This window comes from Parambassis ranga, chromosome 2, assembly GCF_900634625.1.
Source record: "Parambassis ranga chromosome 2, fParRan2.1, whole genome shotgun sequence".
Classification (NCBI taxonomy): Eukaryota; Metazoa; Chordata; class Actinopteri; family Ambassidae; genus Parambassis; species Parambassis ranga.
This window is the reverse complement of record NC_041023.1, coordinates 14,291,257-14,362,090: the sequence shown is the minus strand read 5'-3', so window position 1 is coordinate 14,362,090 and position 70,834 is coordinate 14,291,257. Positions and strand designations below refer to the sequence as shown.

At 41.4% G+C, this 70,834-nt stretch overlaps 5 protein-coding genes across 5 annotated transcripts in view; 2 read left to right on the top strand and 3 right to left on the bottom strand.

Annotated features, from left to right (window-relative positions):
- Positions 1-4,993, top strand: part of nrsn1l (neurensin 1-like) — a 5,135-nt gene extending 142 nt beyond the window's left edge. The window contains exons 2-4 of the mRNA XM_028399430.1: positions 1,795-1,870; positions 2,122-2,274; positions 3,019-4,993. Of these exons, the coding sequence (XP_028255231.1) occupies positions 1,811-1,870; positions 2,122-2,274; positions 3,019-3,432 (627 nt within the window). The 5' untranslated portion in view covers positions 1,795-1,810 and the 3' untranslated portion in view covers positions 3,433-4,993. The remainder of the gene's footprint in view (positions 1-1,794; positions 1,871-2,121; positions 2,275-3,018) is intronic.
- A 10,832-nt stretch (positions 4,994-15,825) lies between these two features.
- lpcat1 (lysophosphatidylcholine acyltransferase 1) lies at positions 15,826-28,595 on the bottom strand. The gene is made up of 14 exons (XM_028400505.1): positions 28,379-28,595; positions 23,257-23,396; positions 22,533-22,747; positions 22,054-22,166; positions 21,865-21,925; positions 20,078-20,136; positions 19,399-19,433; positions 19,128-19,182; positions 18,981-19,063; positions 18,783-18,908; positions 17,721-17,874; positions 17,187-17,285; positions 16,968-17,109; positions 15,826-16,540 (listed from the first exon to the last, which is right to left on the bottom strand). Exons 1-14 carry the CDS (start codon positions 28,463-28,465, stop codon positions 16,407-16,409), a joined length of 1,503 nt encoding a protein of 500 aa, XP_028256306.1. The 5' UTR covers positions 28,466-28,595; the 3' UTR covers positions 15,826-16,406.
- Positions 28,596-31,551: 2,956 nt separating this feature from the next.
- On the top strand, positions 31,552-33,106 carry ndufs6 (NADH:ubiquinone oxidoreductase subunit S6). The gene is made up of 4 exons (XM_028399484.1): positions 31,552-31,718; positions 32,029-32,082; positions 32,244-32,366; positions 32,968-33,106. Exons 1-4 carry the CDS (start codon positions 31,575-31,577, stop codon positions 33,034-33,036), a joined length of 390 nt encoding a protein of 129 aa, XP_028255285.1. The 5' UTR covers positions 31,552-31,574; the 3' UTR covers positions 33,037-33,106.
- A 5,083-nt stretch (positions 33,107-38,189) lies between these two features.
- Positions 38,190-40,213, bottom strand: irx4b (iroquois homeobox 4b). Its single transcript, XM_028399656.1, has 6 exons — positions 40,121-40,213; positions 39,688-39,876; positions 39,406-39,518; positions 39,129-39,285; positions 38,853-39,006; positions 38,190-38,770 (listed from the first exon to the last, which is right to left on the bottom strand). The coding sequence occupies exons 1-6, from the start codon at positions 40,163-40,165 to the stop codon at positions 38,190-38,192; spliced, it is 1,239 nt and encodes a 412-aa protein (XP_028255457.1). The 5' UTR covers positions 40,166-40,213.
- A 12,182-nt stretch (positions 40,214-52,395) lies between these two features.
- Positions 52,396-55,962, bottom strand: irx1b (iroquois homeobox 1b). The gene is made up of 5 exons (XM_028399281.1): positions 55,483-55,962; positions 54,563-54,805; positions 53,381-54,158; positions 53,130-53,190; positions 52,396-52,562 (listed from the first exon to the last, which is right to left on the bottom strand). Exons 1-5 carry the CDS (start codon positions 55,717-55,719, stop codon positions 52,514-52,516), a joined length of 1,368 nt encoding a protein of 455 aa, XP_028255082.1. The 5' UTR covers positions 55,720-55,962; the 3' UTR covers positions 52,396-52,513.
- Between the last annotated feature and the right edge of the window lie 14,872 nt (positions 55,963-70,834).

Below are 70,834 nucleotides of genomic sequence, written 5' to 3'. Positions count from 1 at the left end.
AGCTGTTGAGGAGACAGATGAGAGCAGCGAAAGCGAATAGCTGTAGACTGAGAAAAGTGCGAAGAGGCAGGCTGCACGGCCGCGATGACTCACTGCTGTCTAGTGCTGGCGGGTATTTTGTGTCTGTGCTAAGATGAAATGACTACCATGCCCGATTTTCCTGCCTGATTATGTGAGATGCAACCAATAGTATACAGAAACCCGACGGTTTATGTGAGCATTTAACGGCTTTGACATGAAATACCTTGCATTAGCACGGGGCTATAGAGACAGCATGTAGCTGCCTTATGATTCAATGAAAAAGTGATGAAGCATTATGAACGGATAGGTAGGGCAACTTTCCAGGACCATGGACAGCTCTCAGCCCTGACCTGAGAGATAGCTGAGGTCAGGATGCTCTCTGGGATTAGATAGATATAGAAAATGTTAAACTTACAATGTGTGTGTCTAGGGCCAACGGATAAGTTTTTAAACACACTTTTTTTTCAATGTGTATGCGGGAATTAAATTTGACTGGCACATGCAGGCCTCCCCTTACTGTTGATACTGATGGTTAAGTCGCATGGGCTTTTCACTGCCTCACCCTTTCTGGAGGCTCGCAGTAGGCCAGAGGTTTTTCTTATTTCAAGGGGAGAAGAAAATATCAACCCATAATAGAGCAAACCAAACAAAACATTTTACCTATTTCACAGATCTTTCCAGAAACAAATTCTAATACCAGAAAGTGTATATCTTCTAGAAAAATGGACTTTGAGTGAATTGTTGGGGTACATCCTAACTAACACTTATTGTGATGTTAAATATAAATGGCAGCTGTGTAATTGTGTCATTTAACAAACAAAACAGTATATATATATATATATATATATATATATATGGCACTTGAATTCATATAAATTCAGACATTGACTTTCAGTAGTATTCTCACTGGCCTGCTGGTGCAACAGGAAGTATCTACGCCTACTGTTTCATCCATTATATTCCATTTGTTACTATATCAGGGTCTTTGAAAGTACCGTACTCAGCCAGTAAGAAATATTTAGTAAGTTGTGGACCTCTCATTTTATTGTGGATTCATAAATCTAATTGTGCTGAATTCACCATAAACACCACCAGAAAGATCAGGTCATTTTCTTTATGATGGAAATGGAACCCAGAGTAAAATAAACGTTCCATTAAAATAGACCTCTAAAGGCCGACAAAGCAACACTCATGCAGCATATAAACTCAAAAAACCCAAATAAATTGCATTTGGTTATTTAGATCATTTATTCTGTTTAAGGTAATGTTTTGGCAGTTTTCTTCCCACTGAATGTGTGCACAAAGTTGACGCATGAAATTGGCTTACTGTAATGATTTTAATAACTCATTGAGCAACAAAAAGAACTCAGTCTGTAAGGAACAGACTGAGATCAGAAACAGTTAGATGGCAAAGAATGAAATAAATCAACCAAACAGCCCTAGGAGAATAACAACAGAGGGACATGAATACAGTGCGCACACTCTTGCATATGTGTGACTCATCCGTGGGTGGTGATAGAGTCACCTCAGGGCCGCTGTAGCCGTCAATCGTTCACATGCAGCAGCAGTAACTGGGGCAGCCTGACGACACGGGCCAGGATTTATGACGAGCCTCGGTGGGGAGGGAGGCTTTTATTGAGGGAAATCCATATTCAGCATATAAACAATGTTTGTGTTACCAGCCAAGCAGTTGATACTCACACATATCAATTTGTTCAGAACTACGGCTGTGTAGTAACCTGATTACAGTGTGATATTGTACATTTACTGTAGGTGTACAAGGTGTGCGATGGCGCTGTGCTCTCAGGCCTGTGTTTCTGGCTCTGGAGGAGAATCCTCCAGCAGTGAGGTGAGTTCCAGTTTTATTGGTGATCATCTAGTTTAATTCCATATTTCTTTTATTCTTACGACCAAATGTCATTGTAAGTAAGTACATACAGTGTACCATTACCACTAACCGCAGGAAGTTTGTTTTACAGTCCACAGACTCACTCCATTATAAAAGCTCTCACTCAAAGTAACACTCAGCTAGAACTGACTTGGGGGAAGACTTAAATTGTCCCATTTAATTTGGTTGCTCTTTTCACTGCATTCTTCCAGGCTGGTTCTAGCTGTCTTCAGTTTGGGGTGCGGTCATATCTGCACCACTTCTATCAGGAGTGCTCATCCTCCATGTGGGAGAGAGACCCGGAGGACCGAGGGTTCGTCCAGAGCCAGAGGTCCGCCCTATGGTGGAACTCAGCTGTCTGGAAGGTAAAGCTGCACCCCTCCACGCACACAGACATTTTGGAACGGATAAAAACTAACCTCTGTTTTATGCTCTTCCCCTGGTTCTGCATTTATAATGCTGTTATTATGGCTGACTGTCTTAAATTGGATCCATTATTAGACCATACTGCATTAATCAATTGTATTGATTTACAGTGTGAGACTGTTAATTTACTCCTGTCTCAACTAAACACATGCAGATGTAGCCAGACATAGCAGGTGTACACATTTTTATCGTACATTTGTTTTTAGCTTTTTGAAAACGTTTTCTCTCAAATTGAACTGCTAATGGCAACACACTGATGTGCATGTCACTGCCAACCCCTCGTTGGCCTGAGGAGCTCTGCATACAGAGATGTGCTACCTCCATGACATATGGTGTCTTCTGCTGGTAGATTATACCTGCCAGCAATGAGCTACAGCAGTGGGTAGTAGGAGTGAATTTTAGAAGAAAGAAAATCTTCCTTGTAGGATATTGCATGCAGTGCATTTTAAACCGTCTCTACATGATGAAGTACAGGCAGTGGTGTGGTGGTATTTGTAAAGGCAAAGGTTTACATGCAAGCTTCCTGCCCATTTGGCACCTTGGATATTTTTGCTTTACAAACAACAAAGTGACCTTTCCTAACAAGAAGTGAAGAGCACCAAATAAATAGGGGCACCTACAAAACAAAAAGACCAAGTCTGTACAAACAACCACTTCAGCTGTTTTTGTTTCTCTGCCCCCAGGTGTCCTTGGCCCTGGGTCTCCTGATCCTGACTGCAGGTATTGCCACGCTGTCAGTCGGCTTCTCCACTCCCCACAAAATTGAGTCATTCGGAGAGGGAGACCTGTTTTTCGTGGACACCCAGGCCATCAGCTTTAACAAGGGGCTGCACCTTAGCGCCACAGCCGGGATCGGGCTCTCCTGCCTCGGGTCTGCTATGGCTGCAATGGGGGTTGTTGTTTGGATCCTTCCCAGAGCCAACTTGAAAGAGAGGTTGTCCCATAGACCGGGGGAAGGGGAATGGAAGGGGGAGTTGGGGTCAAAGTGGAGGGGATTTAGGGATCTGGGGGATGTGGTCACTAAGCCGCCTGGGCCAGAGGAGGTGAAGATGCCCTTCTCCTTGTCCAAAGTGGAAAATGTGCAACCCTCTTCTTAGAAAAAAGAAAAGTTTCTAGCTGAGCTACTAGGTGTGCAGGCTTTTGGTCTTAGTTGCATTTGCATGGTCTTGCTATTGTTTTTTTTTCTTTCTGTTTGATAGAACATGTCACTTTAACCCGCATCTACAATGTGCTTTAAAACATTTAACAGCACTGTCAATTTGTAAATGAATGAAACCTAAAAAATGAGACCTTCCATGATTATCTCAATTGTCTATTGCATCCTGTGGACTGGGGAATTCAACAAATTATTCATTATAATATAGCAAAATACTGAGTGGACACTATCAACCTTCAGGGCTCATCTGGTTGCTAAATTGGCTAACTTGCCATTTAAATATTATCTCTGTTGCTTGGTGAGATAAAAAAAGGATCTGGAGTTTATTGCCTCATAAAATTAGGGGATAATTTTACAACAGGCTAGATAATTTACTAATCAGATTAGCCTTAGTAGTTTAAATAAATTGCCATTCTCCACAGTATTTGGTAGTGATAACATTAGGCAATAAGCAAGGTAGGCAAAACCCTACATACTGGTTTTATACGTTTTGGTATAACTTACATGATATGATAATCAAGTAGCTTGGGCTGTTTTGTCAGCTGCTGAGTGCAATTCACTTAAAACTTGTTTCTTTAGGCTTTAAAAAAAAGTTTAAAATGGTCCCCAAGACTTAAGCCTAACACCTTGTAGCTCTCTTAAAGACCTTGCTGTGCAGCTTTGAGTCATAGCTGTTGACCATAGACTGTGTTTGTGCAGTGAACTTAAAAAAAAGTACACAGTAATGCCTCAGGAAGAGAGCAGAACTGAAGTGACAGACGTGTGTGATTTTTCCCTTCCACTCTGTAGTGTTGTATTTTTTATCTGTTGTTTTTTATATAGTGGCAGCATCAGGTTTCAAATGTTAGACAGGGTGGTATTATTGCATGAATCACATGTAAAACCTGTGTCTGTTCGTGTACAAGGAAAGTGACTTGCAGCCGAGGTTATAGATTAATAGAAACAAATCTGTATCTAGACTTTCACATGTCTACAATAATGCTCATGATGTGAATGCATGTCGAGTCACGTGCACTCTAACTCACCCACACACATGCACAAATTTGTACTCCATTGACAGTATCACCTATTTTTCCCCACTGTAATCTGGCTGTAATTGTCTGCAATCTGTGTATCCAGGCAACAGTTGGGCTTCAAGTGCTCTATTTTGAACTCCGAACAATGACTCTTTTCTGATTGGTCTCTCATTTCCCCTCTCTAGATTTTTACACCAATCAGATGCATTGTTTACAGGCATTACACAGTGGTGGGAAATAGGTGATGAAGTGCTGAGGTGAGAGAAATTTGCACTGGCACCTCAGAGGCCACCTCTCTGATTAGGTCCTCCAATTTTTTATAATAGCAGTTATAATAGAATGTACAAGTAAGAGAGAAGAAAAAATAGCATAACCATTTAATGACACTGGTTTCACTGTGTGTAACTGTTTTTTGTTCTATTGTGTTATTGGTTATATACAGATAATTAAGAAAGGTGAGGTTAAGTGTCATCAGTGCAAAGCAAATGACCCAAATAAACTTGTGATCTGCAAACTTAATTTTTAGAAGTGTTTGGATCCATTTAAAGAGGCTCTTCCACAGTTGAGTCTTCTCTGAGAAAATGCAGCAACAGATATTCTCTCAACAAGCTTTTGTGTACAGATATGAACAAGAGTGTAACAGTTCTGCACTGTCTACACCTAAATGGAAGTCTTCATCCAGTGGAACCAATCAAATCTGGAATAAAGCAGTGACTTCACTGTTGTATCACAGACAGAGCAGACGGTCACACTGAGCCAGACAGCAGCTTGTTCTCTTCACCACCGATAACAACACACTGTCTGCCGCTTTAGGTTGTGTTCCCAACGGTGCCGTCAATCAAACACAGACACACCCCTCCAGCTGGTTGAGGTAAAAAGGAACATTTCTTTTCCTATTTCCTCAAAGATGATATCCTTGTTAAAAAATAAATTACCAAAAAATCAAAGCCCTCCCTATATAAACAGCAGCTGTAGTAAAAGCACTCAGACAAGCAAATTTTGGATATAAAATATTGACTCTTCCTATGAGTGCCCTGTAGTAATTATCAAAAGTGTCATGTAGTTTTAATGCTAGAATTACAAATTAGGATTAGAATTAATCTGTGCTGCACCAGAGAATGATTTCTTACCTCCTGAGTGCAAGTAAATGTTCACTATCCAAGTACACGAACATAAATCCACACAGAACATACACGCACAGAAAAAAACCCTTTACAGTACTGCTTCATATTGCATCTACATACACACCCTGAATTTTAAAGGCTAGAGCTGCGTTTTGACACTGAGTAATGTTTTTTGTTCTCATTATAATCTTCCTGGTTCTATAGTGCTTCTGTGCACTCTACTCTCGTGCAGTAGCTATATGTTAAAAACTCAACATGCAGATGTTTAACTAGAGACTAGACAGAAAGTGTTTGTTTCATTTGCAGTTATTTCCAATATAAGTGATTGAACTGGTGGTGTGAGTGTGTGACTGGTTGTTTGTCTCTATATACAGGACAAAGTGGGTTAAATAAATGGATGGTGAGTAAATTGGAAGGCAATATATTATACATTATATGTGTACGTGTCCTCCAGCCCCTTGCTTTGTTTATTTGGTCACTAAAAACTGCCAAAGGCTGTAGAATTTCATTGCCTTTTGCACAAAACCTTGTGCAGACTCACACTCTTAATAGCCTATATGGATGTGCCGAGTCCCATATCTAACAATAATCAGTATTACAGTGAAAACTGAAGTCTACCTGTCACTGACAACTGATATGAAACTGAACTTTTCTAAAAAAACATCCTAATGTCTTAAAAAAAATCTGTGTACACGCCAGAGTAATACATGTACAGTACAAAATGTGTTGATGTGGCATCAGGTGGCTGTGGGTTTGTGCAGAGTGAGTTGTATTTATGTCTGTATGAGTACATCATGTTACTTTGGTGAGATGAGTCACAGCTGTGAGCGTGACTCATCCCGTCTTATCTCCCAAGTCACACACTAACAGGAGAGCCAGCCTAATGTTCGCCAGTTGAGACAGTACATACCCACAAACAATGCACATTTATTCTAGGTCACAAGTTGTCCTCAGATTTATGCTTGTTTTGTAGATCACTTGGCTTTTAGTCGGCTTTGTGTCTGCTCCACTGCTTTTTAAGCATTTCTTTGCTGGACTGATACATTTAAAGAGGCACCATGGCATTTTGATTATGACCTTTAATTTGAAATATGTGCTGGCTCAGTTACAGTGGACTCCTTACATTTAAGTTGATCCAATATTTAAAAAAAAAGCAAAAATAAATAAAAAAGGGAAAATACTTTTGTGCAATTAAAAGTCTTTCTCACTTTACTTCCTGTGGTGAAATCATTAACACATTGTGCCTGCATAATGTCTGTGCCATCACAAGGACTATTTTTTTGTCTATGTTGTCAACATGCTACTTGCACTCTGAGTGCATGTTTGCATGGCTGATTTGAGCATGCTAGGTTTATTAGCAAGTGTATGTATGTGCATAATGAGACAGAAAAGTGGAAACAGTGCCAGTGTTTCCTGTGAAGATGGAGGCTGATACGCTCCACTGACTGCAAAGCTCCAAGTGTGAGTCACACTGTGTTGTGAGAGAACCGCACAGCCGAGGATTGGTTGCAGTCTGCTTGGCTGATTGGCAGGCCCATCCGTCCCTGTTCGAGTGTGTGTGTGTGTATGTGCCTGAGTCTGCTGCTCTGATATGATACTGTAACATCTCATCTGCTGTGGAAAACAGATACAAAAGTGGACTGTCTCTCAGTCTGCACTGGCATAACCTTAAGAAAAACCTAACAAGATAAATGTTTATTGTTATTATAGACACCACAAAATGACTACATTTCTGATGAAAAAAGAAAAACAATATGTGGCACTGAGCTGAACTCTGAGTTTACAAGCAGACTGCTGTGCGGCACACGGAATTGGACATGAAAGAGAGGAGAAAAACACAGGAAGCAGCAGCAAATTCACTTTTATTTGTCATTCTATGCCTTCAGGCTGAAATTAACATTTTCCTCCAAAAGAACTAAACATGGCTCCATTACAACTGAAGCAACAGCAAGCAATCACTTCACCAATGAACTCATCAAAATTCCTGAAACGGTTATGCTTGACCACGCTGATGTCACACGCATCCCAGCATGAAGAGATGTTATTTCCCTCCATAACCACAACTCAATCTAAGCATTTGCAATGGCCCAACTCTTATCTGAGCAGCGCAGCATATACGGTCCATCACCATGAGATACTCGACTGCAAGGCCACACTGTGTGCACACAGGAAGCTGACTGCATGTACAGCAACATGGAGAAAGTGTTTCTCTCCAGCATCGTCTTACTGAAAGTTTTGCTCTTTCTAGCATTCTAGCACAGTGTGTAGAACCGTCCCTCAGATGTTCTCTGTACATTCCAAATGTACAGTCGACCTTTGCTGGGCTGATGTTGGAGGCTCTGAAGATGAAACAAGAGCCAGCACTCTGTTTCATCAGCCAAACGTCTCATTACGAAAGCACGCGAAAGAACTCTGACATCAAAGGGAAAGAAAAAATACATCTAATATACCTACATCTTTTAACCAGACATCAGGTTATTTGCAAGGCTCGTTATTACATTATTGCAACTCTGTCGATTGACATTAATTATGGAGTAAATGAACATTAAGTTTGATCCTTATTAAGAACAGTTTTTTGATTATTTATCCACCCACCTACTGTTGCACATGTTTGGTTAACTATAGTCATCATTTTGGTTAGTTTAAAAGTGAGGTTGCTATGGTTATGAAGCAATTAAGTTATGTTTATAAAAATAAATATAGCATTGTTTTAAATGTGAAATGCTTCATATTTTTATGGATGGATTTGAATTTATAGATGAACCATAACAGGCAGCATAATGATTTTCGGATTGACCCTTTAAAATTTAATATTGTAATATGGAGAATGATTTTTCTTTCAGTCCCACTCCATCACACAGAGAAATGATGCACAAAGCACTATGTAGTATTCTCTGACAGAAGTACACAATGGATTTTCATGAAAGATGACTTGATATTACTGATGCCTAGTTTCAGTTCAGCAGTGGGCATGATCTCAGTGTCTGACAGTTTATAGTGATGAGAGCAAGGTATGATCTGATTGGTTGAAATTAGCCCATGATTGACAGATGGTCTGTCCTTTCACGTGTCAATTAGTCTTCTGAAAGTGCTTGATCTTTACAAACAAGCTGGTTCAGATCAAATGGCACATCAGCTTCCACTGAATAAATACTATGTTGTTTCTGATGCCAAGTGTCTGAGAAGACAACATGTTTGTTGGTTTTGTATGAGCCAGTGCTTTTTTAGGTATGAAACCATAAGCTCGACAACAAACCTGTGAACATGGCAATCTGTGCATAAATTAGCATCTTACGCTTACACCAGGTGTTTCATTTTAAAAGACCTCATAAACACCACAGAGATGATGAAACCAGATCGGACAGAATCCTGAATCTTGAATATTGTCACATGAACACAGTGAATGTCCGCTTTGATTAGAGTGACTCTGCTCCTCATGCTGTTGCCAGTCAGTCACACAGAGGCGCTCCACATGAGACAGAATAGAGGAAGTGGGTAAAAAAAATCTTAAATTAAAACACTTCATCACAAAATAACTTCAGAAATACATTAAACATTACATATTGGTGATATATAACAACTTTTGATGATGTGAGGTTGGATTTTAATTTTAGTTTTAATAACTTGAAAAAGTCTATTTTTTTCTTTTCTTAACATTTTCATCTGCTGTGTTGATCTATCTTGGTTAAGTATTTATGAAGGGAAGGTGTTAATAAGGTAGCTAAATTCAAGGCTGCAGGTATGCAAAGACAGGTTTTAATAAAGTGCTAAGTAGCGTTTTGAATTATTATTGAATGGGAAGAAAAATATGTTGTGTAGTAATTGGGAATCTGGAGTGAATAATTCAGTTTATATAAACTGAACTGTAGCTTAAATGTAAATCTTTGTGATATTAAAGGAAGTTGCCTGTAGGATTATCCCACTTAAAAACAAAAGAAGGCTTCTCCATCATCCCTGATAAAACTGGGATTTTTGTTTCGAGTTTATCATAGTTTGACAGTGTTTCCTCTCCTACAGTACATTTAAAGATTATCTTTTTTTTTCCCTCACAATGTCAATTTAAAGTCAACTGACAGGAGAGCCCGACACATGGCTCACCTAATCAAAAGTTTGTATTGTGTAGAAGTTATTTTTCTCCTCTCCTTTGTCTGAAACCCATCAGGAGATTTGGCACAGTCAAACACCTCGACGTATTTGCAGTCACCATTGGTTTGTTGAGCATTAAAAATGTTAATTGGAATTTTTAAAAAGGAAAGAAAATATCACATTACCATCCCACCTCCTCCAGTCACAGGCTGTCAAAATGCAATATTCCAAATTAGATTGTATTTGGATAATCTTTTGAACTGTAATAGGTTTCCAGCCAGCAGGCATATTACTATTGGCACATCATTATTAAACAAAAGTGACACCGAACCATCACTTTGCAGGCGGCGCCAGATAAACGTTCGACACCGTGCAAATAATATTAGTTCTGCTTCCAGAGTCACTGGCTTATCTCTGGGATGCTATATTGGGTTCATATCCCTGTCGGCTGGCGAGGGCCTTCTGACGGAAGTGTCTAAATTTATGAGTAGCCCATATGTGTGAGGTGCATGTATGAATAGGCTGCTGTGTGTGTGCACTGTGTAAAAGTGTGTGTCACACATTAACGCTTTTATATGTAAATGCCGTGTTTGTGTGTGTGTGTGGGCGGGTGGGTGGATGGCTGAGAGTGTGCTTACTAGTGGGTGTGCGTGCAAAACTGGATACATTCATATGTAAATAGGCAGTGTATGTGTGCCTGTATATGCAGACGCGACCCATATCATGGCATAATGAGATCCGCCACTGTTGGTTACCCTCAGACAGTGGTAATTATGGCTGCAGTGAAAAGGACTGATGCTGAAGGCAGGACAGACGCTTACACACAACACCTTCAGTCACACACAGGCCTCAGTCCCACTGACAGCCTGCTGTAGGCAAAATGACGACCTGTCCATTTGGCAACCCGGATGGGAATACCGTTAACTGGATATGATAAATTAAACCTGCATCCGCTTTCTAATCAGTTTTAGAAAACCTGCATACCTGTTAGAATATTCAAAAATAGAGGACATTCACAGTCATGTCATGTCAATATAGAATGTATAAAGAAGCCTGATGGCAACCAGCTAGCAATAAAAAGATGCAACGTGCAACAAAAAGCGTTTTTTCATTCAGCCATGTCATGTTTTGTTTGCATGTCCTGTGTGTTGTTTACATATTCTCACATGAATCCAACACCCGCAATACATCCATCCATCCAATGTCTTAACTTGATATGTCCTCTACAGGGTCATGGGGGTCTGGAGCCTCTTCTGGCTGTCAATGGGCAAAAGGCAGGGGACAGGTCTATCACAGGGCTAACATCTCCAGTCCCATAGGAACCTAAAAGTTAAAAAAATTACTTGTTGATGATACAGCATTTTGTTTTTTGTTTTTTTTTTTGTACTCTGTGTAGCTGGAGCCTGTTGTGCTGCCCAATATTAACCCAATATAGCAGTCCATTGTTGTCTGAAGGACATTAGTGTGCCTCTCCAATGTACTGAATGGTATGTACCTTCATGTCCTGTTTTCTACAAACTGCAGTGGGTTGAGGCTTTTGAATCAGTCCACTCCACAGAGTTCAGTTAAATGGACTGGTTATAAGAAAAGAAAAACAATCTGCAATTCTGTGTGACATCAGGCTAAAAGTGCACCGCTGTTTTATGTTGTATAACGTTTTTAGAACAATATATTTCTGAGCTGTGTTTACTAATTTAGGCTAATTAGCCTGGAGCATAGAGTTTAGCATTTTACATTTACCAGTTCCTCACACATCTTCATTTATCAACTTTAATGTAATGTAACAGAAAACCTTAGCAAAAACCTTTCTTTTCTTCACTGTATTGTATATTTATTGTATACAAGCCATAGATACCGAAGGCTTAAAAGGAAAAACACACTCACAAACCTGCAAGACTATACTTTGGTTCCAAAAAGTCAACAATAATACAAGCTATTTATGATGGATGAAAACATAAAGAAAGCTATGCTCTTAACTGTCTCACTCAAAGTGTTTATATCCAGCTACAGTGTCCCATCTTCATTCTAACATTTGTCATCACTGTAATTGTCCTTGTCGTATGCTCTCTCCTCCACAGAAAAGTGCAGCCTGCTCTCTGATGTTGTTGACAGGCTGTTCTACCTGATAGGCTCCACATCCTGTTTCCACACTGACAATCACATCAGCCAAGTTCTGATTTATTTTCGTGGTACTTGCCTTGAACCTTTCAGCCACAATCTCGCTCTCTTTACATCTCCCCGTCTCTGAATGCAAGTGTTTTGTCCCTGCTTGTCTCAATGGCTAATGGGCTCCACGCAGCACAGTGTAGCTTTTTATGGTGAGGGTCCTGATCAAGTGCATAGTTCCATGCCTCATATATGCAACACAGAGAGAGAACATAAAGGATATGGCAATATTCTGTAGGTGCAGCCCATCGACCATCAATATGCAGCACTAAGAGAGCAGGTGCATGTACCTATCTATTTTCCACAGCTTTCTACTTGGATACCTCTTTAAATGGCTGTGAGTTGAAAGGCTTTTTAAAGCTGCCTGTCAACACGGGCCATTTTGTGAAATGCCAAACCTGCTTATCTTAGCTTGTCAATACCGCTAGCTTAGTGTGTTCTGAATCAAAATATATCTAATCATCGTAGCACTAATGTAAATGCGGATGAGAAACAACGTAAAGTTCTTTAAAAAGCAGCATCGCCTCTGGTGCTTGCTTCTTGGCATAATTTAGATGTAGTGAAATGAGTGTGACTCAAACAGCAGGGTGCATGTTCCATGTTCCTTTTTCTTTGAAATGATTTCCTTCCTGACATTCGATGTATAAAAACATCTTTGGATATGACATAGAGGATGGAAAATTTTGCAGATTGGACCATGAAAACATGAAAAGTGACTCAGAAGAATTTGGTACATGCATCCCTCCTTCAACACCTACTCTCGCTCTTTTTGGAGCAGGGACTGCACGAAATCCTCATGAGGGAAAAGAGGAGTGTAGTCCTGTGGAGCCCAAAACAAGAGCCTCCACAGGCAGCCCACAGATGTCGTGCTGCTCTTTACACCCAACCACAACAATGTGGGCTGAACTGAAAGCCAAAAGCCATAATACTGATGATTTTCATCAAGTCTGCAGAATCCCATTGACAAAAGAGGAGTTGGAGACAAAGATAAACACATGAGGAGGAGTGGCATCCAACATTTGAGCAGTGTCAGTTTATAGTACCTGCTAAATTTTAACAGAAGCTCAAATTAATAATAATAATAATAATGCATTGGTCTTATATTGCGCTTTTCTGCTCTGTTGGGCAGGCACTCAAAGCGCTTACATTGAGATGCATCATTCTTTCACACCACATTCACACAGTGGCAGTGGTGAGCTACCAGTGGGAGACTGACAGAGACGTGGCTGCCAAGGTGCGCCTACGGCCTCTCCGACCACCGCCGATTCATTCGTACGCATTCATACACCAGTGAGTGCACTGGAGGCAATGCGGGTAAAGTGCCTTGCCCGAGGGCACACAACAATGACTAGGGAGGAGCTGGGGTCGAACCGCCGACCTTCCGGTTATTGGACAACCCTGCTCACCACTGAACCACTGCTGCTAATTAGAGTTACCCAAGTCAGAGCTGCTTACTTGACTGCTGTGTGATTGGTTCTGTGCTTGTCGAACAAAAACAGGCACAAGTAAATAAATAATAATTGCTTGATAAGTGTTCTTAACTTAACCGAGTAAAGATGTCATTGCTCATTACACAGAGAATTTCACTGGTGATGATATGATGTACTATTTTGTCAATGAACTCTGTGGGCTGATAAGCATGATGAAACCACAACATGAAGCCGAGTGGCAAGAGAGAAGCTTGACATGTTTGCTGGGATGTGTCATCAATCACTCCCCCCCAAAAATACATTTCACTTTTGCAGAGCAGAATCAGGTCAGAGCTTAAACCCACTGTAAGGGAGGATATTCAAACAGTGCCAGCTGAAGAGGAATTCAGCAGTGAAATCAATGCCAAAGTGTAGCTACAATTACTGGTTCAATTAAGAGAGTGGAAGGATTGATCTTGACAGCAAAAAGAGAGATTATCCCACTTCTGCTTGGACCTTAAGCACAACGGTTTTTCAGGAGACGTCAAATTATTCTCTACTTTTAGCTCACAGTTTCAAGTGTTTATCACTTTAAGTTTTTGCCTTACTTTTATCTGTTTTAAGTATTACTTTTAATGGATGGATGTCTTCTCTGGTCTCTTGCTATTTAGTTGTATGTACTCAATAAATGTAGTTTCCTTGATGTAAAACTTTTCTGTCCCTGCCTGATTCTACCCATATTTGTATGCATCTCATAGTTAAACGACCAATTACATTTTAGGCCCTGTTCTCAAGGGCGATTGGCAGACCTTCCCAAGACCTTCTCCCCAAGAGCAGGGCAACAACACATTAAGAAAGAGCCAACAAAAATATCTGAAGACTGGCAGGTCTCCCTCACCTCCATGAAGGCTAGTTATTATGATTTGACTGTCCAAAAGACCCTGGACATTAAGGACATGTACGGGTGAGTATACTGAGGTGAATAATATTAAGAGATGACAGTTGTATTGTGTGGGTGTTTTGCTGCTTCAGGCTAATTTGCCTTAATTAAGTGAACATAAATTCTGCTCTCCTCCAACAGGAGAACCACAGGTCAGCAGGCTGTGAGTTGAGGCAATGATTCAAGTAAGTTATACTCTGGGAGAACATGGGAGAAATCTGATTTTCAACAGACACAACAGCAAGTTTATATCTTTAAGCATGATGTAGATTTTAAAAGGTCTGATACTCAGATTCCACAAACCTCTTTATAGCTGGCAGTGCAGGCATCCGCAACGTGGTTCGGACAAAAGTAAACATTCATTTCCAGGCATCTTGAGGCTCATTTACTTGGCCTGTGCATCAAAAATAAACAAGGTAACTGCTATCTGAGCCTCTTTGACCCTTCTAAATACAGTTACCAGAGATCTCTCTCTCATTGAAGGTATTGTGATTCCCCCAACTGCAGTCACTGGGATTCTGGGATTAAATCCAGGTTGTTTACTTTAGGGTTTTTTTTTCTTTTGCTTTGCTGGGATGACGACTGGAGATGGATCCCCAAATGCTGGGAACAGATTCCAGCCCTACTATGTGGTAGGCTGTAGGCTGCTGCTGCTTTTATGGCAGATTTCTTTAGAGGCAGGAGTATCTGAGGCAAACTGCAGAGAGGCACTGCTCAATGAGCAATTTATATGTTCTCAACAAAGCTTCTTCTTTAGACCCTGAAGGCAGGTCTTAATTGTTAGACGTGATATCTCCACTCTCCCTCTCCTCTTTCTTTGACTGTTTTCTTCTCCCTCCTCCCTCCCACCCATCCACCCACCCTCCCTCCAGCTATTAGGAATTGGATTTGGAGCAGAACGATCCATTTAGTCTCTCTCCTCCATCTCTATCCCCCTCTCCCTGCTTCCACACCTCCTCTGTAGGTTTCTCTCATCAAAGCCCAGGCTTAATCTGTCTATTTTTACCTGAAGGAATGAAAGGAAGGGATGAGGTAATGCTTTTCCTGTCCATCAGGTGGGCATTGGTGCATGGGCTGTCTGCTGTGTATAGCACAGGGAGGCAGCACCACCATGTGGACTGAGAAGAGAGAAGGGGCCAGTGGGATAGTGTGGGTTGTGGTGCGATCACACAAACTCAATTGAAACACAACTTTCCAAAATCGGATAATAAGAACAGATCACAAAGTAAAAGGACATACAGCTATGGTCAAAATTTTACTTTGGAAATCTTTATGTGAGAGAAGAGCACCACCTAGTGGTAAATGACACTAACAAAACTGCATTTTATTAGAACATCCTTTAAAAAAGTGTCAGTCCAACATAAGAAGGAATCAATCACCCAACAGAAAAAACTCACAGAGGCATAAGAAGGTGAGGATGTGTTACTGGACTTTAAACTTAAGATTTCTGTGTCTGACCTTCATCCTCTTTATTTGTTTTACTTTGAGGAGGAATGACAAAAAGTCTGAATTTATATTACCGGTATTCATCAAAACACCTGAAAAGCATTAATCCTTGTTTTACACCAATTAAGTGACTAGAAGGCAGTATCATCAATTCTGAAACCATATTTATTTATTTAAGCTCTCAGAGAAGGAAATCATCTTTGGTTCAACTTATTTACAGAGAGTAAATAAATTCTGCCTTTGACAGTATTTAATGTCACATAATGTGTTACAACAACTTCCAAATATATATCTTTAAATGGAAGCATGTTATTAACCTGGATTTCTTTGTTTTTATGTATGAAATTGAAGAGCAGCAGGAAGGGCAGTGTGCTAGTGTCCATTTGCCTGAGATAAGAGCAGCTCTAACCTTCAACACAAAGTCATCTGCACGGATAAAAAAAATACCCCACTTCATCTACTTATTTCTTAAATAAGTGTGCGTCATACATCAGAAAACACATTTTAAATAAATAATGTAGTGATAAAGACTAAAAAAACAAACCTTTCCTTATATAATAATGCAGGCTAATGATAAAACACAGGAAATAGAACCGACAAATGAAATGGAGTAGAGAGTGTTACCCTTCCTAACAGCTTTCTCTACCTGCAGTTAAAGGCACAGAGGTTTCAGCCGCAGCATCTGATGACATCTTCACATGGGATAGAGGATGTAAAAAGTCTGTGGTTTAATCGTCTTTATTGTGGTTCTGGCCGTTGCAGCTCCTGGGTCGGCAAATGCAGAGTTTGCGAGGATGGTCTTTGAAAACAAGGACATCCTGGGTGATGAGTGGGTGCTGCTTCAGGTAACCACGCAGTTGGTCTGGTAAAAAAAGACACAAGAGATGATATTTGGTTAAAAAAAATTGAATTGATTTGTAATAATACGTTTAATTAGAGGAATTACTACAATTAATATGATAATTCTAGATGAAAATGGATAAGATTTAAATCTCATTTAGATGGGAAATCTGCTTGAGGGTTTTTTTGGTAAGAGAAGAAGAAGAAAACAGTGTATGGAAATCATCTAGAAAAAAACAGATGGTGGATGTGAGATCTCATCTAACAGATGGCATTTTGCAAAGCCAAAGAGAAATCAAAAGTGATGGTGACAGCACAGACAAAGTGGGAGACGCACTGACAGATGCTGTCAATCATCTCTAACATCGTCTCATTTGTACAAAGTAAATGATTTATCGAGTTAAAAAATAGAAGCTACAAAACATTGTCAAACAAAAATACTGTCTTACCATAAGTGATCTTTCCTGTGTTGGGTCCATTAAGAGTTAAAAACAGAACTGAGAGTTCCATCTCCTTCACTCCCAACATTATTTCCAGGATGACAGCCAGCTCCTTCTCTAGGATTGTCCCATCCTCCTCGCTCTCATACATCTGCACACACCAGCGAGCTGTTTCATTTTGATGTCATATAACCCACATCAAACCAGATTAACTGGAGAGGCGCTTACCTTGAAGGCCAGTTTGAGGGTTTCCATTGATTTTTTAGGTCGAAGAACTGTAGACAAGGCAATAATATAGTGTCTGATGTCTATCAGTCCATCTCCATGCTGCAAAGCAAATTAGCTCAGTGAGTAAAAGTAGCTAATGGGACATACATATATAGTGATAGCATGCACCTGTCTTCTTTTAACTGCCAAGTCACACATGGGCAAATTTCCACTTACTCTCCACAAGGGGGAGATGATCGATCATTTTTAAATCCACAAAAAAAGCTACAGCAATACAACAACGTAGATGGCTCAAAAACAAGTAAAATTCAGACATAACAGCCAGTAATCTAACTCACATCACTAAAAACTAGGATCCATATTTGGCACCGCAACACTAATACTTCAGCTTACTGCTACATTCCACTCATGCTGTGACCCCCCACTCCCACAGAATATACTCCACCCATTATAAGTAGAATTTACGAAATTCTCCCTGAAAACATTTATCTTGTCATTTTTTTTGCTTTAGGCATTGGATTTCTTTGTGCTTACCTCATCAAAGAAGCTGTAAATTTGCCTTAACATGTCTGTAATCTGCAGGTTGAGAAACTGAGCAAAACCCTCTAAGCCCAGCCTGTCTCCCTGCAGCTTTCTGGCTCTCCTGGCCTGCTCCTCAAACACGCTGTCTGTTGTGCCCACTTTCAACCTGTAATAAAAAGAAAAATCCAAAGATGTCACACATTATACATAAATGTATGGTTTCAGAGTACTATATTTATACTTCCATATTATTTGCACAGGTCAGTTCCACCTCTTTATAATGTGCATACTGTGGCATCTACTCAACTGACAGCATTTCTAACCTTTGTGTTTAATGCAGACCTCAGCTTCTCTGTGAATCATATACTATCACATTACCATTACACTACCCACTTATTATGATGCTGTCTTCCTTACTACTACTACTACTGCCTAATTGAATGAAAGACCGACACTTTATGGTAGTAAAGCATAACTGTATGATCGATGAAGATTACTTTTGAGAAACCACATCAAGCACAGAAATGTAATCTCACTGTGACATAATTAAACTGACACATACAGTAAATGGAATTACTTTTTCAGCCTCAGTCTATCAATAGATACAATAAACTGTATGTATATGAAAGTGGAGCAGCATGAGTAGCACATATTGAAGGGTCTGTATGTACTCATGCAGATGATGGAATGAGTCATATGATTTCAACAGAATGTTATGATCACATGTTATCACAGTTGTGCTTCAGTACATCTAGAACTAAAACAGATTAAAGTATAGTCACTTGGTCTATTTTGGAGCTTAAATTGAAAACACTACATACAAGCAGTTTATACAAAACTAAGTCATGAATGAGTCATGAACAGTGAAGGCACATGCTACACTTGCGTTCAATTTCAATGTCTCCTGAAGACTAATATTTGAGTTTTTAAAACCTGTTCTGTCTTGAGATGGACAGGTCCCTTTTTTCCTAGCCATCACCAGGAGGTGTACAGTGTCATTGCCGCTATATACGTTTTAAACCACAGCCACGTACCACCCAGTTCAACCAGTCCATCCAGTCCTTCTCCACTTACCCTAAGCGACACACCAGCTGGTTGAACTCCAGCAGGCTGCTGTAGTTGTGTATGCACAGAGGGCCCTTAGATAGGATGATCTCACGATCATCAAAAGACAGGTCTGTGAGTGGCAGCTCTAACGCCCTAACAGGACAGAGGAAGTTTTATGAGGACTTGAATTTATGTTTTAAGAATTTGCAGGTACCATATACTCACTTGGCCATAAGCTCTCTGACATTATTGGCAAACAGAGCAGGGTTTTCCTTTTCCTCATTGGATGGAGTGTAAATAGGTAAATACTAAAGAGAGACAGAAAGTCAGCTCAGTTTTGTGTTTTTTATTGTATTTGCTACAACAACTCACCTCAATCTCCATAGAGTTGTGAGGTTGGCACAGAGTCAGCCACAAGATCTTAAATCTGAAAGACAGCAGAGTTAGCTCAGTGTAAGCATGATTATGAGGGGGAAAGGAAAATAATGCAATGAATGACTGAACAGATGGAGATATTTTCCTACAGCATCTTACCACATTGCTTTCTAAAGGAAAACAGGTCACATACTCAAAGGAGGGCAGGTAAATGAGTGGTGCCAGTGATGTGTTTAGTGTGTGTGTGTAGGCAAACAGTAACACTCACGCTCCGGGGCCTTGCCACGTCCATGAAACAGTATCCTGTAGAGAAAAAAGAGGAAATGACTCTGAACAAGGCAAAGAAACACCTCAGAGCCAAGTTCATACAACTTGGCTGCCTCGGTGGAGCTTCTGTTGGTTTTATGTTCTGAACATAGTTTAAGAAAGAGGACAACACCAGAAAAATGGACAGATAGGAAGTGTTATAGTAGAAACAAATCTGCTGGTGTTGAAATAAGGACGATAAAATCCTGACTAAAGGTAATCCACCCTGTTAGTGTTGATGATCTGCCTTAACTACCTTAAGTCAGCAGTGACTACTTTCCTCTCAGTAGAAAACAGGTACAAAAGCTTTCTAGGGAAACAGACAAGAAAAACTCTGCAATAAGAAATGCATAATTTATGAGAGAGCGAGAAGAGGTGCCGAGAGGGAGACATGACACCTGTGTGCATGAGTGTGAGGGAGAAAGAAAGGGATGAAATATCATCCCATCAGAACATGAAGTCATTCAACACAAGGGGAACACACACTAATGTAAAGGAAACCATTACATCACGGGTGCGTCCGAATATGTGGGTGTGAGTGTACAAACAGTTGGAGTCAGGCTATGTCCAAGGTTGCAGGTATGGTGTACGCATCAAAAGGGAACTACAAGGAAAGGGCAGGATGCAGCAGGAGTAGTTACCAGTTTGTTTGGGTAGCGTAGTATCACTGGCTGCACTGGGAGTGCTGGGATGAAAGCACCTAAGGGAGGTGGGGAGAGGGTATTAATAGCAGGGAAAATAAACACATAATATTCATTCATCACATCAAAGGGTTAATTGTTTAGATGATGCCTGTAGAATAGATCTGAACACAGATGTCGTGTACTGGGGTGAGCTGTGTGTACAGGTTCTGTGAGTGACAAGCTCACAACCTCAGGATGACCTCAAACACTGGCAGACAGGATTTCTATTGAGATTCTATTATATCCTGCTGATGACAGACAAGCTGATAAAAGCCACATACAGTATTTAATACTGGACAAAGGCCTATTCAGGTTATTGTATAACATTTGAATGGATCAGAATGGAATAAGAATATGCTTGTTGATATGGCTAACACAGCAACATTAGCATTCAGCTGGAGCACATATGATGTCAGAATGCAATATTCTAGATTGCATGTACATTTAATGGTTTAAATATACATATACATACATGTATGAATGTGTATGTATGTGAATAATAATAATGTGTCTTTAGAAGACAGGACAGACAGGAGGACAGACAGGGGAAAAGGTGAAGATGAAAGAGACAGCTCTATTAACAAGTTGTTTGAAATGAGAGAAAGACTGGAGGTATCTGCAGAGTGTGTTCACACACAGGTGCCAAAAGCGCATTAACACTGACATGCAGATCCCTTACACACTGTTGTGCTGGGAGGCAGTGATGAGACATAACAAGAGGAGACACATCCAGAGAGGACTAGTAACACACAGCAGACAGATAAAGCTGGGCACACACACACAAAATGAAAGCAGGACAGAGTGTGACCAACAAGGCTTACTGGGAATGACAGAATTACAGACTGGAAGAAACGGGATTAGGCAGAGCAGGCAGTGAACAATGGCTGACAACATAACACACACACACACAGGGTGTGAGCAGAAAAACAAGCCCTAAAAAGAGGTGGGTGCAACAGTTATGTGCCCTGCTGCAGATACATGAGGCAAGACAGTCAGCCTCAAGACCTGCTGGGTCAACATGAAATTAATGTATCAGGACATCTACACCTGGAGTTGGCAGCCAGGCAGTCAACCCTGATGCATAAAACATCATTGACAAGTCCAGGAGCACTAAATGAAAAGAATACCGAATGAAGTGATGGAAGACACACCCATTACCAAGAACCACAACCAAATACTGTCCTGAGCTGTAGTTTGAACAGTCCCTGACTTAACTACTTCAGAGGAGGAGGATGTTGATTTCATGAAATAAGAAGAGGATAAAGGTTATACAAACGACTGCTATCTGCCCTTTAAAGGCAGGGTAGGATATTTTGAAAACTCAGTGAGAGTCAGCCAGATTTTGAAAGTAAACACATGCCCCTTTCTCTCAGAGCTCACCCCGAAGCCACGCCTCCCAACCAGAGAGGTACGTGCATTATGGCGCACGTACCTCTCTGGTGTGCGCAGAGCAGGAAGAGAGTGACAACTATACATGCAGGGGCACCTCGTAGGATTGGCTGATGTTTTTAGCATTTTATAGCTTCCACAGATGATTAATATTCTTCGTTTTAAAGCGAAACTGCTGAACTAATCGGTTGCTATCGGACTATAAAGAGAAGTTACACTAATTTAAAAAAAGTGCATCAGAATGAAATCTCCTACCCTACCTTTAAGTTAAAAGCACACAGAATGAACATATGGGTGTCGCTTCCTACCCCTGGTTTACTGATCAGGCTAAAACAGTAGAAAGACTGAACACATACCAGCCTTGAATAAGATGAGACCTGACCTGTTGGTGCACGTCCCCTCTGGGAATATCATGATCTAGGACAGAAAAAAAACACACATCAAGTCACACACAGATGAATTTGACTTACATACCTTTCCATCCCCAAGTGGTGTAAGCTGCAGGTGAAGATGTGTGATCTTATGTGCATATTCACATATTTTACCTGAGGCCACTTCCCCTCAGACTGAGCTCTCCGCTTGATCTCCTCCACAGTTTTTCTTCTGGAGTCCTGGTCTGAGCGAAACACAAACACTGGCCGGATGTAGCTGATCAAAGCTGGGAGGACGATGATGAAGAGTGTTTGGATGTGAGCCAAAAGAGGACAGAAAAAAACAGAGGAAGAAAAACATGCGAGTTAATAAAACAAGTTTTGGCTAAGCTAATTCACAGTGTAAATGTATATGTTAATATCTTATACTAATTTCTAAGCTCAACAAGTATAAAAACTGTTGTTGTTGTTGTTGTTGTTGTTGTTGTTGTTGTTGTTGTTGTTGTTGTTGTTGTTGTTGTTGTTGTTGTTGTTGTTGTTGTTGTTGTTGTTGTTGTTGTTGTTGTTGTTGTTGTTGTTGTTGTTGTTGTTGTTGTTGTTGTTGTTAGGGCACATCATAGCACTTTTTCTTTCTGTAAATGTGTATCACTTACTGCCCCAGACTGGGATGCTCCTGCTCTCCAGTTTGGTGACTATGGAGCACATCGTCATGGTGACAGGAATGGCATCAAAATAGGTGGAATGCGGTGCCACGGTGAGGATGGGAACTTCAGAGGGTGCCGCTCGTTCCCCTTTCACCTTGATCCAATGGAAACCTCCACAAAACCACATGGCTCGCATGATCACTCGTAGACATATGTCAATAAACCTGATGAAAAGGTAAAAGTAAAATACTCGTTTTTATGTCAAGGTTATGTTTTGTAGGGATGGAACGGTTCACAAAATCCACGGTTTACATTGTTGAGTTTTTTTCTACTTTAACACTCTGGGCCCGCTGCTCATTGAGGACAGTAACTGCAGAATGATATGTGCTTTCAGGTCAGTCTGCAAAAGTCACCAGAAAAAGTCGCTAGATTTGGAAAGTTGCCACTCGCCTCCATGCCATTTAATTGGTAAAAATGCCACCCTGCATTCCTCGGTGAACATGTCCTGAACTGAACAAAACACACCACGAACCATGCCTAATGTTTTGCAATACAAATTTTGTTTTTAAATCCACCAGTAAACAATCAGCAGACACAAGATCCTGTTCCTGAAGGCTTGTTCGTTTGGCTCTATAATAATAATGGATAGACATGACAATAATGGAAAACAAGACATTTCTGTGTAATCACATTCATGCTTTAACACATTTCATAAACACACTTCTCCACACACCTCCTCCACCACGACTGTGGCTCTATTACAAACTCAGAACGTCCCAGAGAGGCTGTGAAGGCGAAGGGCCAGGCCAGCAGCATGAAGAAAGACACCAGCAGCAGCCGCACTGGAAATACTGTAACCGACATCAGTCCAATCTGCAAGGAAAGGAAAAAACACAGTTTTCATAAACACTCCACTGAATACCATTCCACTGCATTTCCAACTGACAACATATTTATTCAGTCTAACTTTACAGTGTGGCCTTTAAGCCAGCTGTCAAACAATAATTACTGAAACATACTGTGCTTTGTGAACAGTAGAGAAATATGTCTGTACATCCTGCAGGGTCAGGAGGTGGAGACTTACATACCATCTGTGCCTTCAGGAAGCATTCCTCAATCACACTTTCTTGGTTTGGAATGCTTGGATTTTTCAGGTTCTCATCTCCCACACAAACAGGCATGCACACTCATCTAAGTACATGTGTTTTGTTTTTATCACTGGTTTTCAAAAGGGTTTCTATAAGCCTTTATGACTTGTTGTGCATTCCAGACCCAATGACTTTGTGACTCTCACTGCATCTGTGCACCTTTTTTTATTTTACTTTACAACTACAAAAAATGCAAAACATGTGTTAGGTTCTTAGCTTGCCATCTTTAAACTTGGATTTAGTTTCATAATTAAATAACAATAAAAACAGTACGTTTTCATGACCCTGCTGGTGAAGGGATAACTTGTATAGCCGGGATTAGCCAAAAAATATGTTCCAAATCTGGGGGTGAGCTGACAGTTTGGTATTATTGGTGTTATTACTTCCTTTGAACAACATCAATGGCATTTTGCATTATGGTATAAAGAGGAAATACGATAAGGAAACTTTGCAAACACTGCTGGAGTTCAAGCTCTGCTCACTCAGTTTATGTCATTGAAATAAAGTTGTATCCAGGGTGCCACAGCAGAGATGAAAAGTCATCTGACTGACCTGTCATGCCTTTTCTCTTACTGTGTAATGAGAGAGATGAGGTCTGTATGCACGTACAGGGTCACCAAGTCAGGGCCTCTAGTGTAAATTCAGACCGTGTGACATGTTAAGCTTGTCCGACCTCCGTTCGATCTTTTCATCCTACACTTTCATTGCGCTTCCTCCCTCTCATCAAGCTCCCAGCTCGCCTTTACTGTAATCTCCAATCTTGAAGGACTTCTTCTTCTCATCTATTCATCCATCAAGCCATCCATCCACCAGTCTTTGCTCAGCTGGACCTTCATTTATCATGCTGCTCTCCCTTCAACTGTTGTCCTCCTACTTTGCATTGATGTGCTTTTTGTCACCACTCTGGGGACTCATATCTGCCCCCCACCCCTTCCTGTCTCATCTTCATCTTTACTCTGAGTGCATTTCTCTATCTGGAGGAGCCCAGGTGCACACTTCAGGGCCATATTAATAAATAAACAGCAATAGGGTTGATTTATGATGCTCCAACGCCTCTTGATTCCCCAACCCCCTCCTTGCCTGTGCTTCATCCCCAGAGCTTAACAAATCCATCTGGGAGGATTCGCTGACATTTTCTCAGAAGGTGGCATAAGAATGAGATGGGGCAGGGCAGAGGTGAGCAATTTCAAGTGTTTTATGAGAGCAGTCATTCGTCCACAGATAATGATTAAAAAAAATGAAACCACAGCATATTTGTACTACACTTCCACACTGTAGTTACAATCAGGTCATTTGGAAAGCTACCTACCAAGTTTTCAGCGAATAAACAAAGCCAGACCATTACTGTTACAATGAACCAAACAAATGAAATGAATGAAAGCAATTTTCCCCCAGGATCAATAAAGTATTTCTGATTCTGATTCTGAAATAGAGATACATGATATAAATCTATATATTAATGTCCACTTCCTGTGGTGCTGTCTTCCGGGGTGGATGTCTGTTGCAGCAGCTCCTGTCGTGAGAGTGTTATTTGTGTAATTTAATTATTTTTTACTGTTTATTTCTACAGGTAGAGGTATATTTTTAGTATGCTGAGTGACTGTGTATTGCTGCTGCAATAGCGAGATTTCACAGCTTGGGATGAATAAAGTACTTCTATTCTATTCTATTCTATTCTATAATTTTTCTATTAAATATTTAAGGTCACCGAGTCCTCTTTTATGCAAATGTCTTTGACCAGAAGGGAAAATTAAGCAGCTCTTAAAGGCCATTATGTCTAATATTTAAGTCATTCTAGGAAGTCACACGAACTATTTTTACGTACGGCAGCTGTAAGACTGTCAGGGGCCATTAAGGCAGGGAGACTCAGCCCTGTTTTACAGCCGAGCACTTATGCTTCCTAAACACACATATGCACCCTATATGTCAGTCGGGTGCACTCTAACACAGACACACAAACATAATGCACAGAGCCAAACATCTCACAAATACTCTTATCTGTATTATATAGTACACAGTGGAGCAAAGCCAAGAAGCGGGAACCAATGGGGAGGAGGTGCAGTAGAACCATGCAGCCATTAGTCTCACCACAACCACTAAGATGTTATGCAAAGACACTGTGGTTGTTCTAGTAAATATAATATACTACATCTTTTCCTTTATCCCAAACAGTATAGTTCCGTCAGAGGAGTCGTCCTGTTAAAAAGGTTTTTCCTTCTCACTGTCATCAATCTATGACACACAAAAAGCATTTTTCAGGCCTTCACTGACATACCATTTTCCACAGCAGGCCATCTAACACATAGTCCCCATGGGTAATGTGGCTCAGTACAATTTTAACTGCTCTATACCCTGTAGTGAAGGATAATTGCTCTTGGCTAATTTTCAATGAGCCAAGGGAAGAGTGCCCTGATTTCCACCTGGGGACCTAGGAAGCACTCAACCTGTCCTACTGTTTTGTCATATTTAGGCTTTGTGTCAGGTAGGTAGTGAAGCCAAGCATGGGGAACAGAGTCCAGCAAATGAAAAGCCAAAGTCAGCTGTACCTGTTACACACATACATCTGGTATCAAATCTTAGTTAGGAAAGTCTGTATTCACAGCTCTGTTGAATGTCCTGTGTATTTAGTCTCTGAGCCAGACACTTGGCAAACTCTCTCTCTCGCTCTGTGTGTGTGTGTGTGTGTGTGTGTGTGGTTGTGTGTGTTGTTCACTGTTTAGCGATACATGACAGCTGGAATGAGCATTACAGTCTCTCTGGCCTGTCAGTGCTGCTGATCATGTTTACTGGAAGAGGAAAATGTGCCTATTCAGCATTCAACAGTGTCACTTTAAAAACAAACACAGAAACGCCAAAGCAAGCATGCAAACATATTTGCATGTCACATACAGACCCACAGACAAAAGCATTTATAGTTTTGTATGTTTTGTTTCGTTTCCTTCAGGCACAACTCTGCTTTGTTTACATGAGTGCGCACAAATGTGTCCACACATGTGGCAAGTGGAAAAACACACCTCACAGCCACATCAAAAAGCAAGCAGCAGGAGGTGTGAACCAGATACAGAGACACACATGGTCCAGCTTACATTCTGGCAGAGACACACGACTGTTTACAATCTAGCACAAACTCCAATGGAAAAATTGACATCTACCCCATGAGCTGAGAAAAAAAGTGCACTTAAGGCCAGGCCAAGCATGGTTTACTGCAGCCAAACAAACTAAACCAAAAAGGCAGAAGTCTGGCAGTTTCTACTTATACGAGTGGAACAGTTAAGAGCTGAGAATCAGTGGTGCCAGCATGAAGGGCAATTTCCTGAGCTTTATATGCTTTGCTCCGAATCAAAACAGGATCTGTGGGGCCTGGGGCAATGAGGAGAAAGATAAACCTGATGAGGTAGCACAGGCTGTCACACTGTGACTGCAAACAGTAAAAAGAAGAACAACTCTGACACACAGGCATGTTTGCACTTCAATGAAACATGTTTTTTAAAGAAACACTCTTTCAGTTAGTCTCTGTTAGTAATGTCTGTTCAGGACATTGACATGCTGTCAGCAGACCCTACTAATCACTAAGCATGTGAATTTATTGGTCCATTGCGTGCCTGATGAGGTAGTATTTGAGCTGCACTCCTCTCCTCCAGCAGGAGGGCCATCGATTTTAATTGCTGATTTAGGGATGTAGCCACTTCTCAGAATCAGTATCTCACACATACTGTCCTGTCTTCATGTGAACGGCTGCTGTATTTAGGTAGAAAAACCTGACCTAACCTAACCTTCACCATTAATCACTCTTTAATGAGGACTATCTGGGTCAACATTAAACTTGTTTAGCTGTTGGTTTATTTAGTGCTCTGCTAACAAAGAGTGTAAACATAGTGTGCCTGTGCGTGCCCACATTCAAATGGACGAGTCAAATAAAACATCTTGAAACAGAGTAGTGTGGACCGACAGAGGGAGAATGTGGGAGGAAGTCAAGTGCGTGTGAGGCTCATTATCACATGTGTGTGCACCAGCCAATGAGAACGATAATGTGAGGTGGTTTGAGGTTGTTTAGAGTGTATTTGGTTGAAACCCTGATGGTTGATGCTTAGTTAAAAACCTTTCATGCAAATATATTTTATGCAAATTTAGTCAATTCAGCTTTAACTCTGGCCTTGCACATCTATCCAGTAGTGTCCCACAATGACACACTCACAATGCAGCACATGGGGCAACAATGATATGGGTGAAAAGTAGGGTAGCCAATTATATGATTGCTCAGGTTGCTTTTATCTCTGAGTTACATAGATAATAGCACAAAACTAAAGAATATACATGCATTGCACAATATTGTCAAATCCCTAAAATAAAAAGAGACTTTTAACACGTGGAGGAGGACTGTTTGTAAAGTTTTGTCGTTTAAACTTTGTATATGTCCTTTTAGTATCACTTCTCGATGAACAAAGCAGGAAATGGTTCATTCCTCATTTCCTAGGGAGCACTTCACTCATGGTATGAAGGAAATCTCGGTGTTTTTATAACTGTGTTTACATTATTTCAAGAGTGTTAACGTGCAAACAAAACAGGACGTCTTTGAAGGGCCTTAGCCTAAATAAGGTAGCAAAAGTTTGCCTAAAACAACCGCGCCTTGAAGTACATTTGGATGAAATAATAAAAACACCTTAATAGCAAACGTACTTCAAAATGTACTGGTTTTGTTAGTCCTACCTTTATTTTCTCTGTCATGGTGAACTTCGGCTCGTGAACAAAAGGATTTCTACCCACTCGTGAAGTGCGAGTGTTTGACGTCTTCATTGTTGACAAACTCGCCCTCAAATAAGTAAAGAAAATGAATAGTAGTTGTGCCCAGAATGTCCTGTAACATTAGGTAGTTCTTTAACGCTGTGGTAGAATTGTCCCTCTTCTGTATCTCGCAGAGACTGATGCTGCTGGGCGGGGCAGGGAGCAGGATGACTTGTATGGGCAAGTTACCCTGATGCAAACGGATACCAGGACACAGTTTCCGGTTATGAGAGTCAAAATAAAACGCCCATGTCCCCCAGGCAGCGCAGCTTGCTTACATAATGCCACGATAGGAAAATAAAGTTTAGGACAATTTGGAAATAGTTTGGGAATATATATGGGCACGATGATTTGGAGTGCAATAACCAGGGCGCATGACGCGCACACTGTTGGGTTATGGCTCACTGCGCTTCCACTGTGTTTTTTTAAAACATTAGTCTGCTAATACTGGCAACATCAAATGTTAGACTGACTTCATAAGATTATTGTACTGCAGTTTAATTAAAATGTGGTTTACGCACATAGCAGGTTGTTGAGGTGGGCCATGCCAGAGCTGATGGGTTGTAGAGCTAGAGGACAAGTCAGAGGATCACTAAAGACTTGAGGGTTCATCATGTGGGCATCATAGATATCTGACAGACTTGAGTGTGAGTGACTTGAGGCAGTGATCATCACAGAGGTTTCCGCACACACTGAGTGGCTGTTGAATGCGTGTTTGAGATGTTTGGGGAGATTGGCCTTCATTGAAGTGCAGTATGTATTTGCAGTGGAGTCTCATCTGATCCGCCCATACAGTTTTGCTGCCTTTTATTTTCTAGATGACAGCAACTGTCAATGTAAACAGACTGTTGAGTCTCAAAGCCACAGATGGCTGATTTACACTGTGTTCCATGGCTGACTGGTTTATCAGCCACACATCAAAAGTTAGGTCACTGAGTGAATCTCAGTCTGAAAACATCTGAGCAGCCACATAACATGGATTTCTTTGTGCAGTCAGTCAGTATAAAGCAAGCCAACTCCTGTATCAACATGTTCTTCTACTCTTAAAGCAAGTGCCCTCACACACAAGTATTTTGTTGCTCCATATGTAAATATTAACCCCTGTGAAAATTATTCATCCAGAGCCAGTAGGCTGGCCCTGTTTGTGGCTAAACATCATTCAAGCATTCAGGATTTGTGTCGAATTGTAGTTTTTGTATTTTTTTTGTCCAGTAATTCAAGTTGTGGCCACATCTTTTTAGGATAGTTTCTCATATGAAGTAGGAAGTCACATACTCAATATAAGTAACCAGCTAGAAAAAGGGAGTGGGGTGATAAAGTGCAGTACATTGCTGGTGGGATACCTTAGAGTTGTAGAAAAGACTTTGGCTCCCTCTGGTGGAACAAAAATGGAAGTGGATCTATGGACATAATGGGCGCAAATGTTGACTTCAAAATATATTTATTTTAAGGTAACGTTTATAAAGATGTTACCTTCTGATTTCAGTTATTATATGATTTTATTGTAACTAATCTTTCCCTGTGTTTATTTTCACCCATGCAGTTTAGAAGGAAAATGAGGAATGAAAGGAAAGGAAAAATGTGGGAAAAAAGCAAACAATCATACTTCAAACTATTTATTATTGTAGTACAGTTCTTGTAAATATCTGCAACCTCTGAGTATTTTTTTCTTGTGATGCTTTCAACAGGTTAGCCCTGCCTCTGCTTGTGTCTTGGATTTGTTTTGCAGAACACAAACAAACGTCCCCTCCGCCGAACAAAGAAACAGTCGTTGCAGCGCCTCTTCAAGGCTGTCTTGGTTTTCATTCCCACAGACGGCTGGATGCAGGGAAGGTGCTGACACTGTCCTAAAAGAAAGGGCTCACGGTGATCAGGGAAACCAGGCGAGGTGGCTTGGATGGAACTAACTCTGGCAGATGACAGGAGAAATACACGAGGAGCGAGTGTGCAAACACCTCTGAATGCACTGGCTGCAGATGATGAAGATGTCAGATTTAGCCGTGTTATCAGAGCCATTTGCCGAGTCAGAGAGGTAGCCAGATGCTTTAACAGAAGGGGTGCCATGATATCAACAGCTAGAGAGAAGAAGCCAGAGTAAGTGTTAGTCACTCAAACAAAATGTGACATTTTCAGTCATCCAGTCAGCTGTCACCTAAGGCTCTGGAAAATTGTGACAGGTACTTTCTCAGTACTTAATGGTATTACATAGAGGGATCATACATCAAACAAAACAAATTACTTAATAAAGGAAATTCATTACTTGCAGCTGTATCTGGATATTAAACATTTCCTTTTGCAGGGATCAAGACTTTATCTGCCTAACTACATAAAATATACATGTTTAATTAAGAAATACTTCAGAGAAACTGACAATGTCTCTGTCATGTTTCATTTTGTAATTTATGACTAAAACCATCCAGTACTTACCAGACTTTTGAACAGTATTCAAAACAAATATTTCAATGCATATGCATATGGCCTGAGATCATATGACACTACACCTACAGCTGTGCTTGGGACAAGTAAATATAATAATTTAAAAGCTGCTGTCTTCCTTGTTTAATAAAACGAATAAAGATACGGTCTCTTCGCAGCATTACTATGCAACACGCCAAGGAGACATGTATGTCAGAGCTGAGCTGCTAGCGTTTAGCCAGGCAGTATAACGACCACTGAAAAGTCCCAGACAGTCCATAGTCATACTGCACAGTCAAAAATGTAGACAAACCTTTCTGGAATCCCTAAAAGAGTAACGAATGGGGATTGTGCCCCTGAATGTTGGGTTTTAATCGCCACAAGACCACTGCGATGCGATTGTCTCTCGTGAACCTCACACAGCGACTTCCGGTTTGGAAAGCGTGATGTAAATTAATATCCTCAGTTTTGTCTGTCAGACAGTTTCCCTGTAAGGCCGAAAAAAAATTGCATCACTCAAAATCTTAAACGCATCGTCTCAATCCTTCGTGTTAAATGGATAATATGTGCTTGAAAATCCGGCTTTTGCTGAAGAGCCTACCGGTTATGCTAGAGGAACATTTAGCCTGAAAGGCAAACCTCGGGGTAGAAATTCCCCAGACCCGCATCCTTTGCAAAGCATCTTGGGAAACTGGCTGTTGTAAACATGGCGGCCGCAGTGGGCAGAGTACTGTCCTTCAGTAAAAATGCTAAGGTGCTCGTTTCGCCTCTGAGGCTGTCTGCTGTACCTGCTCACCGCTACAGCTTAGATGTTTCCAGCACTGGCGAGCCCATTACTCACACTGGCCAAGTAAGCTAAAAGTGTTTTGTCTGTCACAGATTATACTGTATGGCCTTATCGTAGCTAACCTTTGCTTCGTGCTATCGGTGCTAATTGCATCCATTTTCGGACAGTCTTTGATTTGACGTATTTAGCGCTCTTAATATCTAACGACTGCTAATAGGTTTGGTTTAAATGAGAACTACTGCATATAATGTTTTTGTCAGCTGTAAAAAATAACAGTTCCACACTAGTCCGAGAGTTAAGTCAGTATCAAAACGGTATACTGTGCTCTGTTGTTTGTCACCCCGCTGCATCATAATGCATGTTTTCCTTTCAGGTGTTTGATGAAAAGGATCCCAGGAGGGCCAGATTTGTTGGTAGACAGAAAGAGGTAAGAAGTCAACAAAGGAATGACTTTTATCAAATACTGTTATTTCATTGTGGAAAAATGTGGATCGTGTTAAGAATGTTGAATCTTGCTACTCCTATGTGGTATTGTTTCTTTTTGTTTAAGATAATTTAATAGTAATCTTTTATATTATCTCTGTAAAGGTGAATAAGAACTTTGCCATCAAGCTAGTGGCAGAAGAGCCTGTGACTGACATTGGGGAAAGAGTGGTGTCTTGTGATGGCGGTGGAGGAGCTCTGGGACACCCAAAAGTCTACATCAACTTGGTAAGATCCATGCACATCACTATGATAATGACATTATTACTAAAAAATATTACTTTATGATACCATGGTTCAATCTTTTTATATGTTGCAAAGCAAACAAATTCACAGAAATAATAAATCATTCGTTCCAAACTATGTCAACTCTCCAAGATCTTGGGTGTCTCAGCCATGCAATGCAAAACCTTAGCTTAATAAATGTCTTGCCGTAGTGACATTACTTGGGGGACTACAAAATTCAGGCACTGGCTTGATCTTGGGTTTTGTACTATACACTAGTTTTGTAGGTAGAAGAGCATATGTAAACCAAGGCAGCAAATGCTGAATAATCAATCTACAATTCAGCTTTTATCAATGGTTTGCCTTGATATAACTACTGCTATTGAAAAAGAAATAACTACTTTATGCTGGATGACAAGCTCTTGGTAACCTGCAACCTAACAATGTGGTGCTGCATGCAGCAGACTGCCTGTCTTGTATAACGAGTGAGTGCTATAAAAGAATAACAGAATACGTTTGTTAAGAAAAGATACACACACACACACCGACCCCCTTTTTAAACCTGTCTCAATACAAACACTAACTTTATCATTCTTTTCTCCAGGATAAAGACACAAAGGTGGGCACATGTGGCTACTGTGGATTACAGTTCAAGCAGAAGCATCATCACTGAAACATTACCTCTGTCTTTGCTTCTCTGTATAAGTTACCATATTGGTTAATAAATTATGTATTGTCTGACAGATGAGTGTAGTCTCATTCATAAAGCCTGCTGATTAAGTATTGCAGATTTGCAGTGACAATATTCTCCATGGTAGAGGGCAAAATGTTCCATAAACAGTAAAAAGGTGTTGGTCTGAGTGAGAGGATTTGGTTCTCTGTGCAGTTCCACTATGTTACAGACAGGGGTCAGCAGTGTTCTAAAGATAGGTTTGACATAGACAAAGGTAGCAAAAAGCTCTTTCTCCTCAGAAAAACAAAGCCAGGTTTTAGGCATTTTTCTAAACCAGACCAAATATTTTTTTTTTTGCTTTTTAACAGACACTGGAATCATTTGTGTGTACCGTAGTTAAGGTTTAATAAAGACAACTGAAGAATGTTGCATAGCATATAAAAACTAATACCTCTGTGTTTCCTGTATGAGTAACTGATCAGGAAGAATATGGAAAATAAGAGGATTCTCCTCTCTGCTGTTTACTGTGAGCGGCGCTATGAGAGCACCCTTAGCATTGCTTGTGCTCACCACAATCTGTGCTGTAAAGTCTTGCTCTGCCAAACCTGGAAAATACCAGGAGGGAGCCAGCCTGATAAGACACAGCAGCCCGGAACAATACATGTTTGAAGAAGATCATATATATATTTCATCAGGCTTATTCTCCATAGACCTCTGCATGCCAAATTGGCCTGCGCTTGGCTCAGGCTCCAGACAGCACGAGCCTGCTCTGTCCCCAGTGATGCAGCCAGTGGAACTGCATTTTCCACACCATAGAGCTCAGGTTGGGAAAAGTTGTCAGGCAGATATAATTGGCCCTGGTGACTCCTGGAAGTGAGGCTTATGCTGTAGTTAACCTCATCTATAGTCGGACCACAGTGGATGATTGAAGGGGAGAGAGGTGCATTGTTAAAATGAGCCAGGTCAGTGTCAGAGAGCTGAGTGGTTGGTCTTGCGGTTGGTAAGTCTGAGTGGTTCAGAGGTGGTGGTTGGTTGAGTTGGAGGCATTGCCAGGGGCAAAGTCTTCAGATGAAACTGAGCATATGAATTGTGCTGAATTAAATAGTGCAGTATTTTTGTGCTTGGGTTAAACTGCACTGTTTAATTATTCACTGGCCTTAAATGCACCACCCAGTGTGGTATAATCTTCTTCAACATCATATATGTCAAGTAACTCCAGACTGTAAAGGTGAACAGACTCATTCACAGGTTTGGAACTGTCAAATCCACTCAGCCTGTAACATTATACAGCATACATTCTGCATTATAATATTAGATAGTAATTGCAAATACAGCCCTTAAGCATAACGTGACCTGGACTGTTGGGTCAGACCATTCAGACAAAGATAAGCTCAAATGAGGCTGTAATCATATTGAAAATGTCCTCACAATAGATAATGGAGTTAAATGCCACTGAATTCTTTAACACAGCGTTCCTCCACAACAATCACTCACTCCACACAAAACATCCTCCTCGTTGCTGTAATTGCCCTATTAAAATATTTCTCCTTGAAGATGTGTCACATTACAGACCCTGCGGCTCATTATGGAGCTCCCTGCAGCCAATTATCTGAGCCTCCATGTCTGGTATTCAGTGTGACCAAAAGGGGCTCACAGGCAGATCTGGGAGCAGCCTGTCCTCCTCAAATCTACACTTTACTGTATGAGAGGCACAACAGAAAACTGACCTTTGGTCATTGTCTCGGGGCAACTCCACTCAGCTCCACTTTAGAGTCAGGTGACAGAGCTTCTGACCTTTACCATGGAAATAATGACTTGTTCTTGTGCCAGGAGCTCAGAGGGTTACCGCAGGGATCGAGACACCTCTGGCGACATGTGACAGTTTTTGGAGGAGAGAGTTTGCACTCAGCACTTTGATAGCCACGGAAAACCAAAGTGTGTGTGACAAGACACAAGAGACTTAGAACTGTGTCTATATGTATGCCAACGAGTGTGTGTGTGTGTATGCAACAGAGACTCAGACAGTGTTGAAAGGAAATAGGTGTCAGACGGAGGGTGCAGAGGAGAGTAATTTGAAGTTGTCAATACTTCCTGTGCAGACATTCCACCAGAAAGTGTTTCAGAAAAAGAGCCACACTGTGTAAAAAGACCAATAATACATGTTAATATATTTAAGGCAGAACATTTATGATTTTTTTAAATAAAAAACTTTCCCCCTATCCTCCCTCTGTCTATTCTCCCATAAGACACAAAGGGCCAAGGAGCTCATAGTGCTGTGAGCCAGACAAGTAAACAGTAGATCTAACATTCTCTGACCTGTGCAGCAACACACCGAGTCTTAATCATATTATATGGCCCAGGGAGCAGGCTTTCGTGTCAGACTGGCTGTTGGGTTACTCTCTTGTGTGTCAAGAGCAGACAGAGGTGAGGTGAGACGTGTGGAGGGAGGAAAGGAGGGATAAGATGGAGGATGGGGATATCAGATGCGGAGTCAGGGCAGAAAAAGTGGAAGGGGAAGAGATGGCCAATGAGAGAAAAGTCTCTGAGGTCAGAGGAGCAGGAGGGAACGTGAGAAGGTGAGGGAAAGATCACAAAAAGCTAACGTAAATGATCAGCCACAGTTTGAGAGCAGTTTGCATAATTTTTCACTCCCTGTCCAGTTCACAGTGATAAATTAAGTATTTTCAGATAAATGTAGTGGCATTCACTAATTCAAAAGCTTTAAAAACAATTATGTTACTTATAAGTAAGTTCACTCAGGAAGATAAATGATAGATGTCAGCAGCAGAGAAGACAGTGGCTTTACCTCAAATACAAAACCTAAATCTGACAAAAACTACAAACCTCTGCCATCTACAAGTTTTCCCCATTTTCTTAGCTGTCATGGTGGCTTTAATTTACATACATTTTTCACACCTGTCATTCAAGCTGGATTAGAAGTCTGTGTACTACTGTCACTCCTCTGACTGTTCTCACTCATAGTGATCGGTCCACATAGGGTCTTTGTTTCCCATCATCTTTGTGGGTTTATGGTTTATAGGCCTGCAATGTAAGCCTGTATTTTTCGTTTACTCTCACAGCTCTTCATAGCATAACTTTTGGCCACAGCTGTTTCAAAAGGAAAAGCACTAACAATTAAAAAATATCCAGAAGAACATCAGTTATTAGCTGGAGAACAAGCTGGTGTCCAAAAATATCTTTTTTTATATAGTTTCTTTAAAATTAGGGCTTCAAAGTGTGAATGTAAGATGTTTTACTAACTTGTTAAACTAACAGATGGAATTATGGTTGTGCAATAGAAACAAATGCATTTAAAAAATGTTGGTTTGCAGGAAATTGACATTTCTTAATGCAATTTATAACAATAAATATTAATATAATGTGGGAGAGAAGCCCTGTCTCAAACAGCTAAAGGTGGGAACATGCATATCTCCTAACCTCCTCTCAGTACTCAGCCAACCTCTTATCTGACTGCGTTCCATATCCTTCATGGCACTCTTCAAATCTAAGTCTTAAAAAAGGAAACAAAATAATGGCGGTTTGAGCACATAAAGTTTAGATAGAGCGACAGAAAATTCTGAGCAAAAAAAATATAAAAGATATATCTGCAGTGTAGCACAATAAGATCCTGGCCACCAGTGAGTGGAAGAAAGAAAACTTTACAGAAATAAGAAGTCAGATGTCATTATTTATCATCTTAAATCTTACTTATTTATGAGGCAGAAACAGAATGAAATTCTCGGTTGAATTCATCCTGAATTATTTAATCTGAAATGGTTAATTCCATACAAAGCCCAGGCAGATCCCTCCTCTGTTCTGATAAATACTTTATCACTGTTCCTAAATCGAAAAACAGGAGGAGGAGAAGGATGGAGTGGGGGTGAAAAAAATAACTTCTCACTCTCTCTTGTTGTGCTGCATTTTAGAAAGTGTTACTTTAAATGTTTGGTTGGCTAAATAGGTGAAATTTTCTTGAATAATTAAAATGGATGGAAATGCATTTTTTTAAACATTCAGTGTATTTCTCAGATCATTAAGTGATGTTTCTTATTATTAAACTCACAGGTATCAATTATTTTGTGACATTAACTTAACCACTTTTATCAAACATTTTGCTCATGGTGAATTTTCTTGCAATCCCAGGTTGACAAAGTCAAAAACGGCCTAATGAAAAGAGACGCATCGCTGATTGCAGCTATATCTGGAGCTGAGGTGGAAGTGGCATCGATTTAACAATTTAGCAGCACCCTCCTCTGTGTGTTTCCATTAGTCACGGCTGAATACCACCCACTTTCCCCCTTTCACTCTCCAAACACACACAAACATACTCTGTCTCTCTCACACACACACACGCATATCCAAAGCTGTGGAGCTATATTCCACTAGACCTGACCAGGATTTAGATCATCTTAAGTGATTCCACTATTGGTTCCAGAGCAGGGGACAGCTAATGTAAGGGCACACTCAGAGAACTTTGCCATGCTACAGAATACACTTTTTATTCTTGTGACTCAGTGCATGTGCAGGCTATAGTGCAAGTGTACAATATTGTATATTTTTCATGTGTGTAAACCGTACAACCTTGCAGCAGGACAGTGTGTAGTGAGAGTAGTTTGTTGTAAGACGTCTCATCATTGTTGAAGTTCATCAGAGTCTTTTGAGGTGTTAGAGAACATGAGATTACCAAAACAGGAACATACACTGCTAACTGACCATTCGCCAAACAATAACCATGAGTGACCGTAATAAATGAGCGACTTCAACTAAGCTACAGACTTGGATTCCTTCACCATGGAGCTTCAGTACGAGCCATACTTTGCATATAAAGAGTTTAAAGCTTTAAGCTATTCCAAAATGCATTAGAAACAGTTTATGGATGAATCAAACTGCGCTAGCTTAGCATGCCTCATCATAAAAGGTTGCATGTCTGCATGGGTTATCAGCAAGTAATGACATTACATTTTTGCACTTGATGAAATATATATAACCAAAAAATGCATAGCACATCAATTCTTGTCTACCTTTTCCCAAAACAAGAAAGCAAACCTGTGTTGTGTAGCGCTTAGCGAACGGTCAGTTGGTTATGTCACACAAACAAAATATAGACTTTAACTCCAGCTGTCAGAACGTCCCACAGACGCTACATCGGTGGACTACAATGATGATGTAGACCGAACAATTTCGAAGGACTGTCCGGGCGTTCTGCTGTCTATCACTGCGTCATTTAAGCTTTTCCACACCTCTGCTGCTTTGGGCTGTTGGAAGGGAGGGCCATGGAAAACGCCATCCACCCATTCTCTGAGTGTGGCCACTGGTGATTCCTGCTGCCTGTCTGTCTTGGTGACAACCAGATTCGTGGGATATCCGGGTGAGGATGACCCAGTCGATGACAACATACAGGGGGGGTATTCTGGCTGCAAGCTGCCATCCAAAGACACCGCAGTGTGAGCAATAGACCAGATTTTCGGCTTGGTGTCTGTGCTTTGGAGGTCTGGGTTTAGAAAGAAGGAGTTGTTTTGGTGTTGGACTGGTGTGAGTTTAGGGCAGTCCGGGGACAGTCTCTCTTTTCCGTGCAGTGGGTCTGTGTTGTTCATGAGGTGCCCATGTGGGAGATCTGTGCATGGATTGGCTTTGTGGTCCTCAGGTAGAAACTGCGTCTTAGGTTCACAGTCAGAATCTGACTCCAGCAAGTCAAAGTCCTCAAGATCACTCTGTAGGTCTGCGCAATGTTGATCTGCAGTAATAAATAATGCCAATCAAACTTCAGCAAAACCCAAAAGAAGCAACTGTCTATGACAGATGGAGGCTTTACCTACCAGGAAGGTCTTTGTCCCTTTTTAGTGGCTTCTCGGCTTCGTCACTGTCATCTTCACAGCCGCGGTCATCAGAGCTTTTACAAGCTCGTGGTGACCATGTCACCTTGTTCTCCTTTTTCAGTCTCCTGCGCGCATTGGCAAACCATGTGGACACCTGAGAGAGGAGAGGAAAGGAGGTCAGCAAGGATCTTGAATTTTAATAGGTGAGAGAAGGAAAGATGGAAAAAACCAAGGAATACATAACCTTCCTATATATAAAATATTTTAAAGTCCCACCTGTGTAAGGGTCATCCTGGTGATGATGGCAAGCATTATTTTCTCCCCCTTAGTTGGATAAGGGTTCTTCTGGTGCTCCTGCAGCCAAGCTTTCAGGGTACTGGTGGTCTCTCGGGTGGCGTTTTTACGTCGTGCAGCTCCTTCAGAGCTGGAATATCTGAGCCAAGTGATAATAGAAACAGTAACAATAAGTGATTGAAAAGACTCAATAAATTACTATGATCCATATCAGCTTCTGACTCCCAAAATGGATATTTAAGTTATATACCAAACTTACCCATATCTGTCATAAGGATACTGTCCAAATGTGTATTCATAAGGATAGTAAGCAGGAGTTTGAGATGTCCCCACATGTACAGATGCAGCTCCTTCTTTGGGATCCAGTGTCCCCTGGAAAAATAAATATAATAAATCGATTACATAAGTAAGTAACTACTGTGAGATAAATATGATAAATCCCTCAGACTGAAGGCAATTTTCAACATGTTTTCATTGCTCTCCCTTTTTGGTATTGCGCGCAATTACCAAAAGCATCAATGAACTGAAATGTGACACTCACTCTGGAGTATAGAGTGGCGGCATCACTGGCGCAGGTGTTGTAATAACTTTGGCTCTTTGAATAAGGGCCGCTGTAGACCCCAAGTCCAGTTCCGGGCGTGAGCTGGTGGCCCGGAGAGCGCAGCATCGCGTGGGGCGGAGGTGTTCCCGTCTCCAGGCAGCCGGCTAGAGAACTGGAGGTCATCAGAAACTATGGAGAAAAAAAGGACTCGGTACTTAACTTATAAACTTCACTTCTTAAGTAATTTGTCGCATTGCTCTTACATAAAACCCAAATAATCTTTGCATAAATAAACAAAAGAAAAATGCGTTTTTTTGTCAAATTGCGATATTTATGATACGAATATTGTGAAATTTACAAGACTGTTCTTCCTCGTTTCTTAGCCTAAATCCCCAGCAAAAAACTTTAATAATGAGAAATGTATTTACTGTACCTGCGGTGTGGTGGAGTAGGAGTATCCCAGCTGAGAGTAAGCCATGGTTTAAATCAGATCAAAGAAGCAAAAGCAGGGGTGCAGACGCGTGGCGACATCCAACAGCATCCGTGCCAAAAACAGATTTTTACCTCTGACACTAGTTCAGAGCAAGTTTCCAAGTCAGCTGTCCAGTTTTTGAAATCTGAATATCTTCTACCACCTTATCCAAATGATGGCACGCAGACATTTACGCACCACTTTCATTTTACGCACGGCTTTAAAAGTAACTTCTTGGATACACTTGCAGTTCCGCCTCCTTCAGCCAGCTGCTGCAGCCTCTACAGCGTCTTGATGTATCTTACAATCCAAAGCGAGCTTGTGAGTGGTGTAACTGTGTGTGTGTGTGATCAAACCATGCATCTCTGTGATGCGCTCTTTGGTTTTTATGGCGCGTCTCTCTGACGTCACCCCCGACTCGGCGTGTGTATCCTGGTGTTCATATCAAGATGAAGAAACTCACCTAATTAATTCCCTCCCAGTTTTCTTTTAGCTCTGATCCGCGAGAACAGATCTGCGCAGCACAAGTGCAATAACCCCCCCCCCCAACAGTCCCCAGGCGCAAAGAGACTGTGATCAATTCTCCTTTCCAAATAAACACACATCCACACACACACATCCACAAGCACGCACACATTTACGCTTACACACTGCACGGCACATTATGGCCAGAGGGGGAGATCAGGGACGTGATGCGTTGACACCACATTGACACGAGATGATTGATGACTACAACCTGATATTAGCATAATCGTTTTGCCCTGTAGTTTAGATAACTTGTCACCACGGAAAATCTCGCTGTCACCCACATATTCATGAGTGGGGAAATTTCAGGTCTCCTCCAAGCAAATTAATCAAAGAATAAACACTCTATGCATTCCCTTGAGTAAGCACCTTTAGCAGCTGAATGGCTTGTCATGTTTTTAATAAACTCTTAAGCTGCCCTGACGATGTGGAAAGATTTTTTTCTCAACCTGCACTTAGTTATTTAATTAATTTTTATTGGTAGAGGAGGAGGCAGACGTGGGCAGGTGAAATGTGGGAGTTGTTAGAAAGAGGACAGCAAAATATTTGGATACATTAGTGCTATTTTAGGGATAGAGTGAAGGGAGATGGAAAGATGTGAAAACACTGGGATACAGGCATGAGAGAGAGAGAGGAAGAGTAAAGGACAATTTTGTATACGGTATTGTTCAAATAGAGCAGAGAGCTTTTATACATTTGGCTGTTCAAATTTAAAATTTCATTCCATTTTATTGACTTGTGATCCTGTATGGAGGCCATTCTAAATCACCATCCTCTACATGGCCTATTGACCTCAACTAAGCCAGTAGTATTTGAAAGTTTATCATTAGAATGGAAGACATTAAACCACCTCAAGTGTGCAACCATGATACAAAAGAGGATAGAAGAACTTTGTTGACTTTGCACAATGCAGCTTTCTTATTTTACAGTGTGCCAAGTATGGGTGCACCATCTGGGCTTAAAAGTGAAAAGCTGACAGTAGGATTTTAGTGATAGTTTAAGTAAAGACTTGGAAAACAAAATAATAGTCAAGGTTTTGGGATATGTGCAGATATCGCAACATCGACCTTTTATATGATTTAAGGATATATGCATGGCTGCATTTAGTACTGCCATTTTATTTAAACAGCTTAAAAGAATGGAGTCTGTTTCAAAGGAGGGAAAAGCTCATGTAAACATGGCCGTGGTGAGAATGACAAGGGCAAAGAAAGAAAGCTCTTTAGCTAACTCCAGAGGTGAGGAGATCAGGGCAGATACATGGGTCAATAAACAATAAAAAACATAAAACTAAATAATGCTTTTATCTGGTTAATGTGCTACAAATGTTGATTGTGATATTCCCCAGTTTATCGGGGGATTTCTGTGGCGATACTGTGATATATTTTAATGGCCCCCCAAAATACTGTGAATGCTATTGCCATTGTTTATTTCTATTACAAGTTGTAGAAAGAATAAAAGGAAAGTGAGGTAAGAACCTCTACATGCGAAAAAACCAACCAGAAGAAGTATATGTGGAGCAGAGGGAAAGCCTAAAGAGGCAAACTTTGGAAGCTGAAGAAATTGTTAATAGTCAGGGGATCTGCAATGGAGCGAGGGGATGTGGAGAGGTAAAAGGACAAAATATTCCCAGTGCACCCAGAGTAAGGCTGGAACAACAGAGCTGCATCACCAGAAAGCATCCTGGTCCCCACAGGGGAAAAAGCATCTGTGTACCGCAGCATGATTGACATTCCATTTGTCCCGTGAAAGGTGCTCATATACTGAACATGGACTAACTGTCTCTCCCTCATCTGTGCTCAAAGCTCGGAAATGAAGTTATCTCCCTGCAATGGCGCTGCACGGCTTCACACAAAACATGTGTCACTCAGAGAAAATGGCAATTTGTTTAGGCACTGACAATGAACATGACTGTGTTTGGTACAGTTTATGGGGAAATAGCTTGTGAGGTATATAGATGAATGAACAGACTGAGGAGACTCTGGATGTAACTTCCAAACCTTTTGTTATCTTTCTTCAGGGTTTTCCACAAAGAATGAGTATAAAGCCTTAGCACGGAGCTGCATAGATTATGTTATTTCCCTCTTTTTGAATATTCAATGGTCTAATTATATATTAATATATTGTCTGCTTATAAATTTATGGCATTCCTCCAGTATATATTTCTTAAGGCTTTGCGTTCGTTAGACCGTGATTATATCTTTCTGATCCCGTTCCCCTCACATCAATCATTCATTCAAGATGCTCCACACAGAAAAGAAAGAAAGGAAACACAGTTTTAGTTCCTCCTTCCTGCTTCCAGCTCTAGCTATTATGCAGTAGGTGGGGCATGGGGTTAATGATAGAAGCATGTTAATGTGCCAGAGGAGGAGGGCTAAGTACTGCAGAAAGTGTTTGCAAGAGGGGGCTAAACAACTCCAATCACAAGTTCTTTCAATCACACTGCGTTGGATTTGAACATTTCTTACCTTAAAATCTGAAATCTATGCATATTTAATCACTGTTTAACATGTAGATGCTTTTTGAGCCTTCATCTTTGTTTTAGCTATTTCACCTTGAAAAATATCTCAGCAAATCAGAAGGGCCCAAACTGAAATGAGAATGCTGCTAACAACCTGAGTGAAAAGAGGATTTTATTGTTTTATTGCAGTAGTGGATATAAAATAAGCATTCTGTTTCTGTGGAGACAGCACTGTCAGCAGATTTATTTTTTTTTTTACAATTAAACATTAAGAAAACAAAACAAAAAGGATTTTTTTTAAATGTAATTAAATACATTTATGTTTTGTTTTATTTTGATTTGATAAGGCATGATAATTTATGATAATGATTTTATTGCAAGCTATCCATAACCGTAAAGATATCCGTAACTGATGTTTGTATTCTCCAGATAATCACTAATACCCTCCAGAGTTTCATCCAAAACAGTGCACCTGTTAAATGTTGAAATTTAATTTTGTTTTCAGCCACTTTTTGTCACAGTTAGGCACTAAAACTACTTGGTTATGATTCAGGATAAATTTCAGGGTGTGCAAACTTCTCCTGTCTCTGTTGTTTTCTTGGGCACCATGGTGAAACCAGCCGGAGTCCCATCCTGACTGGAAGATTTTAATGCAGTTCCAGATACACTGAAGCATCATACTGCCACCACCATGTTTGACTGTGGGAACTGTTATTTGGGTTATATGTGTGTGTACAGCATGATACCAATCCTCACTTTGAAAAAAAGAGGGCTAATAATATTGACTTCAACTGGACAATGGACAGAGCAATGTTTCAGCCCTTGGGCTGGAGGCTCTCGACCTGCTGGCTTTAATTGGTTGGACAAAGTGCTACCAACCCTCTTCATAATCCTGACAACAAATAAAACTATATCAAATATTTGTATGATATGGGATGTTCCTTCGTAACCTACTAAGGTAAAAAGGAAGTCTAACGGTTTCTTTCTCTGCTCACAGCATGCTGCCATCAGATAAATGAGGATACTGTTCCGTCTTTTGCCAAGCTTCTGCTCTTTGAGAACAGGGAGGGACGCTCAGACAGAAAGAAGAGGACAAGCAATAAATGCATCATGAGGAAAGAAAATAGATTTTTCTTTTCCACCACAAGACATGGCCTACAGCGGCTGCCTCTTGTTAAGCACAATGGCACCAACCAAGTACAAGTGCAAACCAGGCTAGACCTGATCCACAAACAAGGCTGCCAACACCGAGCAACCTGTCTGACCACTGGGTAGCAGTTGTGCTGTCTCTCCATGCTGCTTCTTCTTTGCTCCTGTGTCTAATAAGAGCCTTCTGAAAGACGTGGAGGGGCTGAACTCTGAGTGGGATACTATAAATGCCCTGGTCTTCCTCATCAATGATGTAAGACAGAGGAACAGAGACAAGCTAACCCTCTTAGCCACCGTGCAGTGTGTGTGTAACTGTGTGTGTGTAAAGAAGCAGACAGAGACAGACAGAAGCAGAGAGGGAGACAGGTTTAGACTACAGGCAGCTCTTAAGAGTGTATACAGTTTGTGTTGAGCCCTGGGAGGCCAGCCGTATTTCTCCCCATCACTTCCACTTCATTACTCCAGGAGCGGACATATATTATTCAGTTCCGCAAGCCTCAGTCCGCAGGGACCGATAGAGCCTTTAACAAACACTTTAACCCACCTTAACTCACCCATTGATCCCCTCAGTTTATTTGTCTGCTATCTGTCTTTGTCTGCCATTTTTGTTCAAGTAATCCACCTTTGCTACCACAACCAATCACTGACCAGTAGTTTATACAGACACTGATCACTTGGCTTTACTTCTTCCTATTTTTTTGTCTCTTTAGGATAGTCGTTGGAACGTCCTGACTTGTAGCACTTGGTGTTTTGGTGTAGCAGTTGTTGCTTCTCATCGCTAAGGAAGGAGCCCTTTTAAACTGCAGCCCTCTCAGAGAAGCTTGTGTATTTACTCTGGATTTCTAAAGCACAAACAATGCACAGTTTTCTTTAAGTCTTGAGTCTATCCCAGCCTCTGACGGATCTGAACTGAACACAGGAAATGCAAAATAGCAAATGTGACAAAAATGTATCAATTTTAAAAGTTATTCCTACAATTTAATAAACAAAAAAGTACTTTTATGCCTGGGTTAGTAAAATCCCAACTATCAAAGCTAAATGTAATTTTTCTTTGGCTATGGCTGAATGTAAATACAGTCTCTGGAGTTAAAATCCCTGGTTTTATAAAGGCTATGCATGTTATTTTGGGTTATTATTTATAGAAACAAAATGGCCAAAAATTATACTTATCTTAGGTATGTTATAGAAGCCATAGCAATCATACATCTTTTGAATAAAATATTGATGAATTATTAATTGGATTTTCACATGAAGAACATCTATAAGCTGAGTTCAAAGCACACAACAAATAGTTGGAAAGCTGTGTATCCCACTCAGCCACAGAACACTGTAACTGTGTGTCCACTTGAGTCATAGATTGGGGAATGCTGTGAGAATAGGGAATCACCACTCCATTCTCCCCAGTGTTTTAGCTGCTGTAATACGCACTGCTTGGAACTCAGGTGCCATCCTCTGGATGTTCAGAGAACTACAGCCTCATTGCTGTGGTGGTGATGTGTGTGCATGTGTGTGGTGGTGTTAGCCTGAGGGCCCAGTGGGCTCAGCTTCCAGTTGTTATTGACCGGAGGTGAAAGGGTCACCCACAATTTTGTGACCAACCAAAGAAAACACAGTGGGTCTGCTTGTCTGCATGCATACATTTGGGTGTGGTTGCAGATTTCATGTTACATCTCTAACTAGACCTCCCAGGGCTTTTGGCCACCAGCAGTGCCTGCCTCAGCTGAGTTTACACCCTTTGTTTCAGAGCTAGCTCTTATTCTGTGTTTGATCGTGTCACAAATATTAAATATTGTAGTATTCTTCATAGATTAATTACATAATTTCTCCATATATCAAATGCAGGATGTGGTGCAAGAGACAAAGCATGTTAACTGCTCTATCAGTCTTCATTCTCCAGTGATCATCTATTTGTCACTTCCCAGTAAAAGCCGCTGAGTGTCTGATCTCCTTATTCCACATCTATAGATCCCTGCAGCTCCCACGAGCCTCTTACTGTGAGCCGTGACTGATCACGTGTCACCAAAACCTCATGCTATGCAGTTGACAGAGAAGTTGTATGTGATAGCAGTCGATTAAGTGCTTCTTTCTGGAGAACTGACATTCCCCAGAGAGAAGCTGAGCAATAATTTCCTCAGATTGCCCCTATGGGAACGAGGCTGCTGGTTTTCTATGTCCACTCCAATCACATCACTAATGGAGAGGCGGGTAAGCATCTGTGACAGTGGGAAACCAGATCTCTGCTCCCCCAGTGTGTGTGTCCCTTACAGATAAACACTTGGCAGGTTTCCCCTTTCCCTGTGCGGGTGCATGAACACACACACACACTCATACACATCTGAGGGGGAAACGCAAGCTGGACAGGGTTAATACACTCCATTAAGCTCTATTACCCTAAACGAGTTGGGCAAATGAATGAGGGCTCACATTACTCTGCAACTGTTTGTGTGTGTGTGTTTAAGATGATGGAGTGTGTGTGCATGCACATGCATGCATCTCATGTGTAATTACACTGTGAAGATATGTGACCCCTGAGTCATCTATCATTATTCACAAAGTGAGCGACAGCAGAGGGGATTTTGCCTCCTGTGTTACTGTAAATTGCCTGAATTCTAATCTTTGAGATTATTTTAAACAAATCACTTTATGTGAAGAAAATCTTTCCTGTTTTAATCTCTTCTGTCAAAAATCTAGCAGACACACCATGAGTGATACTAACATCACTTCATGAGATATGCTGTTTTTTTTCCATAAGCAAAAATGTACAGACACAGCTTTTCTGCATTTTAATTGCTCTAAAAGCAATGATTTGTTCACTGAAGAAGTCAGATTTAAAGGTTTAACGTCTTACACACACATAGTGTCAGTTTCAATTCTTGGTATCTTACAAGCTGAAGCTCAAATTGCCGAACCGATCGTGTGTGACTTGATTTTGTGCAGCCTCTCCGCCCCAGTCTTACACCAATGTGTATCAATGCGCTCCGAACAAAGGCGCAGCGATTTCTCAGCCCCCTCAGGACTCTCACAGCAGTACACTAAGCTAAGTTGCTCTCCTATAACAAACCAGTGGATAAACATTGTTTCAAAATGGCTGAAAAGAGCCAGCGATGCGAACACCCAACCACACACCCTCCCTCTGTCCTAATCTGCTTCTTCCCTCAGATTATTGCCATGAATAGGCCAACAACAAGAGAAAAGACTTATCACTCCCACCCTTTCATAGTATTTGTTGTGTGTATTTTCCCCTGTATATTAAATTTGTCGCCTTTAAAAGGCAGTGACAATGTTTGCTATTTGTCTGTACGGTACGGGCAGCTGCAACGTGACAATAAACTCAGGCTAAGCAGCAGCCCTTGGTAAACTCAGTATTGTAGAGCTTGTTGAATTACCCATGAGTTTTGATACTTTGCTTTTGTGCAAATGCTTAATTCCACTAATCCCTATGGAAGAACAGTGAATGGTGTAAATTCCCTATGATATCTTGTCTGAGCTAAACATTTGCTCACTTACGTATACATTGGGTACAGAAAATTATTCTTTTGACAACATTACAACAGATTTAACCCAGTGCCCTGCTTATCCTGCAATGACATGTATTAGCTTCATTACACTGGGAGGTACATTTCCATTTCAAATTACAGCTCAGCAGCTAGCATGCACACACAGAGATCAAATGTGATATTTTTTAGGCAGTTAATTCATTAGCATTGATAAAAAGTGTAGACAAACCATTGAAAATTCCAAAATGTTTACTTTGCATGTTCATTATTTTATTTACCTTTCAGGACTTTTCTTCTCTAAGACCCTGGAGGTCAAGCTCTCTAAAGCCTATTTGGCAATCAAACACTTTCCCTCTCCCACCTCTCTTACCCTTTTTCTCGTCCCTTGGACTTTTTCTCTGCCTCATCATCCCCCCTTTTTTCTCCTCCCATGCCCATGTCTCTTTCTGTCCGGCTGGCCCTCTCAGCGGGACTATAGAGTCCTAACTTGTCTACATTTACCCCCTGCGTTGGTTGACCAATAGGGCCGTTGAGCGGAGAGTCCCTCCTTTAGTGCTTCTCCATTCTCCCAAAGTCAGCTCATGCTCTCTGTTTTCATGACCTCTGACCTCAGGCCATGGCAACACTGGCAGGAATGTCAGGAGTGATTGGCAGGATAAAGAGTGCAGCCCCTCTCTCTTGCACAAGCGGATTTAAGACACTTTGAGGGGCGAACAATAGCGGATTTGGGTTTGATTGGATCACTGATGAGCTGATGACTGTCAAAAGAGCACATCGTCTTTACATAAGCCTGATTATCTCTGCGTGGCGGAGCAGCGAAGGAGAGTAGGAGGGGGAACCGCTGTAGAGGGGGGAGGGAGTTAGTTCACACCCATGCAGAGTGCCTCGAAAGGGGATAGACGCACACACGAGGCCAGGCTATGGGGCTTGGACCTCTCTCATCCACTGGGGGCCTTTAACAAATCTATTCAGGCGACCAGGGGCCCTCATACATGTGGCCATAATCACAGGAGGATGTCTGGAGGGTGGGAGTGTGAGGGGGATGACACATGGAGGCAATCATTGTTCAATCCCTGACCATCCCATCAAACGACAGAGGAGCAGAGAGAAAGAAAACGAGACAGGATATACATAGAGAGTGAGTTGCTGACAGAAAAGAGCAGTGGGACAGGCAAATCAAAGCCAAATCCCTTCCATAATCTACCTCTTTAATAGGGATTAGAATTCACAGAAGAGACTATATCAGAAAAACCAAAGCACCAATGAAGATTCTGTTCACACTGAGAGTTTGAGGGGCTACAAAAAGTCGATGGTTGTTTTTCTCACTTTTCCTCCCTTTAGATTATACATTATGTGTGAAAAGTTTTTCTACAGATTAGGCGACAACACGAAATCTAAACTTACTACTCTGAAAAAGTTTTCTGCAACAAAAGCCAGAAAAAAAACCCTAATCATATTTTGGATCTGCTCAATTTTTCCACTCCTTTTATAACAAAACATGTTTTGGACACAGTGTGTAACTGATGAAACAGTCTTTTGATGTCATTTTAAGCTCCATCATGCTAAAAAGCTCACTGATTTCCAACTTTGAAAGAATAACATATTGTTTGGGTACTTGGAAGAACAGTAGCACGATCTGGCTGGGATGAAGTGTAGAAAAAGTGTGTGTGTGTGTTTGTGTGTGTGTGTGTGTGTGTAAACGAAAGAGTGGCTGATATTCTCCTCAGCAGTACTGATGGCAGTCTGTCAGAGCTGGCAGAGGAAGTGAAAATGGCCTCAAGTGTCTGGCTTGCTTCCACGCTGTTCTCACATCAATGACAGCTCTCACAGCATCATCTCTCCCTCTCTCTCATTTGCTCTCTTTAGACTCAAATATGCTCTTCCCTTCTCTTGTTTTTGGACTCTCCCTGTGAATTGATTTGAGCGTAGTTAGAAGTATGAATAGATGGATGAATTATACAGACTTTTGAATGAGGAAAACAATCTGATGCACCTGCTATACCAGTCATAACTGTTATTTTATCCACACCTCTCTCTCTGTCGCTCTCTCTCCCTCACACACACACACATTTTTAGATGGTAAAACAACACCTTATCTTATAAATAATCTGGCTCTATCCAAAGGAAACATATTACACCCACCAGCACCTCTAAATCTCCCTTTTGTGCTGTAAATTGTATTTTATTTAATATGAGCAAAATCAAAAAGTGAATGTGTTTATCAGCCGTTTTAATCATATAAATCTAAAAAAAAGCACGTAAACACACCCCCTTCACAAATCTTTTCTTTTTTTGGTTTAAGGTGGTCCATGGAGAAACAACAGCCCTTCTTACACATTAATGTAATGATAACAAGCTTTTAGATTTTTATCATTTGATAATCTATTATGTTTACAAAATCTCCTATTTGTCATTAGTGTGAAATCGCACACGGTGCGGTACACGGTATGATAATAGAAGACATTCGCAGATGTTTAAATTCTATTTATCCCCTTTTTCAGGCACACACTTAGAAGACAATATATGACTGTGATATGACTGTGATGGTGGGTTGTGACCCACCATGGTAAGATATAATCCACCATAAAGATCTTCTTTATGGCTTGGAAAGTACCATATTATTATCATTACTTATTAAGGTTGAAGTAACCTGTATAACTGAAGAGGTTTGGCCTCTGTGTGTAGATGGATAATACATGAGTGTGGGTGTGTCACCTGGAATTATCCAATAGACACCAGGACAGTGTAGCATGTAAACCTCAGACTAAATTTATGATCATGTTAACAGGGATATGAATAGGTTTGTCATTTTCGATGTAAATACTATATTCTGAATACAATAGAAACTAAATCATTTAATGCAAAACATTAACTGGATGTCCCAACAATTAAAAAATTGCAGGAAAGTCTATTGGCTTTTTGGTACCGCTGGTACAACTCTGCTCTACTTTAACTGAGAGTCAGGTGGCAGCATTGAGTCACAGCTCCGAGTCCATACAGTACAGCTGGTGGCTCCTCTTTGTCTTTACTAGTATGATGCAGATAATCATCTGGCTGTGTGCTCTACTTGTAACTGCTCCTCAGTTCAGTGCTGCACCTCATCTGCACCAGGTCTCACTATGTGACACTGTATAACTAAAGGCTGTAAATACCCAAGCAACTCTACAGGTCACATATCAACTGTTGATATTAAGCTGTTAGATCACAGAAAGCAGCTAATCAGCAGACTGCTCTTTTTGTTCAACGTGTGACAGATTGTGACAATACCTCACTGACCTTTAGAATAAATGTAACCTTATTGCTTTTAAGGATGATATATAGCTCTGTGTTACTTTCTATTTGCATATCTCCATACAGAGTGAAGGATTATGGGAATAAAACCATAGAAATGAAACCTATAGGACGTCACAATGCTGAGACTCTTCCACACGAAATACACTAGGACAAATTTTGTTTTGATGCAAATATATAATTCCTAAAGCTATGTAGTGTAGGCAGCATTTATGCATTTGTTTAAATGTTTAAATAAACTCTGAATTTTGTTTGCACACAACCCTGAGGCTGGCTGGGCCCCATGAGAGGCCAGAAGACCCCAAATTATGTGCCAATGTGTGAAGTGCTGCTAAACCAAGCATAGAACCACATCTTTTGAGAAATACTCACTATTAGCGGCCCTAAGACCCCCCACCACCCCTTCTCTTTCTCTCTGTGTCCCCTGTCTTTGGGCCTGTGCACGTCAAGGATGCCATAGAGTGACACACAACCCACCCCACACCCCCCTTTTCTCTTCACATCCCCATCCACCTCCTCCTGAGCTGCTGCCCCATACTGGCTGCTGGCCTTTCCTGCCGTCTGATCCATATTTCAGAGGCGGCTGTGGTGGCACTGAGGGGGTATAATCCAACATTAAAGCAAGGAGCCCTGAGCTGGAAGCACAGGCGCTGGTTCACAAGGTCCTGGAAATCTTCAATTTCAATTTCCGCAGCGTTTGCAGAGGCTTCCAAGATGCTGGCATAAAGTCTGAGAGTTTTGGCAAGAGAGCAGATTTCAATAAGGGCGAGACTTTTCTTGTAAAAATGGGCTGACACTGCATGGTCTAGTTGGCAAGGAGAGGATGAAACAGAGTAGACACAAGGAAGGGTCAAATGGAAGTTAATATGTCGTATATATAATGTATATGTCCTGAAAACACCTAATCTGTGACTTCATACTTCATTTCTTGGTGGAAGATGAATAAAAGGAGAACTTTTATATGCTGAGATACAGTTCACTGTAAAACTTATATCTGAATGCTATAAAAAATCATAATAACAAAAAAATCTTTCAGCCATTAAAAAAGAGATGAATACTTTCTGAAAATTCAATGTTGCACCCCCCCCCCCCATTTCCCCTGGTTTTCTTGACAAAACAAGTAAATTCTAATTTCAATAGTAAATGACTATAATGACATTTATTTAGATCCCAAAAAATATATTCTTTAAAGACAAATTCATATCCTGTATTTACAATTGTCAAGGGTTTCATTCACAACAGAAGAGCAGAGGGGGAAAAAACATTGGACATAAAAGAAACATACAAGCAAATCTGTGACAAAAACAACCATCTCTTTTTGCAGGTAGAAGCTAAAACAGTAATACTATGACAGGTCGCACCAGTCAAAAATAGCCTTCATTAAACTGTTCTCCATTAAATAAAATTATTCCTTTTTTTTCTCTTTTTATCTTCTCATAATGTTGTTGTCAGAACTCGCTGTGCTGCTGTGCCATGGTGGGGTCTGAGGAAAGACAACAAAAAGAAGACACGGTCAGGATGGTAATAAATGTTAAAAAAAAAATCAGGTAACATTATTATCTGAAAATAATACAAAATATATTTTTACACATTTAACAATGAACCAAATTCACTATTTAGAGTTTATTTTTACAAAAACATGGTTATATGCAAATTAAAAATCACTGTAGGTAAATTGTTTTATGTCTTTTCACGCTCCACTTCACTCATGATGTTGCTATCAGCGCTTTCTTTCACATACATTAGCCTCATTCACTGAGGGGGCGTGAATAAATGGCTGCAGATTATTTAAATGACATAGGTGGCGATAACTCATTGTTGAGGGGAATGAGAGGAGGAAGAGGAGGGCAGGATATATTAGACTGCTGCCTGACGAGGCGTTAAAGTGGGGACTCAATCACATGATTTATGTGCTGAGGTCTGCCTTCTGCCCAGTCAGGTGTAACAGTGTTTACCTCTGCTTTAAGGTTCATTTGGCAGAAGACATGTGGAAAGAAATTGAGGTTGATAGTGTCATAATGCCAAATTGATTTCAAATGCGGGAGGTTACCTGTCAGTGATCAGCTGAAATGTTGACTTCATGGAGTCAGGCCTGTGGTCACTTTCTTCGTCTGTAAAAAGAAAAATATTGCCAAAAGAATAAATATTAATTAGTTCAAATTAAATTAAAATACTACTACTTTAAGAATCATCTAATGCTGGAGGTAATTTTATGTTGCATCATTTATTAGTGCCAAATGCGTAAAAGTAGCACATTAGGCCCTAAAGTAAAGAAATGCTAAATTGATAGGTAATCCATACCATCTCGTTTTGGACTGAAGCTTCCTGATGACTCTATATCGCTGTCATCCTCAGTCCCTGAAGTTCCCGTACCAGCAGCCGCAGGTCGTGCGTCACGACGCGCAGCCGGCACTGCGCCGTGGAGAGGCAGGTGTCCAGCCGGTGCCCCTCCGAGGAGCGATCTCATGTTCAAAATAGAGTTGGCATTCAGAAAAGCCGCGTTGGCCCAGTTGTGCAACTTGCCAATCTGGCATGTATATATTCCATGACCCGGGAGTAGTGCCGGGTGGCCGGCGGAGGCCAAAGCCGCGTGGTGCGCATGGGCCGCGGCTGATGATTTGTGAGAGCTGTCGGGGGCCGTGGCGGTCTCTGCTAAAGACCAGATTTTGGGCTTGCTTTGCTGCGGTCTCTGACACTCCTGTCTGCTGGGTGAATGATCCACTGCGAGTTTGACACCGGGCGATTTACTGAGAGAAACTGCCGCCTCCACTCCTCTCAGGCCCTCCACAGAAAGCGTCCTGCTACTCTCTGAGCTCTTCGCTTCAGAGGCCTGCTCTCTGGCGGACAGGCCTGCCTCTCCCTCTCCCTTTCCGGATTCTTGCTCCTCTGGTCTCTCGATATCGACAGTTTCCAAATCGATTTCTTCCTCTTCATCTTCGTCGCCGCTGCCGTTCTTGCCCTGATCGTCCTCGTTGTCGCTGCTGAAGATGCGCCCATCCCTGTCCTCGGCGCTACGGCCCCAAGTTACTTTGTTCTCCTTCTTTAGACGCCTGCGGGCGTTTGCGAACCACGTCGATACCTAGAAAAGGAGGAACATATTTTTGCATTATTACTGAGATAGTTTAGTTTGCACATCGAATGGAGACCGCAAGTTTATTTTTTTATTCCGTTTTCTAACAGAGCTCTGAGACATTTCACTCTAAGGGTGGTGCCCACTTTATTCAGTTGCAGAGACACAACTGGCAGCTGGATTACCATAATAAAACGTGCGGTCTAGTGTAATTAAGCAGAGTTGCAGGAAATTGTTTAACATCAACCTGGCAGTTTGCTTGCGTCAAAACTGATGTGCAGCAAAATTTTGTGGTGGGCATGATCGGGCGGCGTGTTTATCTCCACAGTGTTTCCACGGTGGGGGCCTCTAATAAAAAGCATAGGCTTAATTCGTAAAAACATTAAATCTACAATTTCTGGCACATTACCCACCTGTGTGAGTGTCATCCTCGTAATAATAGCGAGCATGATCTTCTCTCCTTTGGTGGGGTATGGGTTCTTCTGATGTTCTTGCAGCCAGGCCTTCAGGGTACTGGTGGTCTCCCTGGTGGCCGTTTTGGCCCTTGACGGGTCCCCGTACGGGTACTGGCCGTATGGGTAGAAGCCTTGAGGCGTGTGAACAGGTAGGGAAGCTGGGTGGGTTCCCGGGCTGTCCTTCAGCTCGTACTGGGAGCCCTAAAACGCAATTGTTGAAAGAAGCAACTTGTTGAGCGTGTTGGGTTGAAAGTTATTATTCAAGTTCAGATAATGCCCCAAAATCAACGTCTAAATGAAAAAAATGTGAAAATATGAAAAAAGTTTCTCCAGGACGTATTATACAGCAAATATGATATGTGTTATGATGTTTTTTTTGTTTGCTTGTTTTTATTTTGGAATCAAAATCAAATCATTGTTTCCTAAATTATAAGGAACACATCTTGTTTTGATTTTGGTGTTTAAGTGTTTGCATTTTAAAGTGGGTAGACATATAAATTATTGATCCAGATATGATTTCCTTTACACTGTTATATTTAAAAAAAATGTAGGCTACTGTGATACAGCAGGGTACGTCTAAACTTACAGGAACTATTCCTTTCGAATTTCATAATTTACAAATAAGAAAATACATTGATTGGTACTTTAAGAACTATTTATAATTTAAACATAATGAAAGTTAAATAATAATTATCAATGCACCAAGTAAAATGAGTAAAATATATGAAACAAACATACCTTAATTAAATCATCATTTCAAATGCCTAATTATGTTAATTGCGCGTAAAAGAGACAAAAGATCAGCCTAACAAAAGCACTAAGTGCTGTATAATTAACACCTAAACAGCTTTAGTCTTGAAATAATTATCAACTCTCACCATCTGGGATATGAGAGCGAGATCTGTGGCTCCGCTATACGGCAGAAAGGCACTGTAGTTGTGAGCCGCCCATGGGCTCCCGTACATCCCCAGCATGGAGCCGACAGCCGCGGCAGTTGCGGATGAGCTAACGCCACTCTCGGTAGCTCCTTCCCGGGCAGAGGCCGGTCGCTCGCTGCCGTACACCTCATGGGAGGCACCGAGGAACTGGGGATACCCCAGCTGAGGGAAAGACATGTCCGAAGAACGCGTGTAGTAAATCTCTCCCAAAGTCACACAACAGCAAGAATGATGCAGGAAAAAAAGAGAAAGTAGGAATCCCCAGATAGAAGAAAACGAGGATGAAGATGGGGCTGTCTAAATCACGAGATACCCCTTTTTTTTCTAGAAACTGTCAAGCTTCTGCGCTCGTCCTCTTCCACCGAGTTGTGTCAGAGCCGCAGTTTGGCACCTCGAGTGCGGAATGATGCGTGCGTCTGGCCGCAGGAGCTTCTGGATGTGGAGCTGACTGACTGATTGGCAGCCTACTTAAGCACCAAGCTCCTCCTATGCCCCGGGCAGGCGATTAGTGCATTGGTTAGCCTAGGTCGTGTGTGTGTGCGTGTGTGTACGTGTGTGTGAACTGGTATGTGTGTTCTGTGTGATTTAATTTCCACAGTCTTCAGTGTGTGTACAGAAAAGGAAACCTGTGTTTGTTTTTTAGACCACAGCACCTGAGCCTGCCAGTGCTTTATGTTATCTATTGCCCATGTTTCTAATCATTTTCCATATTAGACATATTGCCAATAATAATAATAATAATAATAATAATAAGTATTTTAGTGTTATTCTCCTCGGTGCTTTGACAACTACTTCGGAGTGTATGCCGGAACATTCCTGGCCAGCAGATGGGCCGGGAGGCATTGATATGGTCGGTCAGGTCCGCCAGGAATGTCCGTGATTATCGACGGAAGTCAGTGGAGCATATTTTTCAGAGCGAAGATAAAGGTAATGACAGAGATTGAAGAGGATAAGAGATAGCAGAGATATGGCGCACACAGGAGCCGTGGAGTGGAAAATGACAGATGTTGTGATGTGGTGAGAAGAATAGAGCACTGTACTCTTTTAGGCCTTCTTAAAAGTTTATATTTGATATGAGATGCAAAAAAATCTTCAAGTTTTTATTAAAAATACAATACAGGTCTGTGTTTCCTCAACTGTCAAAACAGCAGCTCTGCTTCAATCTGCTCCTTTGAAAACACACATCCTCACACACACACACACACACACACACACACACACACACACACACACATACAAGTGTCACACACACTTGGGCAGTGCTAATGAGGTTGAGCACCCTGCACCCTGCTCAGTGGCCCCGTGGCCCTCCTGGGTTCCCTCAGAGGTTAGCTGTGTAATTACTCCATCCCCATAAATACAGATTCATCATTTCACACTCTGAGCCCCTGATGAGCTTGGCTGAGCTGAGAGAGAGAGAGAGAGAGAGAGAGAGAAATAGAGAGGGAAGGGAGGAATGGAAGGAGAGAGAGGGGGGGCAGTGGAGGGGAGGAGATGTCTAATGATTTAATTACAGTGCTTAAAGCCCACTCTGGCTAAGTGATGGTCCTCTCTGTCTCTTTCTCCGCTCTCTTCCCTCCTCAGCTCTGGCACCTAGAGGGCTTTACTCATGAATCTCAAAGCTGTTTTCCTAAACACATATTATGACGAGCCCTGCGCCACCACCACCGCTGCTGCTGCATGTGTGTGTGTGTATGTGTGTGTGTGAGAAAACAGAGAGGGGAGAGAGAGAGGATGCTTAATCTCCATGGCATTTTAAATGGCATTCATGGAGAGCGGCTCTATCCTCATTGCCAAGGTAAATGGAGCCAGGGGACTCTCCATTTCAGCTCGATAAAAGAGCAATGTTAAAGACCCTCACCATTTCTCCCTCCCTCTCCCTCTCTCTCTATCCTTCTCTCTCTCCCTGCCTCTCTCTCTCTCTCTCCCTCTGTCTCGTTTCTCACTTAAAATTAATGTTTTTCTCATGACAGGGGAGGGAAACGAGACATATCCACCATCTAATAGGATAATATAGCCCCATTCACCACCATCACCACCACCACCCCACCCTCCCTCTCTCTCTCTCTCTCCCTCTCTGCCTTTGTAGCTGCCTGATTTCCATAGTGTCTCTGTGGAGAGGCAGTTAATGAATTCCTCTGAGCTGGAGAAAGGGGGAGAATGGTTTGGCGGTTTAGAGAGAGAAAGAGGCAGGGATAGGGGGAGGAAGGCTTTGAGCTATGCCATTCAACTTCACAGCCTCGGCCTGCTTGTGCATTCACTGTGTGTGTTTGTGTGTGCTGTGCATGTGCGTGTGGTTGTGTGTGTGTGTGTGTCAGTCTTTTAACATGAACCTGCTAAGACTACCAAATATTTAGACTGGCCTCAGACCTCTTTTTATGGCGACGGTGGATTGAGGGATCTCAGGAGGCAGCTTGACTCTATTTGAATCCCATTCCCTGCTATTAGCTCGGCCCAGACAAAGGAATAACTTACCGCAGGAAACATTTGAATAAAGTCCTACAATCCACTCACACTGGCCATTTCCTCCTGGGTAATTTGCCGTTAGGTAAATGAAGGCGACCCCAAAAATATCATAAAGCTGTTTTTTTGTATTTGCTAACACTTCAACAAAGCAGAGATGCCATCAGAAATGTGGAAATATTGGCATAGACACTTCCTTGGTTTTTTGTACATGTATATAGTCTAAAATCTGCAACAGTAAATATTACATAAATATGTCTCTCCTGCAGTGACATCAATCTCAATCCTAAAATTGGAGTGTGCTTTGATGGCGATTGATAAAAGTTTCAGTTCTGAGAAACATTGGCATAGGGTTGGGACGAGCAGAACAATTCTTCACTGTAACTTCAAAGTTGTCTTTGGGTGTGTCCACACTCACTCTCTATAGCATTTCGTTTGTGTAACCTGAGTGAATATGGCACCACAGATGTCCTGGAAATAATTAAAAATAAGCAGTCTCTATTGCATACACACTACATTTCCCCAAACAGTACAATTCATCATGTATTATTGATACAAACATTACATTTGCAACAAAGAGGTTGTGTGGACCCCACAGCTCCATTGTGAGGATGGAACTTCTGGTGACACACAGTCACTGGGGCTACTCCTAAGTTCATTTAATGCATGTTTTTTACTGGTGATTAGTGTTTAGAGAGATCTTTAGAAGAGTGGGCACATAAACAGACATAACAAACATTCAGCTTAATGAGGTGTTGTCTCTGGACAAAATTGGTTCTCACAAAAGCATCACAACTATGCAAGATGCAGTCACAAAGCCTGCAGTCATAGTTAAAATCAAAATAAGGTAGTTCATGATCCTGTGGCAAGATTGTTACTTTTGCTGTTTAAGCAAATGTTTTGCGATCATTAGAAGAACACTTGTCACTACTATCTATGCTCCTAAACAATTTAAATATTGTAAACACAACGAGTGACCAAAAGGTGACATACTTGTTTCTAGTGTTTGTTTTTCTTGAAACAAATGTTCATTTCCTGAAAAACAAAGCAGAATAAGTCAAGCCTCTCTGCTGCTGTCATAGAAATGGCACTTCATAAGAACTGATGTCACAGTATATGCATGCAAAATAATCTAATTTCATTTCTTCATTCTGTTTGCTTTGTTTTAAATAAGCAGTCTTTTGCAGGCTTTGTGATCAGTTTCCAGGATGTCACAGATTGCAGAGAGGGTAGATGGAAGGAAGGACAAGCAGCAGGGAGATAAAGAAAAACCTGTCCTCACCTACTTGACAGCGAAGATAAGCAGTGATAGATTCAGCTCTGACCTGATGTTAAAACAGATGGATCACTCTGATGCATAGCAGATAAGCCTGCCAGCCTGAGGTAATGCATTCAGCTACCCAGTCAAATGATCCCTCACACTGAGCTCGTACTTATTTTATCACTTTGCAACACTTTTTCACTGCTGCAATATTTGTCATATAAGCACAGGAGATGTCATTTCTTAGTGGTTTATATCACCTACTTTGTCAGTGGCAGTGTGACCTGACAGCCTGGAGAAGGATCCTGTTGGTTGAACATTCTGACCCAGAAGGGAAAATACACAACAAAGAACCTATCATTAGCAATTAATGGGCAAGCCAACGTTTGTTTGTTATAACAGCCCCTTTAGGAGTCCAATGTGGCTCATTTACAGTGGATGGAGCTGATAACAAACCCTGACCTCCAGCCAGTGGGGTCACTTTGAATCCCTCAAAATGACCACCCCACTTCCGTGCTGTCTTTTTATTCGCCGACTACAGCCATTAAATACAGTTCCATCATTCCCCATAGAGAGAGTGATAAAAACAAGCGATGTTCAACAAGATTGCTGACTAAAAAAAAAAAGGTGAATTCCCTCCTCCTCCTCTTTACAGAAAGACTTAGCAGGGGGCTTTTCTCATGGCCGGGGATCTGATTGTTTTCTAAACGGATTATTAACTCTTTTGTTACAGTAGGGGTCACTTTAATGCTTCTTAGGGCCCATTAGCATTGCTTTAAAGAGCACACACACACACACACACACACAAATCGCTGTGTTCTAGGATTTGGCGTTTCTTGTCTTTGTTGTTCACAGTGGGAGCGGAATGATACCGTTATAATGCTGTTAAAGACAATACCTCAACTTAAAAGGCGGAGTGTGAGGGAAGGGATATGTGTGCGTGCCTGTGTGTGTGGGTGGTGATGAAAAGGTGCCCTTAGGAAGACCACTAAGCTTAATGCAATAGTGCTGACTTCAATGGATACCTCAAAGAGAAGTGGCATTACACAGTCCTCTCTGCTGAAAATCCCATACAAGTCCTTGAGTGAGAGAAGGATTAGCTCAATCTTAATTTGAGTACTGACAGAAATCACCTGAATGAAACCCATATGACATATAGCCTACTATTTAACTGTATTTCTTGAACAGCAATATTTGTTTTCTGTCTGTTGAAACTATAGTACCCTTGGGAAAAATCAGAGATACTCAGTTCAGGTCAAAGCATCACAAGGCCACAGCAGTGTTTGCTCTTTGGCTCATATTGACCATATGAATGTGATGCTGGTTGTGGGAAGGCCCCAGAGACCGTCGGAGCCTGGCTGGGTGCCTCCCCCAGCTTTGAGCTGCCGTTCTGGGGGAAGGATAAAGAGGGTATCCCTTACAGGCCTGACCTCGGGCCACCTCTTCCATCAGAGTGGGGGGGGGGGGGGGGGGGTTAAAGGTCAGATCAATTGGCTCCCCATGGCCCACTGTCTGCTATGGGACTTAATCACCTATTAACTGCTAGTAAAGGAGATGGTGAAGGTCTGGGGTTGTCTTTCATCCAGAAATGGAAGAAGCTGGCTAATATAATGTTGCACTGCTACACATCAGATCCTAGGGTAAAGCCATAGTTTATGAATGATGGTGTGGTCAACTATCAACAGTTTAAGTGCTGTTGATGATATTAGTATGTAGAGTAAGGTAAAAATGTCAGTGAATGTTCTAGCGCTTGTATTCTTGCCCTGATGATAAAGATATGTCACACAATGAAGCTCAATTTCTGCAGTACCACGAGGATCACAGCTGACGTAAATCAAGGTAGACATCGCTGAAAAATCAAATGGAAACTTTGACATAACCAATGTAATGACAAAATAAATTCTGATACAGGCAAGAGTTAGTATGGATTCACATTGAGGGGTCAAAACTTGGATTTATGACTACAAAATCATAGTAAGTAGAAACAGAACTCACTCGCATTGAGAGATTCCTTGCATTGTTAGAGAGATTCATATCTGTGTGACAAATATCTACACACCCTCTGAATAACCCTGAGTTACAGTAAAGCAAACAGATACATGAACTTGAATTAAGCGCAAAGATGTGCTGCTGGGTGTGTTTCCTGCTCTTAAGCTCTATCAACTTCCTCCTAAACCCTAGACTTGCTGGACACATCTCCACCCTGCAGCGTGGTTGGTCTGAGTGGAGTGGAGAAACTGATACCTTTAAAAAAAAGATTCACGAGTGAATAGTTGAATGAAGCACAAGTGATCATTGTTCCTATAAAATGCTTTAAAATTGACATGATTCTTCAGTATAGTATATATTTAAATTGCGAGTGTTCTATCTTTCCATGTGAAAAGACCACAGCTGCAAGAGTGATTGGCTCTACCATAGACGAGAATGAAGGAATAATCTGCAACATTTCATATAAATAAATGTTTGTTTGCAAATAATATAATTCAGATTATACCCAGTTTCTGAATCTTTGCATTTGCTAATCTAAACACCTGGTGTCTGGTAGGGTTTTCCTGGGCGAAATCCTCTGGCACACAGGGAGTGATGGGCTTCTATTTGTTTATTCAGATTCAACAGAAGAAGTAGAAGTTTGCATCTGCAGTGATAAACTGATTAGATGAGCATTGCACCTGCAGCAACTCTCTGCTTGATCATCAGGACATTTCCAAAAGAAAGATGTCACAATGACAGTGTGTGATTGACAACTGCACTCTGGGAAGTGTAGTAAACATTTAACCTCAAATACACTGTGAGAGTGTGAAACTGTAAACAAAACATCAATAGCAATTATAACGGAAAAATAAATGAAAACTGTAGAGTGACTGTGGGTGAAGCCCAACACAAGGCCAGACTGTCACATGTCTGTGCAAAGACTCAATAACAGAGAGTCTGTCTTGCTGCTGTCTGTCAAGCCTTTGAGAAGCAACAGTGGAGGTGGGGAGCATACATTCCTCACAGCGGCTCCATGCAGCTCGGCCAATTAGCAGCTGAGTGGTTTGTTTAAGTCCAAGTGATGATGAGATGTTGTGCTGGGAGGCAGCCCAGTTCATTAAGCACACCGTTGTCTCTGGTTTACTCAGCTTGCCGGCTTTAACAGCCTCTCACTGTTTGTTTACCAGCCACAAATATGACAGACTGTATGTCTATTTGACCGTCTGTTTGTGTGAGTGTGCATGTGTGGAGGTGATGAAGGAGGTAGCGTCTGTGTGTGTGTGAGTGTACAGCTGTGATTTAAGGTACTGCATGTACAGCGGGTGGACACAGTAACACCAGTACAATATATGCAATTCAATACAAAAACCTGACAAAAATGACCATAAAGTTGAAATGACACGTCTGACAGTGTCAACAAAATATGTTGAACCTCACAAAGGCTGAATTTACTGCACGGTTGTTTTGTTTGCTTTGATTGACCCAGAGTTCAGTTAAAGTGTGTTATTGTGTGCCATGTTGGTGTGAAGACATATTTGATTAAGACAATCTGGACAGCTGAGAGAAGATTCAGAGTGGAATATGTCCAGTTTTTCATGATTTCCCTCTACAGTATGCATGCCACTTGTAGATTGATATAGAATGACTAAGGTCGTGTTTAAAGCAACGTGTTGGTCTGCAGATGGAGGGCTTATAACGCCATTTTCAGAATGTTTCTCCCAGGCTAGAAGTGGGTATAATGAGAACGACTTCTGTCTTGGTTGTATGTTATGGTGCTGTTTCAGCCTTAACAAAGTTAATCATCTGCTGGTTTGATATCGAAGGCAGTATCCTGCTTAATGTTCAGTGAGAAGGCAGCACATACCCCCCGTGCAGAATGATTCCTTTAAGGTGTGTTCAACTGAGACATTCACAACAGCTGATTAAAAACAGTAAACACTGTGGCACGCAAATCCCAGTGACTGTAAGTCTGATGTGTTACATGTCCACGCCCTCCATACCCGACACACACCTGCAGCATGTAATGCACATAAAAGCTTTACTCCTTTTGTTTTCTGTGTATATAAGCCTCCAGACAGGCGCCTTCTTAATTATTGTAATTTCATCTGTATGTGTGTTAACATGTCAGGATGTGCCACCCTGACCACAACATAGCAATACGTACCTTCTTGCAAATGTTTTTCTTGTATGTATGACACAGTGTCTGCAGTGGATGATTGGTTATTATATTATTAATAACAGTAAACAGAATGTTAATTGATTGGATGAGAGGAGTCTTATAGGGTCAGCCACTTTGGTTCTTTTATGCTATGAAAATAAAATTCATCCACTTTCTTGAAAAACCCATTTCAACCCAACTCATATTCAAAAAAGTATTCATGTCTCTGATGTTACTCTGTGAGACACGTCTTTGTGATGTCTACCCTTTAAGATGTGGGGAGTTTATTTAGATTCAGAGGAAAGGTTTCTTTCTTTACATCAGTGAGGATTTCTCTTGTTTTTCTAGCATTGGAAAAAAATGAATTCATTACTGTTGGTTTAGTTAGGAGGTACAAGTACTGTAAAGCTCTGCATGATCACATTTGCTGCAGAAAGGAGTTCTGTGGCCAGTTATGGCCTCTGACCTTTTTATGACACATCATGGTGCGTCACCAAACCTGAACTTTATACATTAAATTATACTATTCCAAGGCAAAAGCTGAACTTTTTTTGACATTAAGCAAGTGTGATGCCATGCATTTCTTTGAGTGTAAAGATAATTAGTGTATTATCATTTGTAAATATTTAAATAATTCACACATAAACTAAAAGTGCGTGGTTAACTGCCATCCGGCATGTGCAGCTACACACACACACACAGCTTTGCTCAGTCCAGTAATGAATTCTAATCAATGGGACTAATGCCTCTTTTCACCTCTTGGACAAATATTAGTCCAATAGCAGCAGTTAAAGTGCAATTATTCCTTCCCTCCCCTCTTTGTTTTCTCATACAACACAGTGTATCAACCAAGTCAAATAAGCTACACTATAAGACTAGAGGATGTTGACCTAATCAGACCCAAGCCCACTCTACTCTTACTCATAAAACAGAGCCAGAATCACCCATTTTTCTCTCCTTGCAACACTGTGCTGACAAAAGATTGATTATGAATGACGGAGTGGAAGAAGAGAGACTTGAGACTACCCTACCCTTTCCCTGAAAAATTTTCAAAGGGGACGGTTTATTCAAGATGTCACAGCTGCCTGCGTCTTAGTTGGAGTGTTGAGGAGGGTCACGGTTTTCTGACCGTGTGTGTGCGTGTGTGTCTGAGTAATTCTTAAGGCCGTAATGCAGTGGCCGATGACAGATCACTTCATTCACGCAAGACGAGGGCAATTACTTCAACCATGACAGATTGCCTCAGCAGAGCTGAGTTTAGGATAAAACCTCCCTCTCTCTCCCTTTATATCTTCCTCACCCCTCTTCTTCCCCCTGTTCAATAAGGAATCTTGTGGTTTTCCCAGCTAATGACTTCCTCTTCACTGTTACACTATTGTGTGTGTGTGTGTGAGAGAGAGAGAGAGAGAGTGAGCAGGGGGTGACAGTACCATCTGTCTGGCTGCTGTAGCCCTTGCCCCGGCCCAGCTGGTGGGCACTGAGTAATGGGAGAGGACTTCCTCATCTTGCCCCCCTGAGACACACACTACATTAGTATGCAACACCTACTGTCAGAGTGAGCCAGAGAATAAGACAGAAGAGACAGAGAGAGAGAGTTTTTTTTCTGTTTGAGCACTGAAACCTGAGCAACACTGAGTGTCAAGTGATGAGAACTGAATGCTCCGAGTCCTGAAAAATTGGCACATACAGCAACAATTTCTCTGTGTGCGTCTGCTTGTGAGTGGCAGTTTGAGGAATGTAAATGAGCGTATACTAAACCGCTGGATTGCCTGAGAGGTGGAGAAGAGGTGAGAGAAGTGGAGAAAGAGGCAGTGATATAAGTTATGAAAGAAGATGTGAAATATTTCACCCAACATGTGAAATGTTGCATTTTACAGTTGAAATGAGCAAAAAAAAATCAGGTATGGATCATGTGTGTCCAAAGATTTTGCACATGGGGAAGGACTATGATGGAAGCTCAGGTAAAATGGAGTAAAATGGAAAAAATTAATAATGCTCTTCAGTTAATTGGACAGTAAAATAAGTGTTGTGTTGAGCATGAGGAAATTGTAGACGCAGTCATATTGGTCAGGTAAACACTTATGATGCTGCATCACAGGGAAAGTCTTCCGGAGTTTTGGAGTTCTTGGAAACAGCTTGGGACAAGAAGGTGCATTTAAAAACTCAGGCTCAATGGATGAGGCTGGCTCATACTGATTGGATGAGCCATCTATCACATGCTTACTTCAGCCTCTCAGATCACTCTCTCAGATTTTAGCCCCACCTGAAAAATGAACAAAAAAATCTTGATGTATATTTTTTGTTGTTTGAAAACTGATGACTAAGCAATTCATATTAATGCTCTTCCACAGTCCCTTGACTAAGCCACTCAAACTTGCAGCAGATGATGTCGGCACTGTGTTTACACGCCCAACAAATAAAGGTAATAGCAGCTGGGGTTGGAATTATGTGCTAGACTGGCGTTTGACAGGAGCCATGGCGGGTTTAGACTCTTCCAACATGGCTGATTAACGATGTTTCTTTATCTCCATGCTGGCTTCAGGCACTGGGTTGGATCCACTGTGTGTTGGCCAACAGAGTGTGATACCACAGTGTGGCAAAAGCCTCTCTAAATCTATCTCTCTCTCTTTCTCCTTCCTCACATTTGGTACTGCTCTCTCCTCCTCCTCCATCCCTTTCTGTCCTTTGCTCTCTCTCTCTCCCTTTCTGTGTGTGTCTCTCTCTCTCGGTCTCTGTTTCTTTCTCCTTTCAAGCGTGGAATCATTTAATTATCGCCTATAGCTCTTTTGGCAGGCTGTTGAATGCCCACCTCTCAAAGCCTGGAGGAAACAATTTACCCTGGGATATATCACACACACACACATATATACACACAGACACACACATGCACTTCAAGGAGAGGATTTATTACAGCAGGTCCATCCACAGTTCACAGAAATCCATCACCCAATCCAGATTGAGGAAATATTTAGAGGAAAATAAGATATTAAAAAATGTCTGGACCTTACTCAGATCTGTAAACATTTCACATGTCCTAAGTGTATTTTTTTAGATAAGAGTTTGAGGTAGCAGTTTGTGTGTGTGTGTGTGTGTGTGTGTGTGTGGGACCTCTACCTCTGTGAGGTAATGATTAAATGTCGTAAAGCATTTAGAGCGTTTAACTCCCCATTAACAGAACAGTAGGAGGTGATTCATTTAGGACGCTTCCCTAGTTGTGAGTGTGTGTGTTTGTGTGTGTATGTGTGGACACCAATGAGATGAAGAAGGAACCAAATCACCCATAGAGGAGAAGGTGAACAAAACACAGCAAGCAAAACAAAGGGGAAAAGACAGGAGAAGAGGGGAAAACAACTGGGATCTATTGAGAGGAATTAATGGCCCATCTCATACTGTCAGCATTGTTATTGTATGAGGGGCTCTGCAGGGAGGGGGACGCTTTAAAAAGATGTCTGTTGAGGAAAAAGAGCACTAAAAATGAAGACAAGGCAGAGAGGGGGATGAAAGCAAGAAGAGGGGCAAAAGGCTGTAAATTTTCGACAGGGTTCTCAGTTCATTACAGGGTGATCAGAGACGAGGCAGGGCCAGACAAAGGGCCTCAGTGTTGTTAGCCAGCTCCGTCAGTGTTACACCGGGGTCAGCTCTTTAACTTGCGGGCAATGAATAACTGGCCTTTCAGCTGGGACAATGGCAGGCCAGCTTTCCCCAGCTCCGGGTAGGACCTGCCTATTGTTGAGGAGTTGAACCAGGGAAGTCACCAATCTGTAAGAACGCTGAGAAGCTAAAAGACACAACAGACGAGTTGAGGAAAAGGGCTGCAAAGATTTAAGGTGTGTGCATGCCGGTGTGCAAACCTGGAGGTCAAGAGTACTCCATCATCACCATGTCATTAAAGATTAAAGTGTGCGGCGCACATGGGGCCCACAAGAATTCAGTGGCCTCGGCGTGTGTGTGTGTATGTGTCTGCTGGGGTTTCTGTTACAGGTAGCTGCTTAAAACATGGAATGGAAGATTCTAAGAAAAAACTCCATGAATGAGTCAGCTCCAGCTTGGGCCAATCAGTAACCACATTGTCTATTCTTTAAAGAAACTCAAAGAAGTGAAGCAGAGGTGCATTAAAATAAGGAAAAACAAAACAATCAACATAATGTAAACAAATGGTAGCTATCAGAACTGAACGTGCTAACCAGTTAGTCACTGACCCGAACCTCAGGCTACATCAGCAGAACAAAGTATTGGTCCAGAGGGTGAGGAAGCATCAGAAAAACTGGGGCTTGTGTCTGTTGTATAAATCAACCTGTATGACAATCTGCTGGGTAATCATTGCGATGTTGGCTAGAAGACGACAGGGGTCCCTGCCAGGATAAAATAAACTGTAGCCGGCCAGTTCTCCGGTCTGTCCCACTCTCTAATGATGTATCTTTGTTTTCACAGAGACATGCCTCAGCAACAGAGTTCTGCAGGACCACAGAGCTGAACAGACTTGCCTCATTTCATAACAGCGATGCAGCTCTCTGTGGTAAGTCTGACATTTTATGTCCTTGCTTTATATGATGACGTAAAGTGGCTCTTTTTATACACAAGTAGTCTGTCTTCTAGGCTTTGTGTGCATATCTGTGTACCCACGTGTCTCAGTGTGGAATATGTGCCTCCTGCAAGCAGACAACTGGAAAAAGAACAACTAATACATAGTTATATATGTTTCTGCTCTATATACAGACCAAACAGCATTTTGGTCCTTTTTCAAAATTGAGCTTTTTCCAAAAAGGCCTCCAGAGTGTGAACCTGAAAATGCCTGCCTGGTGCATTAGTGTGTGCAGGGTTAAACAGAGCTGGGAAAAGTTCGCTTTAAATTTTCAGTGTGTCAGTGATTAGTTGTTAAAACACTTGTGTTGTTTTGCTCCCTCTCTGTGTGTTCACATGTGCTGTGTTTAAACACAGCAGGAGTCACACAGTAGTTTTACAGATTTTCCTTTTTTTGCCAAACAACTAAAAGAATAAGAAGTCAGTAATTTGTTACTTAACAATGAATTTGATTGATGATTTCAGCTTGCTACGCTACATACAGTAATGATTTAACTTGCAGTTGTTGACTGTGGTGCACACTTTCTGTTGTCACCAGGAAAAAAGACAAATGTTTTACATTTAGTTTCTGTTGTGTAGACATATGCACACTAGATGTGTTGGGGGGACTTTCCAAAGTCTCTGATGAGGCTGGGATACTATAACAGAAAACTAGTTCTACAAGCTGGTGTACAAGAGTTTTAAGACTTCAAAAAGTTGCATCATAGAGAACATAGGAGGCAGTGTCTATAGAGGGGCCAACAAGTTTTATTCCAATTTGTGTGACTTCTTAAAATAATTCAGAGTTTTATAAAAAAATGAATAGCTTTGTTGAAATTATACATACAAGGTGAAAAAGTCCTTTCACATATTTCAGTAATGTCACCTGTTATCATTCAGCTTCTGTCTGGATGCATTATCTCGATCAGCTTTTTAAAACTCAAATGTGTAAATGAAAATGAAAGACCTGTGACAGCAGAGCTCTTTTTGAACCTGCAGAGCAGTCACAGCCTCCTCGCCCATGATTGTGTTCCCTCTGTGCTGATGGACACCTGCCGGCTGATGATATTTACAGTATGTCAGCGGCAGCATCCCACACATAGACTTCAATACATTAAAGAATTCCTTTCATACATACAGTACATCCCTCTGACTGACTGACTGACTGCACATATTACCTCTTAACACTTCCATCCAGCATTTTAAATACACAATGTTAAAATTCTATTATTTTTTGCCAACAGCTGTGAGATCATTTAATTTGTTTCCTATGCAAATCAAGTCATGTGTGGGATACCACCTGAAATTTGATGCTTGGAACATTTGATGGACGGGTGGATATGCACACACAATTACTTCACCCTCACGGGCGGAGGAATGAAAATAGGCACAATAAGCACACAGTTAGCACACACACACACTCACACACAGACAGAGCAGCTGTCTGAGGCAGGCAGGGTCAAACGGTGGTTAATTAGTCCCGTCACCTGCTCAGGTCATCACACCTTCAGCTCAGCTCGGCTGAATAATAATCCTGCAATATTAACACTGTCACGTTGGCTGGGTGTGCTGGAGTGTACCTGTTGTTGATATAATACATTACATCCTGCTGTCTCGCCTCCCTGACACAACACACACACACACTCCCTCTCCTCTGCTTCCCCAGCTGACTGAAAGGCCACCAGAAGCTGTCACTTAGCACTAATGACTGCAACAACTGTGTGTGTGACAGGTCTCCTCTCCGTCTCTATCCCCGCAGCAGCAGCATCACAAGTGATTCGCTGGCGTCTCGCTTCCTATCTGTTGCTGCTCTCAGTAAATTATATCAAATGTGTACCACTGTCGTAGTGGTCTGTCAAACTGTGAACCGGTTTTGAAATCTACTCTCTGAAATGTGTCTCATTAGCTCGATCTGTCTGCAAATTCCAACAATGGGAGCTAATGATGTATAGTGAATATTCTCAAGGTGGGAAACAGTATTTCAGCATCAAAGCATGCGCCAGGAGGCTGTTTAGTGTTTGTTTCTCAGGGAGAGTCCGTCTGTGTGGAAAAAAGGCAGGTGCTTCACGGTCACAGGGAAAAACGGGAATGATTTCCCATCTGTCTGCTCCGTAGAGAAATAAGGGGGCGCATCTCCCTGCACTGGGAAACCTTTTAATGGGGCGGAAAACCTGCCTTCCGCCCCTGAAAATCCAGCTTGGAATTTCCAACCTGTGACTACCTGTCTTTCCAGAGCAGTCTTCCCATTCATTTCTCATTTTATTCCAGACATTTCTCATATCTATATTACTGCATTAATATCGTTTATGCTAATATTTATTTTGAAGAATATAAATATACATACATTTAGCCTGGAGATAGCTACTTCTTGATCAAGTACACACACACACACACTCGAGGGGATAGAAGCCTGGATAAACGCCAGCCAAGCCTCATTAGCTTCTTGCTGCCTCTTTGGAAAGACAGGCAGAGCGAGACAGAAGCGGGGAGACAGAGAGGGGGGAGGTTAGATAAGCAGAGGGGAGTTGAAAGGGAGTGAAGGGGGAGGCAGAAAAAGAGGAAAACCAGGTTCATGGAGGGGGGGGGGGGGGGGGGGGGGCAGCAAGACAGGGCCCAGTATGGTGACCTGTTGGATTAAGACTATTAGAAACCCATCTGGGGCTGCTTGACCACTTCACTAGCAGATCCTCCCCCAGCAGCCGCTCAGCTGACCCCCACTGACACAGTGCACCCCTGGGACACACACACACATACACACCTTCTCTGATGGAACAGATGAAATGTTTCATGTCAGTCCTGAAATGCTGCATGTTACTCTCTATGACAGATGGAGAGGTGACCCCTGAGTCAATTATAGCTCAATTTACTATTTTATAAAA

What these genes read in the sequence shown, in the direction of transcription:
- lpcat1 (XM_028400505.1), bottom strand. Translation starts at nt 28,465, where the DNA reads ATGAAGACGTCAAACACTCGCACTTCACGAGTGGGTAGAAATCCTTTT. An exon ending in CCATGACAGAGAAAATAAAG is followed by an intron (nt 23,397 to 28,378) that starts GTAGGACTAACA and finishes CTTTCCTTGCAG; the next exon opens with ATTGGACTGATGTCGGTTAC. An exon ending in CTGAGGGGAAGTGGCCTCAG is followed by an intron (nt 21,926 to 22,053) that starts GTAAAATATGTG and finishes TTTCTGTCCTAG; the next exon opens with ATCATGATATTCCCAGAGGG.
- ndufs6 (XM_028399484.1), top strand. Translation starts at nt 31,575, where the DNA reads ATGGCGGCCGCAGTGGGCAGAGTACTGTCCTTCAGTAAAAATGCTAAG. An exon ending in CCATTACTCACACTGGCCAA is followed by an intron (nt 31,719 to 32,028) that starts GTAAGCTAAAAG and finishes TTTTCCTTTCAG; the next exon opens with GTGTTTGATGAAAAGGATCC. An exon ending in TTGTTGGTAGACAGAAAGAG is followed by an intron (nt 32,083 to 32,243) that starts GTAAGAAGTCAA and finishes ATCTCTGTAAAG; the next exon opens with GTGAATAAGAACTTTGCCAT.
- irx4b (XM_028399656.1), bottom strand. Translation starts at nt 40,165, where the DNA reads ATGGCTTACTCTCAGCTGGGATACTCCTACTCCACCACACCGCAG. An exon ending in TATCCTTATGACAGATATGG is followed by an intron (nt 39,286 to 39,405) that starts GTAAGTTTGGTA and finishes CACTTGGCTCAG; the next exon opens with ATATTCCAGCTCTGAAGGAG. An exon ending in AAGGGACAAAGACCTTCCTG is followed by an intron (nt 38,771 to 38,852) that starts GTAGGTAAAGCC and finishes TTATTACTGCAG; the next exon opens with ATCAACATTGCGCAGACCTA.
- irx1b (XM_028399281.1), bottom strand. Translation starts at nt 55,719, where the DNA reads ATGTCTTTCCCTCAGCTGGGGTATCCCCAGTTCCTCGGTGCCTCCCAT. An exon ending in CGAGGATGACACTCACACAG is followed by an intron (nt 54,159 to 54,562) that starts GTGGGTAATGTG and finishes CTCCTTTTCTAG; the next exon opens with GTATCGACGTGGTTCGCAAA. An exon ending in CTTCAGTCCAAAACGAGATG is followed by an intron (nt 53,191 to 53,380) that starts GTATGGATTACC and finishes TTCTTTTTACAG; the next exon opens with ACGAAGAAAGTGACCACAGG.